Source organism: Lepisma saccharinum, chromosome 12 (genome assembly GCF_977018435.1).
Source record: "Lepisma saccharinum chromosome 12, izLepSacc3.1, whole genome shotgun sequence".
Lineage (NCBI taxonomy): Eukaryota > Metazoa > Arthropoda > Insecta > Zygentoma > Lepismatidae > Lepisma > Lepisma saccharinum.
Window position 1 is genome coordinate 4628239 of NC_139240.1, and position 72089 is coordinate 4700327.

Sequence of the window (72089 nt, forward strand, 5' to 3'; positions counted from 1 at the left end):
TACCAGCAAGAAGTACGTGACAGAAAGATCCATATGCAGTTAAGAATCGCAACCACGTCTCCGCAAATCAAGTGTAAGTGTAATCCCCTTAGAAATTCGCCGCTTCGATTTTACGGACAGATGCGGTCGGTGTGAAACAATAAACCCCGATGGGAAGGGGGCAGAGAGAAGCCTAATTTTAAATCTCTTCTTTTCCATCTGCAACTACATTCCATGGATGCAGGGGCTCCGAACCAGGGGGCAGGTGGAGCTTGAGCCTTCTAGGTAAAAAGATGAAAGTGGGAAAAAAAATTGAGACGAATGTGAGACGACGCGGTGGTCCAGTGGGCAGGGCGTCTGACTGCCACGCGGACACTCGGGTTCGATTTCCGTGGTGGGTGATCTAAGGTCGGAATTTTTCCAGCCTTATCTCCGCAAAAAACTGCTTCCGGGCTCACCCAGCCTAAAATTAATGGGTACCTGGGGGGCAACCATGGGGGGTAAATGCGGTCGGAGCATGGTGTTGATTACATCACTTCCAAAATGTCAGATATCGAAAATGTGTGGGCCCTATCCTCACATCCCTTAAATATGCCTACATGGAACGGAGCTATTAGCACGGGTTGAAATACAAAATGACATGTGAACATATTACAATGAATTGTGTTACTTCTCTCTGAGTTCTAAAACTAAGCCACCAGCCCTGAACATGACGTTTAAAAGAAACAATAAACTTTTAATAAATCTAAATGGCCAAGAAATGAAATTTCCTGCCTTGGTTGTTCTGCCTCTACCCACAAGTGCTTTCAGTATTGCCTGATGTTAAGAAGTCACAGAAGAGGGACAAGATTGTCTTTTTGCTCCCCCTCTCCCCAGTCACGCCCTAAAAAATTAGACTACACATATATATTTCAGATTTTCTTGGTTGTGAAGAATATTTGGAAAAATATTTTTGTATTAGATTTGTGAACCTGCACTCAAGTTTCCTGTACAACAAGAGGCACGTGACATTTGATTTCATTTGGTGTTTTTAAGTCCACATTATGCACAGTAAGGCTAATTGTGACTGGACCTACAGTTTGAAGTGGGATCCGAACCACTATGTGCCTCCACCGGGAATCGAACCCCAGACCCCTCGATTGCAAGGCAAGGACGCTACCACTGCGCCATCTGGGAGACCACAAGAAGCACGTGACATCGCAGTCAGAGGTCTGCAAATCAACCCGTAGGAATTCGCTGCTTCTGTTTCCAGTTTTGCTTTGAAGGTTACCAGGTTTTGTACCTATAAGTGCGCTCGCATATAACAATGCACCTGGGAGGGGCACAGAGGTGCACTTTCCGAACACAAGCTTCTTTGGAGACACCTTGCTGTCCAAAAGGTCATCGGCCATGAGAAAAGGTGCACCTTGTAAGTTCTTGGAAATTCAAGCCTAGGCTAATCTACCCTTCCCTTTCCAAATTTAGACTTGGTCAGACAACCCGGTCAAGGCGGTCATTGTTCAGAGTAGAATAACCGCGGAAGGCGTGTTTCGGCACTTACTCTGCAAATTGTAGTGATAAGTTTGGATTTCCTTCCACACCAAGCGATATAACTGTGCATATATAATTTATATACGTTTAAATCATTTGCAGAAAGTAGAGCGACTGCAAGATCGCGCATCAGTGCACTGCAATTAGTCCCCTGATATAGAATCAAGAGATTTATAAGTTTTACTTCTCTCCTTACGTTTTCTTTATTAATTTATATTTTCTGTGTGAATGGACATTAAAAGACGAGACAGACAAGTATCGTTCTGATACACCATCAGTTCTCTGCCCTTTCGGGCTTTAACGCTGCAAACTTTGGAGTGTATGAACCACCTCCTTTCGTGAGAAGGGAGGAACTTTTATTTCTTGGCCATTTAGATTTAGTAAAAGTTTACTGTTCTATTTTAAACGTCATGTTTAGGGCTGATGGGTTAGTTTTAGACCTCAGAGAGACAGGGACGGCGCCACAATTTTTCGACTGGGTGGGCAGAAGCTGTATATTGATAAATTAGGGTGGGCAGTACAAACGTAACGCATTAGGTGAGTTTCACTAACACGTATACCCCCCCCGGGGGGGGGGGGCTCTCTTACTCGAGATTTCCCTCTTACCTTGTGTAGAAAGCGATTTAGACACAAGGAATTCATCAAACCTAATCATCGTATCTTTTTTTACAGATCATTTGGGCTGTAAGTGTGACTTTTTCGAACACACTAAAATGTTAACCTCCCTCCTGAATAGTACACCCTGGAAACATTATTCTTGTAGGCAAATGAGTCTTTGGTGCCTGTAACCGCAGTCAAGGCAATCCTCTTGGTGTTTTGAGTCTCCATTCAACCTCACCGTTACCATTGGTCAAAACTAGCAGAAAATCAACTTGAAAAATAACAATGAGTCAAATCAGTCTTGATTACTTTCCACAAATAGAGTATCAATAGTTCATAGCACTTCGAAAGTTGAGGTAGTGATTTCAACCTTACAATGCTTAATTTTTTATCAAAAGAGATTATCCCGCGAGCAACGAAGTGTTTTATCTGAGTCTAAAATATTTTGTCCGTACGAGAAAGAAATAGTTTAAATCTCAGGCCAATGCATGGGTGTTCGGTAGGAGGGGGTGAAAGGGAGGCACGCCCCCTGGAAAATGGGTCTTACCATAAACTTATACATTACACACATATATATTTCATTTCATTCACAGTAATTTATGTTAATTTGGAAGAGTGCTGCAGGAACATGATAGCTTCCATTTTAAAAAGTGTTTTTTTTTAGGGGACACTATTATCGGGGGGAATATGTCTTGTTTGCCTCCCCTGGAACAAGTTACCATGCTTATCCCTCCCTGTAAAAAAATGTTTCTGACGTCCATTGGGCCAATCATAATAATAGTGTAATCCACCTCTCAGATGGACGCATCTTATGTTATGATAAAATTATACGGTTGACGGAGTTCTGTCTGTATACCGTCTCTCCGATCACATAACGCTCTCGTCTTATAATTAAGGGGTCCTGGGTTCAATCCCTAGTGGAAGCCCAATGTACACTCATTAGGACTACAGCTTAAAATGGGGCTCCCCGATGGCGCAGTGGTAGCGTCATTGCCTTGTAATCAAGGGGTCCCGGGTTCGATAGCCAGTGGAGGCACATAGTGGTTCAGATCCCACATTAAACTGTAGGTCCAGTCCCGATTAGCCTTACTGTGCATAAAGTGGACTTAAAACACCAAATCAATCCAATCCAATACCGCTTAAAATGAAAATCAAGTGACAATTAGCCTATTTGAGCATGTGGACCTTTAAAAAAATCACTACTGGATTATTATCCTGATTATTTATTTTCTTATTTAATTTGGCTGCCTCATTATAGGTTTCTGACACCCTGGAGTCAAAGTTTCTTTCTACCCCTTCCTTCATCTTCTTTGACATTCACGCAAGTTAATCATGAGAACTGCATAACTGATAGTGAAAATTTATATGTTGGAAGAAAACTTGTAAATACAAGGGTTGCTATTTATGTATCCGGAACTGGCAACAATAATGTTGATAGGTAATCTAATATATCCATCATAAAGTTGGACATTTCTATGGTATATGTACCCAGAACGTTGTGCTTAGGGATGCTATTTTTGTTTGTTACAGGGACTTGAAAATTTCATCGGAGGCCAACAATGGAATTTGGCGATGAAGCACTATCTAAAAGCACTGTATATCACTGGTTTAGTGAATTCAGTCGTGGCCGTTGTTCGCTCAAGAACGAATCTAAAAAATGCCGTCCAAAATCAGTTGTTGTGCCAGAAAACATTGATGCTGTGCGAGAATTGATAATGCAAGATCGTCATGTAACATATCGTGAGATTGAGGCATTCCTGGGCATTAGTATGACTAGCATACATAAGATATTGCATGAACATTTATCCGTGAAGAAGATTTGTTCGAGTTGGATCCCGCATAATTTGACAATTGCTCAAATAAAGGCTCGTGTCGATTGGTGCAAACAAATACTCACAAAATACAATCGTGGTGCTTCAAAAGCAGTGTATAACATCTACACAGGTGACGAATCTTGGATCTATGCATATGAGCAAAAAAGCAAACATCAGTCGATGGTGTGGGTGTTCCAAGATGAGCCAAACCCAACAAAAGTTGTTCGTGCAAGAAGCACTTCGAAGCAAATGGCCGCCTGTTTCTTTGGGAAAAATGGACATGTGGCTACAGTGCCATGAGAGAATCGTAGAACCGTCAATTCTGAATGATACACAACCATTTGTTTGGCAGAAGTCTTTGGGGAAATCAGAAAAACCAATCAGCGACGCAGGATCATTCTTCACCATGACAATTCGAGTTGTCACACATCGGTCCAAACAACTCAGTATTTGACCGGTGAAAACATTGAATTGATGGGTCATCCGCCGTATAGCCCTGACTTAGCACACAATGATTTATTTTTGTTCCAGTACGTGAAGAATAAACTACGTGGTCAAAGATTTTCGATGCCAGAAGAAGCGATTGATGCTTTCAAAATGCATGTTTTCGAGATATCTTAATCGGAATGGACAAAGTGCTATGAGAATTGGTTCAAACGTATGCAAAAGTGCATCGATCATCATGGAGAATATTTTGAAAAACAATAAAACCATTTTCAATGATACATATTTATTTTTTTGTTTGTTATTCCGGATACATAAATAGCAACCCTCGTAGTGCTAATAATATCAGTTCAGTAATTCTATATACCCTGTCCCAGCTAACTGTAGAGCAGGACCACGCATATCGGCAGAGGAGGAAAAGGAAAATCGAGTGGTGAAAGCGAAACGTTGCCAACCGTACGGTCCTGACCGTAAATGTACAGACGTACGGTCCAGACCTTAGTCCGTACGCTAAATGCACGGCTAGTCAAAATTTGCTATTGCAGTTTTATCCATATTATATTTAACAGCCAATCTCTCTATACAAGAAATAATTCTCAAAATACCATACCCACGAAGCCTTAGTAAAATTCCAGCCAAAATTATAGATCCACTAACTGGAGCCTCCACGGATATTTCCCTAAGAAATTCTTAAAACAATTGTACCGACCTGGAGACAAAAATACGGTCCGTTTGCCATGTGCGTTCGGTATTATCCTTTTCAAAAGTTTGCAACACTGCATTGGAAATCGAGTAACTCCCGTCGCCCATTACACAATCCCGTTGCTCTCATGTGTTCATTGGTGGAGCCGTCTCGCGTCACTACTTGCGCAGAGACTTGTTCTCGTTCGCCTGGTCTAAAGTTAGCTGGTACGGAGTTTAGATTTTTTCCAAATCTACAAAACTGTTATTATTATTATTGTTATTTATCATCATTAAAATTTGGTCACCTCTGTATGGTAGTGATTGTGATTACTCGTTATTAATTAGAACAAGTTAAAAATTGTAATTTTTGAAACATTGCATTATTTGAAGATGACGGTTATGTAAAAGAAAACTGTGATAGAATAAAGAAAGTGAAACATCAAATTAGCCGCGGAGTGGTTATCGCAGTGCGTTATGATGCCAGGTGTCCCGGGTTCGAATCCCGGTCTGAGCATATGTATTTTTGTGAGTGTCCCTTTATCATCATCATTCATACTCATAATTGCGATTAAGGCAAAGAATATGTTGTTCTTTGTTTATTGTTTATTACTTTGATCAGGCCGAGATTTATGTGGAGGGCCGGTGCTGACAACATCAAGAACTCACTCCCATCTATGCACAGTTTCAGTTAAGTCTATAACCTTTAGCCCAAGTCATGTCAGATGGTTAGTTATAATTTTTTATACTTCCACATTCCTAATATCTTTTTTCTTTAATATATGGCTGATTTCAAAGCAATTTTTCTCCATTGAAAGCTGGGAGCTGCAACCCTCCAAATCCTCCTAAATCCTGATGAACTCTTGATCATATACAAATACCTCATAATTGTGAATATCCAATAAAACTTACTAAGCCTGTTGATTGCTTCTAATCACAGCAGTGTTCATTACATTACATTTTAAAAAAGAGTTGTGAGAGTTCCTTTAGCTTTCAAATGACACAATTAAGGAAGTAGAAAGAAAAGCTTAAATTAATTTCATTCAACAAGATATTTGCTGTAATCTTCGTAAACTTACTTATTAGAGAAAAGTTTCGCCAAATGACAGCAAAGCTTGTTATGGGATGAATTGAAACTTGTGAACTTTCTAGTATCTACAATATTCACAAGTAAAATATACATAGAGTGAGAACCAACATATACTTACTGAACCATTTACATTTCCCTAATTATATATATGTGTTAATTTTGATTGGGTGGGCAATCGGGTGGGCACAGGAATTTTTGGGTGGGCGCTTGCCCACCCGTACCCACCCCTGTCGCCGTCCCTGCAGAGAGACGTAACACCGTTCATTCTTATGTTCAAGGGTGATATATTTTTACGTTGGGAGGTTCGTTTTAGGAGGCAAGGTCGAGGCATGATCGATATTTTAGACTTCTCGAGGTTGGGTGTGGGGGAGGGGGGGTGGATCGCCTTCAGTCTTAGGTTCTTCTCTCAAATCTGAAACATTTAAGAGGGGCCATTGGTCTGAAAAGACTGATTTCATTCAAACGGAATACCAACCGCGCATTCCAGAATCCACCGGTGGACGCACTGGTGCACTTCTGATGCACGCTTGGGCTATCCGTATTCCACCGGTGCGCACCAGAACTTTCACCAGGTTAAACCATGATGTCATCAATTTACACCAGCCTCAAGATACAGTGCCTTGAATAACGTAGTGTGGAAAATGGCACAGTTCTGCGCACTCCGGCTGGTTCTACTCGAAAATGATCTGCTAGAGGCGCTGGTGTTGAACCCGGTGCTTGGTATTCGTCTGCTTATAATGGAAGTAAATGGAGTTTTCGCTGCAACGTCTGATTATTTTACATGAAGCATTGCTATGAATGTGATAATTGCTATGATATTTGGTACAGTGGTCGCGAAGATATTAACGAACATTATAGACAGTCGACCACGTCCTGTTATCGTCATACTTTCGTTAATAATACGGGAGAAAAAATACGCGTGGAATGCTCTTGGCAACTAAATTTTTGTGTATGAATTAGGTTCATTATTATTATCATCATCATTTCTTTTAAAGATATACACACTGAAGCATTTGTATTTTTGATATTTACTGTCTCTTTTCTTCCGCTTTAAACTAATCGCGGCGATGATGATAATGATGATTCCATAAAACGACAAGGGGAACCCCAAAAATCTTTCTTAGTGCCATCGACATGAGTGTAAGGAAACTTTCAAACCAATGTGACAAGCGACACGGGATGTTCACACTGTCACACTAGTGACACACACTTCTAGACTGTAAAATAGCATTAATTGCACATGAGGGTCCAAACAGCAAACGATACGTTCATATGGTGTATTCGCGTGCTACTTGTTACTTCGGTCAGAAAGCTCCTTAAAGGAAGAGTGCTCAGACCGAAGCGACGCGCTACAGGGGGAGTTCCCAACTAAGTGACAAAGGACATGATGCCTTCAGTCTATTGGCAAGCGTTCGCTGCTAATTGTGCGAACAACAGATAGGCGACACGAAAAACCGCACATTACAACAACAGATCTAGGCGACACGATAAGTCACACGTGTCGCCTCGTCGCTTGTGTGTCGCTTAAACTGGGCCATTTCCTCAATAACTTGCAACACGTTGCCGTGGTTTGTTGTTCGCGCATGCGCGATGCAATGAGTGTCTTGCTTTAAGTAGATGGAAAATGGCGGAGCTGACTCATCCGGAAGATTCGTAGCCTTTTACGATGTATATTTTAAGGTACCTTCACGGGAAATCACCTATAGGGTAGTAGCGAATCGTAGCCTTTTACGCTGTATATTTTAAGGTACCTTCACCGGAAAGCACCTATAGGGTAGTACCTTCACGGTTAACCCAGTACCTTCACCGGAAAACACCTATAGAGCAGTACCTTCACGGTTAACCAAGTACCTTCACCGGAAAACTCCTATAGAGCAGTACCTTCACGGTTAACCCAGTACCTTCACCGGAAAACACCTATAGAGCAGTACCTTCACGGTTATTTTCCAAACAGTCCAAAATAACAACTACCTTTCACGGTTAACCCAGTACCTTCACCGGAAAGCACCTATAGAGCAGTACCTTCACGGTTAACCCAGTACCTTCACCGGAAAGCACCTATAGAGCAGTACCTTCACGGTTAACCCAGTACCTTCACCGGAAAACACCTATAGAGCAGTACCTTCACGGTTATTTTCCAAACAGTCTAAAATAACAACTACCTTTCACGTTTTTTTCCAAACCTAACGCAGGTAACTGTCAGCGTTGCCAACTCTGCGTAGCCGTTTACGCTGTATATTCACGCTGTCAGCGTTGCCAACTCTGCCATAAAAATTCACCACAATATTTTACGAGTTAAACTAACCTAGTGAGTTGGCAACATGTCGTTTACGCTGTATATTACAAGAGTTCACGGTGCCTCACTGTCAGCGTTGGCAGCTCTGCGTAGCCGTTTATTACAAGAGTTCACGGTGCCTCACTGTCAGCGTTGCCAACTCTGCCATCAACATTTCACTACAATATTTTACGTGTTAAACTAACCTAGTGAGTTGGCAACATTTATTCTATCATGCATTGTTTGAGCCGCAAGCTAAATTTAGCTAACAAATCAAAATGAGTGCTCTTCAGGGGATGAAGTATCCTTTCGAAAACAAAGAAACAATACAAATTTCAGCATTTCCTCTACCGATGAGCCTTTTTTCGCCGTTCGGGCGGCTCTGTTCTTGGTTAATTACGCAAGGGAAAAAAGGGCTTCGAAAGAAAATCTTTACCAGTAAAAATGTTTGTATAGGAGTCGTCGCTAATGCTACTTACGCGATTCTTTTCCTCTAATTGTGTGAGCAAGACGGAACGATGTATGTAGGTCAACTCCTAGACGGATCGATATCGTTTCCTACCACACCATACATCGCCTCGACTTTTCGCAGTGCTTAGCGAGAAGGTGATCGAGTGACTATATTAACAGCATTCCTGCCGTGAATTGTTAGTGACATTTTTGCTGTATTAACTCTAGTGACTGAGATCCATATGTGCTTGTGGTGCACGTTGTGTTCAATTGCATGAAAACTTTCGCAAGAAGGAGAAAGAACAGCTTTACTTCAACAGAGGTAAGTACAGCAATTATGTTTTTATAGTGGAACCACAAGGAAAGAAACTTACGCAGACCCCATCGCGCTGGCGGGTGGGGGAAAAAGACAGGAGGAAGGAGCCTTCAGAGCGGCCAACGTCAGTGTTGCCAGACCTATTGATTTCTCGGTAGGATTCCACAATAAACTATTGCTATGGTACCTCCGACGGCCTGCTCAAATACAAGTTTCCTGGTCACCTTACTTGAACATGGAGGGGAGAGTGGAACTCCACTCAGCCATGAAAAGTGCTGTTTGAACTGTGAAATTATGCCAAACGATGTGCTAGGACATTATTATTATTTTATTACTATTACTACATTACCATGGGCATTCACATATACTTTCAATTCAGCTGCAATAATGTGTGTTAATTATTGCATGAATATGATACATTGAAATTTAAGCAATGTTTTTTGAGGGAACAACACTATTATTGGAGAAAATGTGCCTTCTTTTGCCCCCCCTGGAAAAAATACCTTCCTTGCCCCCTGCCGGGAAAAAATCCTGCGGACATCCATGTACATTACTATTTTTAGATGGTTGTATTTTATTCCACCCGAAAATTGAGTTGATTTCAGTTACAGTAATTTAAATCCATTATTATAATAGGGATGTAGAAACGTGATAATTTCAAACTCAAGTGGTGTTTTCTGAGAGGGCAACATTATACGGGGTAATATGCCTCGTTTACTCGCCTGATAAAAATACATTGTTTCCCCCTCTCTGGAAAAAATCTGCAGACATCCTCTTGCGCCCCAGTGCACACGCCTATGTCGCCCCCCGAGAAGGTCGTTCATCCGCTACTATTAGATCATCGGATTTTGTAGCAGATCTTCTGGTTTCCCAAGAAACAATCTCCCGATTTTTTTCAAGTCTGACCTGGCAATACTGCCCCGAGCACCGATAACGGCAGGGAAGATGTGCGAACGCTTTTGAGGGAAGGTTTTTTTTCCTTGTGGTCGAGCTATACTTGCTTTATTAACCCGAGTTAACTTGAAATGTACTTTTACATTGCATATTATTAACTCAAATTATCTCGTGATCGCACAATATCAGTGTATTTTTTGTGCTAATCAGGAAAGTCTCGTTTAATCTTTAATAAGTTTACATAACAAAATTTTACTTGCTTCTACTGAACGTCGTGTGAGAAAAGGAACACGATGACGATGGGATTTTGTGCTGGTGAGAAGTAGTATAATTGATGATACAACCAGGACCACTTACAAGTGTAGAAAAGGAGAGGCTATTTGATTGAACAGCCCGATTTGCCTATACTTAAAACAAAGCCAAGAGGGGCTTATACCCTAATTCTTCTAGTGTGATATGCTTTGAATTTTTAAGAATTTTGAATTCTAGTGTAGAAAAGGAGAGCCTCAATAATCTGATTTGCCTATACTTAAAACTATGCCAAGTTCCCATATCATTTTATTGTTTATAGTATGTTTTTCTGTCAAAATCCCAGGAATTTTGAATTCAAGTGTAGCCCCCCTCAGATTGATTCTGCCATGTATATATTAATGAGACCCAGTGGAGTATGGTGCATAGTCCCATGGTTTTTATTGTTTTGTAATCAGGAGGCCTCTGGGTTTGAGTCCTCATAAAATGTGAAGCCTCCCCTGATGGCAAAATGTTAATATTGTTGCCTTGTAAACAAAAGGCTCGGGTTTGAGTCCTGATAAAATGTGTAAGATTGAAATACATGTGGCAAAATAATATCTCCACACGTGAGATTTTGAGAATAATTATTGTTAGTTGATATACAACTGATAGCCCCCAGATCTGAAACCTGGTAAAAAGTGTTGTACAACAGCATAAAAAGAGCAAAATTATTTTATATTGGGGATCACCCGAGCCTAGTTATTGCTGTTATAATTGTTTTGGCATAGTTCTGTTTTTTTGGACCAAGAAATTTTATATAAATAAACAACAAAAATGCCAAAACAAAAATATTGCAATCAGTGTAATAAAAATATATCTAGTTCTCATTGGGCCAGGCACCGGCATATTTGCGACCGTAAGAAATGCAGAAAGGCCACAAAAATGTGTCCAAGATGCCACAAAATATTAAGCAAGGCATATTACAAATGGCATAAGTGTAATTCTTATGTACAGTCATCAACATTGCCCCCACAACCATCTACATCTGGTCTGAAAAGGAAGCATGAAACACCTGTTAATGCTTCACCGGCAAAGCAGCCATGCTATGAACCCATCCATAGCAGTTTTAATAGACAATTAAGGGATTACCTGTTTGAATCAGAGCAAAAATGTGGTATTAAGAATTTTTTGAACAGTATAAATTCTGATGTGCAGGCAATTCTAAATACACAAAATGGCTCTTATAAGATGTCCCTCAAATTGTTTACACAATATAAGAAGCCAAATGGCACAAAATTTACACAGCCCCACATAACAGAAACTGTACCTGTATATTCAAATGCAAATTCAGACAAAATAATAAGCAGTTTAATAGATCAATTGAATATTAAACACTCTGAATTTGCAGCAAAAGAGTCTGGATGGAGCCTATGCGGATCTCCACACAAGTTATATGTTAATATTTCTGAATTCAGCCCATTACAAGGATCTACATATCTGCCATTACCTGCCAATATTAAAAACAAAACAGCCGTGGTTAATATAAAAAATAATGATGAGAAATGCTTTTTGTGGTGTATTTTAGCTGCTTTGTATCCAGTTTCAAGGCATCCTGAGAGAATAACTTATTATGAACAATATGAACACAATTTCGATGAGGCAATGGAGGGTTTAGAATATCCAATGTCTGTTCAGAATATTGATAAATTTGAAAAAAAGGCCAGGAATATTAATGGTAAACAATTATCTATTAATGTATTTATTTGTTCCACTGGCCGTGACAATTGCTTGATAGATCCTCTCAGAATCAGTACACTTGATGATGAATCTGCAATTCCGATTGATCTGCTCTTAATTAAAGGGGATGGCACAAATCATTACACTCTGATACATAATCTTGAAGCTTTAGTTAGAACACAAATAGACAAAACTCATAGAATATTCAAGTTGTGCAGAAGATGTTTGTCTGTATTTGATGGTCAAAAAATGGTGAAAGGGGTTCGGGAAGAGAATGTAGAAATTGCTAAAAACAAGTTAATTGAGCATCTGAAATACTGTGGCAACCATAAACCTGTTCATATGGAGATGCCAATGCCAAGTGAAAATGCAAAATTCAAAAAGTTTGAAGCCTTGTTGGAACACCCAGCATATATAGTCTGTGATTTTGAATCAAATCTCAAACCTCTTGCATTCTGCAGCCCAGATCCTGAGGAATCTTCAATTACACCATACCAGTTACATGAACCTTCCAGCTTTTATTATGTGGTTGTACAGGATGGGGTTGTTAGTAAAGAAGATTTATACATGGGGGCAGATGCCATCAAAGAATTTGCACATAGAATAGAAAATGAGTGCCATGACATAGCATCTAATATTTTATTAAAATCAAAACCCATGTTGCCTTTAACAGAGAAACAGATTGAAGATTTCAACAATGCAGAAAAATGTCCGGTATGTGATTCTGAATTTTCAGATACAAATATCAAGATTCATCACCATTCTCATACAGATGGTAAATTCTTAATGGCCCTGTGTAATAGCTGCAATTTTCAGATCCAGAGACCAAAATTTGTCCCCATATTTTGCCATGGAGCATCCAATTATGATTTTCATCATTTGATCAGGTACGAGGGGTTTGACAAGCAGAATTTAAATATTTTAGCTGAAAATGATGAAAAATATATATCTATTAGCAAAATAATTAAAGTTAATGGTGTTTCTATTCACTTAAGATTTCTTGATTCATATAGAATTCTGTCTGCTAGCCTGGCTACACTGGCCACTCAATTATCTGATGATCAATTCAAAATCACATGTGCTTTGTTTCCAAATCAGGACCTGAAATTAATTAGGCGAAAGGGTGTATATCCATATGATTATGTTACAGATTTTTCTAAATTTGATGAGTGTTCTCTGCCACCACAACAAGAGTTTTACAGCAAAATCAGAGCATCTGGAATCACTGATGAAGATTATCACCATGCCCAATTGATGTGGAACAATTTAAAATGCAAGACATTTGGTGATTATCACAAGGCTTATTTAAAACTTGATGTGACCCTCTTAGCTGATATACTGCAGGCATTCAGAAAATCTTCCATGCAAAATTATGAACTGGATCCAATATATTTTTACAGTGCCCCGGGCCTAGCATGGTCTGCAATGTTTTTAAACACTAAAATGCAATTGGATCTGATCCAGGATCAAGATATGTATCTGTTTATGGAACAATGTATAAGAGGAGGCATGGTGCAATGTTCTCAGAGATATGCCAGAGCAAATAACAAATATAATTCTGATTATGATCCAGCACTGCCATCAAATTATATACTGTATGTAGATGCAAACAGCCTCTATGGTTATGCTATGATGGATAAATTGCCATATGCAGGGCTTGAATGGGTTGAAGATTTTAATATTGAGAATCTTCAGGATTTTGATGACAGTAACTATGGCCTCTTCTTAGAGGTTGATCTGACAATTCCAGATAATTTACACAACAAATTTTCTGATTTGCCCCCAATTCCTGAGGTTAAGTGCTCACCTGGCTCTAAACAGAAGAAATTGATGATGACACTGGAGCCAAAACAGGGCTATGTCATATATTACAAAAACCTCCAGTTCCTGATGAAACATGGTGTTCAAGTGAGCAAAGTTGGCAAAGTTTTGAGGTTCAGGCACTTAAAATGGTTGAAGCCATATATTAATACAAACACAGAGCTTCGAACATCTGCAAAGAGCCAATTTGATAAATCTTTGTTTAAATTGATGGTCAATTCTGTGTATGGCAAAACAATTGAAAATGTCAGAAAACATACCGATGTTAAAATAATTACTGACCCCAGCCGGAGCAAAAAATTAATTGCAAAGCCCAACTTCAATTACAGAAGAATTTATGATGAAAATATGGCTCTTTTCAACATGAAAAAAACAAAGATTAAGTTTGATAAACCTATTTATGTAGGGGCTGTGATATTGGAATTGGCCAAATTACATATGTTAAAATTGTATTATGATGTGCTGAAACCTTTTTATGGTGATAGTGTAAAATTGATGTACATGGACACGGATAGTTTTGTTCTTGATATTCACACAGAAGATGTTTATAAAAATATGTCACAGCCTGCATTGCTTGAATATTTTGATACCAGTGAACATACAAGGATTCAACCCCACAACAAAAAGGTGCCTGGCAAGTTAAAAGATGAGACACTTGGTGATGTTATTGTGGCATTTGCTGGGTTAAGAGCCAAGATGTACAGTTTTGAAACATGTAGTGGTGTTGTTGCCAAAAAAGCCAAGGGCATTGGCAAAGTAACTGTTGAAAAAGAGCTTGAATTTGAGGATTACAAAAATTGCCTCAAATCATGTAGCACAATCAGAACATCAGAATCCAGAATTCAGAGTATGGATCACTTGTTGACTTCAAATATTGTAAGAAAAGTGGCTCTGGACCCACATGATGATAAGAGATGCATTTTATCATGTGGCATACATACTTTACCTTGGGGGCATTGTGATTTGAAAAATAGCAATCAATGCCCAATTCCAGAGCATGATTTGAAATAAATAAACATGCCTATGAACTTATTTGGGTTCAAAAAACAGGCTATTATGGACCTGCCAACACCACAACCCTCTTCTGATATGATATCTAAACTAAGTGGCTTGTTAATTATTCATCTAAACAGCATACTTACAGATATTGATGATGAAACAGGCAAAACATTGTACATATTTAACAATAATTTAAATCATTACCAATTACCTGTAGCTGGGCAATTGCAATTTATTACAACCCCTGAGGGTGATGTTAAAATTTCAGTAGGGGGAAATATTTATAGAATTAAGCACTCAAACATGATTTCTGGCACTTTATATACTGTTTCTGCTGGTGACTGCTTATATATTGAGGTCCCTGGATCCTATGACAAACTTATACCCTTTTTTATAGAATTAAGAATTAGATATTCAATAATAAATAACCGCTAAAACAAAAATGCCTAATGATATATTTGGCCATACAAGGCATGAAGATCACAGTGATGAGATTCTGATGATTGATGTCAGAGTCAAGAAATTAAGAAGTGATTTACAAGCTTTACAAACCACACTCAATGCCAGTCTTCAATTAGAAATTACAAATTTACAATCACAATGCATGGACCCTCTTCTTAAAATTGACTCAGAACTTAAATTATTGCTTCAGAAATATACTGACCTGGCCACATTAGATAATTTTCAAAATTTAGAAGAAGCTGTAGCAGCTCTTCAAGCCAAATTTAAGAGCCAGGCCACCAACTCTGAGCAATTGAAACAACAATTAGAAGAGCAAATAAATAATGTCCAGACACAACTCCAAACAATTGTCAAAAGCATAAAATCACAAGAAGATTTTGATCTAGTGATTTCCACTCTAAAGGAACAGATTCAGTCACTCCAAATACCTAATCTGGACCCTCTGAACAATGCCATAGCCGAGGTTAAAGAAAAAATTGAGACACTTGAAAATTTTATAAACAATTTGCCATCTTCTGATGCTTTGAATGCAATAACTCGGAGTGTTGCAAACATCAAGCTGCAACTTGAAACATATGAAGATTTTGGAAAAATTCAAAGTACCATAACCCATCTTGAAGGTACAATAGCAGCAGTGCAAAGTGATTTGACAAATGTACAAGAATCTCTAGAATCCCGCCTGCCTGGTATTGTAGACACACTTGTCAGTGTCCAGCAACAGATCACAAAGCTTGAAAACCTCAACACTGAATCTGAGCTATCTCATTTTCATCACTTGATAGATGATATCCAAACAAAGCTTGAAATTTTACAACAATCAATACCCTCTCAGGCAGATATAGCCCTGCTCCAAAATGCTATGCAAAATGTGGCTGATGCTTCTGAGTTAAACAATGTAAAATTGGCACTTGAATTTTTGCAAAATACTGTGTCAAATCTGCCCACATCACAGGAACTTAAAAATATAAAGAGGGCAGTGAATCGCATATTGAAATCAGAATTACTCAGACAGTGGCCACTCTACCAACTAATCAACATATTAATGAACTGCATGCCCTGTTTGAGGATATCAGAAGACAGGTCCATGATCTTACTGCTCAAAATTCAAAATTGGCAGTTATTGAAAATTTGCAACAAATTGTAGCTAATATCAAGCAACAGCTAGGGACCATGGAATCCAATCAAGCAAATGCTCTGTCTGTTTTTGCCACCCAGCTACAAGAAATTGTGCAACAATACAAAAAACTTGTTGTGGACATAAAAATCAAGCCAGGCCATGATGATGTTGTTAGAACCATCAATGAGCATCTTGAATCTGTAACAAGCAGATTGCTCACAGCAGAAAAGGAAATAACAGGCATAATTGAGAATCCAAAACATAAAGTAATTCTTGAATTGTACAGCATCCCCAACAAAGAATATGATTCTCCATTTACACCAGGTGGCAAAATATATATGCTGTCCCCTGCACAATTTTATTACCAGTTTTTTGTTGGGGGCACACTTAGACCAATCAAGATCAAATATTGGCTTCAACCACAGGCACACCACTACCCCACCTTATCAATAACAAATGCTGATAACAAAGTAAAAATCACCAGTGTGAGTTAGAGGATTTTACAGACCCCAATACATTAGAAACAGCCTATGCTGAAGATGATGGCTCTTTGGAATTTAAAATACAAATAGGGGACAAATTATATTTAGAAAATCCTGTAGTATCAGCTGCTGAACACCCCATAGTTGCAATATTCTTGTTGACATATTATGTCTAGACAAATTATTGTTGATGAATTACACAGACAAGCCAGACATAATTTTAAGAGACTCCCAGTAGTCACAAAGGGCATAGATGATTTATGGCAGTGCGACTTGATTGAAATGGCAAGTGGACAGTTGAAAAACTTAGACAAAATCAACAAGGGCTACAAGTATCTACTCACTGTCATAGACACATTTTCAAAATTTGCCTGGGCTGTGCCACTCAAATCCAAGACTGGAAAATGTGTTACAGAAGCCATCAGGACAATCATCAATCAGAGTGGAAGATCACCGCGCTATTTGCAAACAGATAATGGCAAAGAATTTTATAATTCTGTGTTCCAACAATTTATTAAAAGCCAGTCAATACAACATTATTCGAGTTACAGTGATCTCAAGGCCTCAATTGTAGAGAGATTCAACAGAACCTTAAAAAATCTTATGTATAAACAATTTACACTTCAAGGTAATTATAAATGGCTTAATATTCTTCCAGAACTTCTACATAAATATAACAACTCGGTCCATTCCACAATCAACATGAAACCCTCTGAAGTAACTTCATCTGATGAGCAAAAATTGATCAGGACTGTTTATTATCCTAGATACCAGCCAACAACAAGAAAGGCCAAATACAGGGTGGGTGATCAAGTAAGAATCAGCAAATATAAGCACTTATTCAAAAGAGGCTTTACAAGAAACTGGAACACTGAATTATTTACAGTGGTTCAAGTTAAACCTGGGACCCTTAACACATATATAATAAAAGACCACCGAGGAGAAATTCTCAAAGGCAGGTTCTATGAACAAGAGCTCAGCAAAACTAAACAGCCTGACACATATCTCATAGAAAAATCATCCGCAGAAAAGGCAACAAGTTATTTGTCAAATGGCTGGGACTCCCAGAACACAACTGGATCGATGCAAACAAAATAATAATATGAACACCTGGGATGTTATAAAAAGGCTGCCAGAACCTGAACAGCAGAATAAGAGAAATGGCAACTTGCTGTGTGATAATATTAGGTGTCTTATTGTTGGGCCATCAGCTTGTGGTAAAACTACACTAATGGTTGATAATTTTTTATTGGCACCCAACTGGTTAGACTGGAAAAACAGGCACTTGTATATCTTCTCTAAGAGCTTGGAACAATTAAAATATCAGCAGCTGATGAAGCTATATGATGGATTGGAAATAGCCACTTTTGAACCAGATGTTAAGCCACTTCATGAATGTCTCGATAATTCTGCTGTTGTGTTTGATGACATTATACTGGATAATCAAAACAAGGTTAGAAATTTCTTTACACAGGGCCGGCACAAAAACATTGATTGCTTCTACCTGGCACAGACTTTTTCAAAAATACCGAAGCAGCTGATCCGAGACAACAGCAATTTTATATGTGTGTTTCATCAAGACCATACCAACCTCAAACACATACATGATGAATATGTAGGTGGGGACTTGAGCTACAATAATTTTTCTAAGTTTTGCAGCAGGTGCTGGAACCAGGACAGTTATGGGTTTGTCACAATTGATATAACAAGAACACCCAATAGTGGCAAATACAGAAATAAAATCAACAATTTTCTAGACATTGAAACATAAATAAATAACCATGAAAAGGCCAATTATTGATGATCTTAAATTAAGAGATTATCTTGTAAAAAGATTTAAGGGATGGAAATCAGAGAACCGAGGAATTTATGAAAAATACAAACAAACAGAACAGCCTGTAATAGATGCTATTAGTGAATTAGGTAAACATATTAAAACTGTTACAGAGCAAAATCAAAATTTGATCACAGAGCTTGTACCTGTAGCTGCAAGAAACATATTAGATTATCCATTCACCCCACTTTCCAGTATTCATACACCTAGTCCTATTGCTCCTAGAAGAATTGAAGCTACTCAGGATCCTATTGAATTGGGTCTTCTTGCTCAAAAATATTTAACCACACCTAAAGACAACAAAGATGAGGTGTTTGGCTTATATGCTGACACAGAGCTTGATGGTAGCATCATACATAGAATTGGCAATTTCAGAGTAACATTTATGGGGGATGATCTGATTGTTTATTCAGAATCTCGTCTCGGAGAAAAAGGTGCTTTTGTTAAGTACCCCGGCACACCTGGATTGTGGGAACTGATGACTAGGAAAAGGCCTGGCAGCTATACAGATCAAGATTATGAATATTACAAAGAAATATTAATAAAATCAGATGCTCTGTACCAGAACAATGATCCCACACAAAAAAGAGTCAAGTCTAGCAGTGGGGCAAAATACAATAATTTAATCAAGCCCATATGGTCACAAATTAAGACTGGCAGTGGAATCAAACAATACAACACCCTGCCTAAAGAATTTGTGTGGGTTGATGATTTCAGGAAACTCGTAGATAGGTTATTGGTGATAGCTGGGGAGGAAAATGCAGGAACCACAATTTTTACAATGAAAAGGTTGGAATTATGGACATGATAAGCACCAAATTGTCTAATTTTATAGTGAATGACACTAAGGGGATTGGATATCTTATAAAAATTATTAATACTCTACCACCTAAATTTTGGAATATTTCTGAGGGTCGGGGCCTTGTTAATGACATTATAAACAAGCTGCCATTTGAACTACACATTCCAGGCTATCAGTATTGTGGTCCAGGCACAAAATTGGACCATAGATTAAACAGAGGTGATCCTGGTGTTAATCCTTTAGATGCTGCTTGTAGAGACCATGACATAGCATACAACACACATTCTGATCTTGACAAGAGACATGTTGCAGACAAGAAATTAGAAGAGGCTGCATTTGGTAGATTTGTAAGCAAAGATGCTTCTTTGAGTGAAAAATAGCAGCATTGGGAACCACCATAGCTATGAACACCAAACAAAAATTGGGGTGGGGGTTGTGAATATGTATATAATAAACCTACAATGAAGGCCAAGGGTGTTATGTATCAAATACCTTATGCAGGTCTTAAATCTCTTGGGCCTATTGACAGTCTTTTAACCAAAAAGCAGTGCAAGAAAAAAAATTCTTGTATTGCCAAGGGTCATGGTATGAAATTGTTGCTTAGTACCCCCCAATTAAAAAAATTACAACAATCCAGGAAAAAATCACATGTGGGGGGTTTCATATTTACTATCCCGGCCATCTTAGCAGCACTTGGGGCTGTTGGGAGCTTGGCTGGGGGATCAGCTGCCATAGCAAAAACAGTAATAGATGCCAAGAAGAATAGGGCAGAATTAGATGAATTGAAGCGCCATAACCTGGCCATGGAGAAACAAGGCAAAGGTGTTAAGAGAGCCATGAATAAGTTTAAAAAAAACAAGAGCCGCTTACAAACCAAGATATTGAAACTTTAATCAAGCCACTGGGCATCAAAAATTTTAGAGGTGTGTACATGTCTGATTCTTTACCAGAGCAACCACTCAACAAAGAGTGTGGCATTGTTAATTTGGATAAGTACAAAAATCAGGGCACTCACTGGATTTGTTATCTTAAATATTTAAAAGATGAGGCATTTGTGTTTGATTCATTTGGAGGTGTTCCACCTGAAAATTTAATAAAATATCTAAAATCACCTAATCTTTATTACAATAATGCCCGTGTTCAAAACTTCAAAGATGTTAATTGTGGACATTTGTGTTTATCTGTTCTCAGATATATGTCTCAAATAAATAAACCATCAATTGAAGATTTTCAAAAAGCCTTGTGGTATTTAAAACATCATGGGGATATTCCATCTCACCAGCCAAAATTCAATATTGAAACTCAAATTACATGATGACATAGTGTATCCCAAAACAATAGCTCTCAGAGCATTTTACGGCATGTACTTGATCCCTAATATTACACACCACAACATCAAAATTGCAGTAGGGGATCAAAAAATTGTCATCACTCCAGGGCAGTATAATCTGTCCACTCTAAATGCTCAATTACCCAGAGGTATAGTTTTAACTCAAAATTCTGTCACTCACAGAGTAGAGATTGTATCTGCTACAGAAACAGTGGATCTGGGTACTATAGGAGAGCTGTTAGGCTTTGAGAACAACACAAAACTTGAAGCGGCCATCAAACACACTGCTATTAATATACCTAAATTCTTAGCCATAGAGACTCTGAATATTCACTGTAATGTGAGGGTATGATCACCAAATCAAATGGCATAGGCACTCACAAACAAACTGGGATCATTGCAACATTCAAACCTAATTCTGAATTTATGGAGCCAATCATCTACAATCCATCACCAATATTATATTTTCCTGTGTGCCATAATAGAATAGATTATATTGAATTGATGGTCACTAATGAAAAAGAAGAATTAGTTGCTGGAGCCACAACAACTGCAATCATAGAGATTAATATTTAAATAAAAATACATACAAGAAAAAATGGAAAATATTGAGAGTTATGAGCTACAATCATTCCCCCCAAACAGGAGGACATTTGCAAATTTAAATCAACCCAACACAGAAATTGAGGTTGATCTTGATGTAGGGGATGGCTTTATACACCCCCACAGAGCAGATCTATACATCAAATTTGATGTTGTAAAGCTCGATGGAACAGATTATCCGGCAAATTCAAATATAAGATTGGTGGACAATTTTGTGCCGCATCTGTTCTCTGAAATTGAGATCAGAAAGCATGGCGTTGTTATAAACAGAGTGGATTATCCCGGCATTACCTCCACAGGTTTGGCCACATTAAAATTATCCAAAACCGAGGCTTCTTACTACAAAATAGGTGGATTTGAGGCTGGTGATAAAATTATATCTTAGAACCACACAGTGCTGTTCCCTATGCGCCTGTTGCCAGGATTCTTCTCAGATTACAAAGATATTATGTGGAAGGGTGGTTTAAGAATCACATTTAGAGGAGCTGCCAATGATAATAATGCTTTGATTAGGTACAGTACATTAAACTCTACAGGGTAAGCTTTGCCCAATACCCTACCTGATGAGGGCAAATGCATTATTCAGACTATGGAGCTAAGAATCCCAGTTGTTGAATACGAGGCCAGTTATGCTCTTAAATACAAAGCTGATATAATAAAAAATCCACAGATTCCCCTACAATTTTATACATATCAATGTGTACAGAAGCCCGCATCTGGTACCTATTATGAGTTTGATGCTACAAATTCATTCTCCAGTATACAATATGACATGCCTGATTTTGTGGTGGTATTGTTTCAGACTGGAAGACACAATAATCAGGAAAAAAATTCAAGTAAATTTGATAGCTGCAACATCAAGAACATTTATCTTAAAAATGGCAGAAATGAGGTATTTCCTAGAGAAAATTATAATTTAGACATGTCCAAGAATGATTTCCTCAAATTATATGAGGCATTTTCGGCATTGAAAAGGGTCACTACTGGCAATACTGACATGTATTACACACCAGATGAATTCAAAGCACAGAGGCCCATGTTTGTCATCAACACTTCAAAAAGGAAACAAGTTGTGGTTAATGACAGGACAAATATTAAAATTATTTGTGAATTCCATGAGGCATTACCTGATGACACTATATGTAGTGTTATTCTCATAGGTGAAAAATCATATGTTTATGATGTAAGAAATGAGAGAGTCACAGAGCAATTCTAGAGGGCCGACTCAAAAACAGAATCCCCTTGATTACAAAACAATAATACCAACATTTTGCTGTCAGGGAGGCTCAGACACTCTGCCAGGTTTCGAACCTGTGGCCTTTTGATTATAGAACATATAGGCCAAGAAATTATGTCTACACCACATCTGCATATTGCAGAGAAGCTCAAATAACACAGTACTTCTGCCTATTCTGCAGAAAAACTAAAATACAATTCAAAATGGGATTTTGAAATGTGCAGTAAATATTCAGAGCCCCTCTCAGGTAAATATTAACACAACTCAATTCTTTCAGGCAAACATGGAAGCGGGCAACTAAGAATTCACCTTGGAGTTAATGACACTGATGGATGGGCATGCAAGAGATATAATCTACACTGTGTCCTTTCGGGGAAAATTATATGTCAGCAGATATAATCTCCCAGGCGTGCAATTAATTGCCCTGGCCGGGGCATGTGACTGATCAAAAGATTAGAAGAACATGCAGGCACCTGCACATGTCTTATTGTATTGATCAGGGATGTTTTGCAATGAGAATATATAGTATTTGGCTGAGCTAGTGTTTTTATACCCAACAGCAATAACTAGGCTCGGGTGATCCCCAATATAAAATAATTTTGCTCTTTTTATGCTGTTGTACAACACTTTTTACCAGGTTTCAGATCTGGGGGCTATCAGTTGTATATCAACTAACAATAATTATTCTCAAAATCTCACGTGTGGAGATATTATTTTGCCACATGTATTTCAATCTTACACATTTTATCAGGACTCAAACCCGAGCCTTTTGTTTACAAGGCAACAATATTAACATTTTGCCATCAGGGGAGGCTTCACATTTTATGAGGACTCAAACCCAGAGGCCTCCTGATTACAAAACAATAAAAACCATGGGACTATGCACCATACTCCACTGGGTCTCATTAATATATACATGGCAGAATCAATCTGAGGGGGGGCTACACTTGAATTCAAAATTCCTGGGATTTTGACAGAAAAACATACTATAAACAATAAAATGATATGGGAACTTGGCATAGTTTTAAGTATAGGCAAATCAGATTATTGAGGCTCTCCTTTTCTACACTAGAATTCAAAATTCTTAAAAATTCAGAGCATATCACACTAGAAGAATTGGGGTATAAGCCCCTCTTGGCTTTGTTTTAAGTATAGGCAAATCGGGCTGTTCAATCAAATAGCCTCTCCTTTTCTACACTTGTAAGTGGTCCTGGTTGTATCATCAATTATACTACTGTGAGAGTGTGGGGTTCTCTACATACAGTTTATCACCGACTTGAATGTCTATGATTTGCGAAGCATCCTATGCATATGCAGTCTCTCCACTTTCGGGATGTGTGAAATCAACCAGCTCTACATTGCGGACTTTAGGTTCGTCCCCTATATTCGTCACAGTCATAGTCGGATAGTGAAGGGCTTGCAGTAGCGACCAGTAAGTTATCTTGACAAACTGAAGTTTTCCCTTGAGGTAAAATTGATGGTATGCTTTGACAGGAGTGGGCATGTTGAGTTTGCTTCTTGGATTGAAAGGGGACGGAAATTCTGGATTTGGGATGCTGAATATCTCTAGGACGACTGTCGATTTTAAGTTGTCGAGGCTAACGTTCAGGCTGCCGACGTTGGCTCGCAGTTCCTCCTGCACGTCGTCCAGTTTGTTCTGTACGGGCTCCAGGTGTTCGCTGAAGAGGTTGACGATGCTGTCGTAAGAAGGTTTGATCTTGATATCCACGCGAAGTTGCTTGAAGTGTTCGTTCAGTTCGCGAAGCTTGTCGGCAAAATCAGCCAAAGCAGACTCTTGACCGGTCTCCACGTCGTCCATTCGAAGTTTCACGTTTGCGATGATCTGCTGCAAGCTTTCGAAGAGCCTCAGTTTGGAGTTTTGTGTCGCGAGGTCGTGAACCTGATTTCTGATTTCTGCGAACAGAGTGTGCAGCTCGTTGACGTTCTGGTTGGTGGGCATCGTGGCGATGGTGTCTCGAATTTGCATGATTTCAATCTGAATGTTTTTCACGTCCTCGGATTTGAGCAAACGATTCACTGCCCTCTTCACGGCTTTCAGTTCCTGCGATGTTGGTAAGTTGGCGACTGTATTCTGAAGCACTGTCAAAGCTTTTCTCACGGCGTCCAGCTCACTGGCGTCGGCTACCGTACCCAGCGCATCCCGGAGTCGCGTCATGTCGTCCTGTGTAGGGGTTGATTGCTGCAGTGTTTCCAACTTGCTCTGTATGTCGTCGATCAGGTGATGGAAGTGTGAAAGTTCGGTTTCGGTGTTAAGGTTTTCCAGCTTGGCAATTTGCTGTTGAACTGTGGTCAGGGTTTCCGTTATGCCTGGCAATTTCGATTCCAAAGCTTCTTGCACGGTCGATAGATCAGTTCTCATGGTCGACAAAGTGTCCTCGATGTGGCTTACGGTGCCTTGGATTTTACCGAAATCCTCGTACGTCTCGAGTTGCAGTTTGATGTTGGCCACAGACTTTCCTATAATTTTCAGTTCCTCGGACGAAGGAAAGTTGGCAATGGCTTCTTCGACGGTTTGAAGTTTCTCCCTGATGTTTTTCACCGAGTTTTCAAGTTCTGTGAAGGATATCAGAGACGGGATCTCATCCCGAAAACTACCGAGTTCGTTTCGTAGATCGGCCACTGCTCGATTGATCTGAAGTATGTCTTCGGGTACAGGGTTGGTTTCAAGTTGGATCTTAATGTTAGAAATAACATTTTGAAGTTCGTTCAAGCTAGCTTGGATGTTTGTTTCCTGTTCCTCAAACTTAGTTTTTAGTTGAATAATGTCTCTGGATTTTTGTAGGTTAGATAATTCCTCTCGCATGTTGTTTTTACTGTTTCCTGAATGCTGCTCAAATTTTCCAAAGATGCTAAATCAGCATACTTGGCGAACAGTGATTTGAATTCCGCTTCGATCTTCAGGATCGGATCCACTAATGTTTTCTGCAGACTTGTGATCTCATCTTGTAGGCTCGAGGACAGAGTGTTCTGGAGAGTCAGCAGGTCGCTGCGAAGTTTCTTCACTCGTTGGTCGAGTTTTAGAATTTCAGTGTTGTCGGGTGGCTCGGTATCCGTGTCGCCTCTGGAGTGACCGAAGATATTGTTCGGCATCTTGTTGCGTCTTACTGTTTACTTACAGATTTGAATCAAATCAATGGCCCCAATGTGTATATAATAGTCTATTGCATATCCCTGAAAAGTTGGCTTTCTCTGTTGCAGAAAAATGTCGCAGCCACAAGACACATCCACTGCAGTTCCGAAGACGAAACAACCTCAAGTTGCCTGCCCCTTCTGTAATATCCCGCAAACCAAGTCCAACCTAAGTCGTCATAAACAAAGATGTATTCAACGGCCTGGTTCGTCGAAAGAACCCGCCAGCATCACCAAACCTTCCCCAACATCCAGGAAAGTGATAACAACTGAAAATTTGACCATCAATCAGAAGAGTGGGGTAAAGCGAAAGCAGTCTTCAAACCAGTTGAGCCATGGAAAGAGAACGAAGATCATAGAATCGGCTGAAGCACGCGACTCAGAATGCATTAAGCCGAAGAGAACGGCCTTCAGGAATATGTTGGCAAATTACAGCCTCAGCAGCGAGAATAGGGGTTTGCCCTGCAGTGCCGAAATTTTCCTGGAGGAGAAGAAAGCAGAAGTGGTTAAGATTTTGGTTTCCACTCTCAACAAGGGCCCCTTCAAATTCAACATGGTTTTGGATTCGTTGTTCCAGAAGCATTCGTCGGAACAAACTCACGTGTTCTCTAGTAGAACAAAGCAACAACTTCTGCTGGAAAGTGATAGGGAGGTGATAAGCGAACTTTACGACAAGTTAATGAATGAGATCGTCCGGAAGCAGGAAGAGTTTCAAGGTAAAGGATCGGGTTGGAGTGTTTGCAACACTACACACATCATCAACATCAACATAAGCAAATACAAGCCTCTTTCAGGATCGACTTACGTGAAGCTCCCGCAGGTGATCGAAAACAAGAAAGCCGTTCTTAACATTGAAAACAACGACAACCAGTGTTTCAAATGGTGCCTCCTGGCCCATTTGCATCATAAAACAAAAAACTCTACGCGCGTTGGAAGTTACAGCCAGTACGAGAATGAATTGGATGAATATTTCGAAGACGTTCCATTTCCTGTGCAGCTGACAAAAATCGAAAAATTCGAAAAAGCATATCAACAAAAGAACGAGATTCCAATCGGTGTAAATGTGTATGGATATACAATCAGCAACAAAAAAGTAAATATTTTTCCGCTTCGGATCAGTAAAATTGTAGGTGATGAGGTGAATGTAGTGCACATGCTGTTGATAAAAAATGTGAAACAGCACCATTATTGCCTCATCCGTGATCTTTCGAAGCTGGTCAGAAGCGAGATAACGAAACATGAACATCAAATCGAAATCTGTTATCGATGTATGGCATTTTTCAGCAACCTAGGTTCAAGAACCGCCAAGGAGAGGCTGCAGGAACACCTCAGAGAATGCCTGCAGCATCAACCATCCAGGTGCGTGTTCCCTGGTGGTTCTCATTTCTTCAGAAAGTACAAGTCCCAGCTGGAGGTCCCCGTTGTCATCGTTGCGGACTTCGAGGCATTCTTGAAGCCCATGGCGATCTGCGACCCCGATCCGGCGAAATCATCAACTACTGCCTACCACGAGCACATGCCTTGCAGTTTCGCATACTACGTGCACTGGATGGCAGGAGCGGACGAAGATAGCAAGGAACCGATCCTTTACCGAGGACCCGAGGCTGGAAAACGCTTCCTGGAATTCCTACTCAAGGAAGTGGAGGAATGGGGTGATGTTTTGTTCAGGACTAAACCCATGAATGATCTTACCGAAGACGAAGAATTGAGGTTTGTTTGTGCAACACATTGTCCAAATTGGGCTCCAAATTTGATGATTGTGTGATAAAAGTGACACACCACAATCACGTAACGGGTCAGTACATCAGTCCGTTATACTATAGATGCAATTTGAAGCTTCAAACTGTCAAGTTTGTACCGGTATTTTTCCACGGCCTCAGCAATTATGATCTTCACCATTTCGTCAAAGAGCTGGGCTATGACAAAAAATCCATCCGTGTGATTGCCGAGACCGACGAGAAATACATTACTATCAGCAAGTGGGTGAATATTCCACCGGGATATCATGGTAAGATGAGCAAAATGATCCCCTGCGACGATGAGTGCACGTTGTGCGCTGCTGGCAAGAAGCCAAAATACAGAAGAATTGAACTTAGATTCATCGATTCTTACCGCTTTCTCCAGGCTAGCCTCGAAAAATGCGTCGCCATGTTGGACGTGCCTGAAGTTACCAGAGATCATTTCCCAGATGTGTCCTTGGACGCTATTCGAAGGAAAGGAGTGTACCCATATGAATACGTCGACGGGCCCGAAAAGTTCGACGAGACGGTTCTTCCGTCGAAAGACGCTTTCAATTCAACCTTGAAGGACTCCGTGTGTTCCGACGAAGACTACGCGCACGCCAAACGTATGTGGAACGAGTTTCGATGCTGCTCGCTGGGTGATTTCCACGATCAATACTTGAAGCTGGACGTGCTTCTCCTATTCGACGTGCTCCAAGCGTTTCGTCAAACCGCTATTCGTGATTACAAAGTCGACCCTGCGCACTTCGTGAGTCTTCCGGGATTCACCTGGAATGCTATGTTGTATTACAGTAGCATCCGATTGCAACTTTTCGCGGAAGATCAATGCGACATGCAGCTTTTCATCGAGAAATGTATCAGGGGCGGCATCGTGCAATGTTGTTTAAGACATGCGAAAGCAAACAACGAGTACATGGGAGACGAGTACGATCCCAATCAGGAGTCCAGCTACATAATATACTTGGACGCCAACAACCTGTATGGTTATGCGATGACGCAGAAGCTGCCACAGTCTAATTTCGAGTGGTCGGACATCACCGAAGAAGGACTGAAACATCTGCTTCAAGAGGATAATTTTGAAGGATCGACAGGATACTTCGCGGAGGTAGACTTGGAGTATCCTTCAGAATTGCACCAGCTCCATTCGGATTTTCCTCTGGCGCCTGAGCTAAAATGTCCTCCTACCTCCAATCAACCAAAACTGCTTCTGACGTTGGAGAGGAAGGATCATTACGTAGTGCACTGCAAACAGCTGAAATTCTATCTCCAACAGGGCCTTGTTTTAACTAAAGTGCACAGAGTTTTGAAATTCACGCAGGGCAAATGGCTGGAACCCTACATAAACATGAACACCCAGAAGCGGCAGGTGGCGACATCTGACCTGGATAAGGATATGTATAAACTGATAAACAACGCCATCTACGGAAAAACAATGGAGAATGTAAGAAAATACAAGGACGTCAAGATAGTTTCGGACGAAAAAAAATGCAGGAAGTGGGTTGCCAACCCACGCTTCAAGAGCAGGAAAATTTTCAACGAGAACCTGACGTTGCTTCATCTTGACAAATCCTGCATTACGTTCAACAAACCGACGTACGTGGGAGCTGCAATTCTCGAACTGTCGAAACTGCAAATGTACGAGTTCCACTATAACATCATGAAGCCACGATACAAAAATCAAATCCAGATCGCTTTCATGGATACTGACAGTTTCGTTTATGTGATGAAGAAAGATCCGTACAGGAGCATGGTAACCGAATTCAAGGAACATTTCTACACTTCGGGCTATCCACAACCGAACCCCTACAACATTTTGCCAAGAAACAAGAAAGTTCCCGGATTGATGAAGGACGAAATGAACGGTGAGATCATCAGAGAGTTCGTGGGACTCAAGGCTAAATCGTATTGTATCAGAACGACCGTCGCCACCATCAAGAAGTCCAAGGGAGTTGGGAAAAGCACTGTTCAGGGGAAGTTAAACGTTGAGGATTACATCGAATGCCTGAAGAAGAAACTCCCCATCCTGCGGGAAGAGAGGAGGTTCCAGAGCATAGACCATGATGTGAAGACCGTGAAACTGAACAAAGTGGCGTTGGATGCAGAGGACGACAAGAGAAAAGTTTTGAACTGCGGCATTCATACCGTTCCATGGGGCTATTCACCAATCGGAGAGAAGTGCAAATCATGCAATAACTGTAATTAGACTAATTCTAATCCTGTAACAAATCTACTTCACACGCTTCTGTAAATACTTTTTTCATTCACTTCATTTCCGGCATCTGTCTATTTTTTTTTTCTGAAATAAACAGCAGTCACATATCACCAAAACTTTTTCTTTCCATTTATTGTTCTATCCCAATGTTGGGGTTGGCACAGAGAGAAAAGAAGGCAGCAGCTGAAGCAGAATGCAGTTCACGAATAGCAGTAAGTAAATAAATAGACATAATAAAATAGGAGTTCTTCACAATGCGTCCGAAAGGAGTGGCTTATCAAATCCCTTACTCGGAACTCAAAAAGGTTTCGGGCATCGATTATATACTCACGAAGAAGCAACGCGAGAAGAAAAACAAATGTTTAAAGAAGGGACACGGGATGAAGCTCCTTCTCAGCAGGCCACAACTAAGGAAGTTGCAAAAATCTAGGTCAAAAAAGCAGGGAGGTTTCATTTTCAGCATTCCCGCGATCCTCGCTGCTCTCGGAGCCGTGGGAAGTCTCGCAGGTGGCAGTGCCGCGATCGCGAAAACCGTGATCGATGCCAAGAAGAACACAAAAGAGCTCGAAGAGCAAAAAAGACACAACCTCGCCGTGGAAAGCAAGATGAACGCTACTGGTTCCGGATTGAAGAGAAGAAGAACGAAGAAGCAAACCATCGCAGCAGCGTTGAAGAAATTCAACCTTAAAAAAAAGTGCCCCTTTCAAACGAAGATATTGAGTCTCGAGCCGAATTGTTCAACGTTATAAACTTCAGAGGTGTGTTCATGTCCGATACATTGCCTGCTAACGGACCCCGAAGTGGCGGCGAAAGCGGAGTGGTCAACTTGGATAATTCTCTCAACCCGGGAACCCACTGGGTATGTTATTGGATTGCCGAGGATGGAAGCGCTTTTGTTTTTGATTCTTTCGGTGGCGTTCCGCTACTCGCGCTTGCGAACTACCTGAAATCGACGTCCGAAATATTTTACAACGACGAAAGGATGCAGGGCTTCGACGAAGTGGTCTGCGGTCATCTCTGCGTCGTAATGCTGGTTATTCTTTCGCAACTAACCGGCAGCGGCGACTCGACATCGTTGGAAATGTTTCAGAGAGCAACGGATTTGATAAAACAATAGCGATAAAAGAAAAATGCTAGTCCTGCATTTGTCCAGCGAGACTTCAATCCTCAAACTGAAACTGCATTACGATGTAATCAGGAGCACTCTGCAACAAGAGTCGTTGGGGCTCGTGGCTTTCTACAGCATGTACTTGATTCGCAACGTCACCGAATACAACAACACCCTCCACGTGGGAAGCAAGAAGATCACCGTTTCGCCTGGAAAATATAACCTGACTACGTTGCAAGCCCAATTGCCTTCGAACGTCATCCTGTCCGAGAGTTCAGTCACTCATCGCGTGGAGATCACGTCCGCCACAGAAGAAATAAACCTCGGATCCATTGGGGAGCTCTTGAGTTTTCCTAACAACAGCAGGTTGGCGCCGGGAATCAAGCACGTCGGGTCCTCTATTCCCAAATTCCTGTCCATAGAAACTTTGAACGTACATTGCAGCCTGGCTCAGGGCATGGTTGTATCGACGGACGCAAATCGGGACCAAACACACAAGGAAACCGGTATAATTGCGACGTTCAAGCCCAATTCGGAATTCCTGGAGCCGATTCTTTACGAACCAGTCAAACCGATCTTTTTTCCCATCCAGCACGACAAGTTCAGTGAAGTAGAACTGACTATAACGAACGAGAAAGGCGAATTGGTGGATTTTGCCGGAGCCACGAGCACGGCCGTACTGGCTATCTTGTAATAAAATAGGTGGTTAATCGAAAGCACACGATGGATCACGTAGAAAGTTATGAACTGCAGTCCTTCCCTCCCAACAGAAGGACGTTTGGCAACCTCAACGAACCGAACAAGGACATCGAATTTGATGTCGATGTTGGTGACGGGTTTGTACATCCTCATCGCGCTGACCTCTACATCAGACTCGAAATTGTCACCAGGGACGAAAATGTAGCTTACCCCGCAGGAGCCAACATCAGACTGATAGACAATTTCATCCCTCACCTCTTCTTCCAGGTGGAAGTGAGAAAGCATGGCACAGTCATCGACAGGATGGATAACCCCGGACTAACTTCGACCATCGTGGCGACCATGACGCTCTCAAAGCCAGAGAGTTCGTACTACAAAGCGGCGGGTTTCGAAACCGACAACAAATTACCCGGGAAACTCAGCACCGTGCTATTCCCTCTGCGACTCCTCTATGGATTCTTCTCCGACTACAAGGAAATCATGTGGAAGGGCGGTCTGAGGGTCACTTTCAAGAGAGCGTCCAACGACAACAACTTGTTTCTGCGATGGAAATCCGCGACGACTGGGGGCACTGTGGACGATGCGAGCCTCCCGTCCGAGGGTAAGTGCGTGATAAAATCCATGGAACTTCGCATGCCGATCATCGAATACGAAGCTAACCACGCCACGAAGATGAAAGCAGAAATCCTGAAGAACCCGAACATCCCGCTCGAGTTTCAGATGTACCAATTCTTGCAGAGGACAGTGTCCGGGCGATACTTCGAGTTCGACGTGACGACACAGTTCAACAGCATCCAGTACGACATGCCCGACTTCGTGGTGGTTGTGTTTCAAACCGGTCGCGACGGCAGTCAGAATGCGGATTCGAGTATGTTCGACTACTGCAAAGTTAGGAACATTTACCTTAAGAACGGGCGTAACGAGATTTTCCCCAGAGAGAACTACAACCTCGCGGAAGATGATTACCTGAAGCTGTACGAAGCTTACACAGCGTACAAGAGGGTCACCATGGAAGGATCTACCGACATGTACTACACGCCAGCGGAGTTTATCCAGAAACGTCCGATGTACGTGATCAACACATCGAAACGCAAGCAGGTGGTGATCAGCGACCGCACGAGCATCAAGGTTGTCGTGGATTTCCAAGAGGCGATCCCAGACAATACGGTATGCAGCGTGGTCCTGATTCCAGGGAAAAAGTTTGTTTACGATGTAAAGAACGAGAGAATCATTGAACAGTTTTGATATTTTTTATTGAAAATGAAATAAATACAAATTTGTTACAAACCCCAACCGAGTTTTCTTTTCGTGTACATTGCCATTGTCGTTCCCAGAGCGGCCAGTTTTTCACCTATGCCGGCGTCTCTGCTGACCACCCTCCGGAAAGCCTGGTGTTCCAACTGCATGTCGGCATCGTGCCTTGCTGCGAGATCACTGTTGTCCCGGTACGCAATATCATGGTCTTTGCAGGCAGCGTCCAAGTGATTAACCCCCGGATCACCGCGATCCAGTCGCGCGTTCAATTTGGTGCCGGGGCCGCAGTATTGATAGCCCGGAATATGCATCTCGAAAGGCAATTTGTTGATGATGTTGTTGATGAGTCCCTTCCCTTCCGCCAGCTTCCAGAATCGTGGGGGCAAGATGTTGATGATGTTGATCAGATACCCGATGCCTTTCGGTTCGTTGACGATGAAGCGGCTTAGTTTGGAAACGATCATGTCCACGATGCCAACCTTTTCGTTGTGAAAGTTTCTGTTTCCGGCCCTTTCTTCTCCAGCGATGACCAGCAGCCGGTCCACGAGTTTACGAACGTCGTCCAGCCACACGAATTACACGGGCAAATTGGAGTAGCGCTTGATACAGGTTGCCGGTAGGCAGGCGAGTGGGTTGCTGCTTGATTTCGTTCCAAAACGGTTTGATGATGTTCCTGTACTTCTCGCTGCTACTCGACTTGACCCTGTTCTGAGATGGGTCGTTGTTCTGATACAAAGCATCGGTCATCTTGAGAATTTCCTTGTAATGGTCGTAATCCTCTTCGGAATACACGTTGGCGTCGGGGCACTTTCTAGTGATCAGTTCCCATAGCCTCGGCGTGCCTGCATACTTCTTGAAGAAACCTCTGCGTCCCGCTCGGCTCTCGTTGTAGATGATGTTATCGTCCTTGTCGAACGTGACGTGCCAACGTGATGGATACAAACCGAAAACTTCGTCTCTGTCATCGCCTTTGGTGCTCAGATATTTGGCTGCGGTCGGTCCTAATCGTATTCCCTCGACGGAAGACGAACTGTTGCTGCTGCTGGGCTACGGAAACCTAGTGGGAAGCGATGGCAGTTGGAAGTGTTGGAGAGTTGTGGCGGGTGAACGAGGAGTGGGAGGATAGTCCGTAATGTTGCGAACTGCCACCGGCACCAACTCTGTGATCAAGTCCTTGTTATGTTCGGCAACATCTTTGATTTCTTTGCCCAAGTTACCGATTGCATCGATGAGCGGTTGCTCCTGTCGCTTCTTCAGCTCATAATATCCACGATTCTCTTCCTTCCACCCTTTGAATCGTTTAGCAAGGTACTCGGTCAACTTGATGTTTTCTTCGGCTTTTCTTTTGGACATTGCAAAATGGACCTATCTGTTTTCTTACAATTTTGTTATTTTATTTCGACGGAAGAAACAAGACAGAGCTGTCAATGAAATGATATTGTTGATAATCTTATCTTTTTTGTTGTTCATCTCGTACCATTCATCTGAAAATTTTCTAACACTCTGCTTATGATATCCATCAAGCATGTCTTCCATTTCGTCTGTTATTGCGTGAAGATCTTCGGTATTCACGATCTTTTTCCCCGTGATTTTAAATATGTAGTCCTTCATGATCATCTGACACGGCACGGCGAACGCTTGCGAACTATCGGCGATATCAATTATTCTGTGGATGTTATCTTCTTCTTTACCCGACACAATCTTGAAGATCTGATAGAGCAGCTCCTCAGGAAGGTTAGCAGATCGTGATGTATTCATGTTTTCTTTTTGTTCGCATCGTACTATTATATTACATTTTCTACCACGATAAACTCGTTGATCTTGTTACGATACTTCCCCTGGTTCGGTTTGCGAGTCATGTCTATCGTGGCGAAGCCGTAGTCGTCAGCATTCCAGCAATGCGTGCAGAGGTTGCGAAACGACTCGTACGTCATATCCCCTCCGACGAACTCGTCGTACACGTGCTTGAGGTTGGTGGCATCCTGCCGAAACAAGCAAATGAAGTTTGCGTTGTCCCTGATCAGTTGCTTGGGGATCTTCGAGAAGGTCTGAGCCAAGTAAAAGCAGTCCATGCCCTTGTGGCGACCTCGAGTGAAGTAGTTGCGAACCTCTTCCTGATTCTCGAGGATGACGTCGTCGAAGACAACCACCGAATTCTCACGACTCTCGTCCAAAGGTACCATCTGCGAGGCAAAGGTGGCTATTTCAAGATCGTCGTAGATTGCAATCAGCTGTCGGCATTTCGATTGCTCGAGGGTCTTGGAAAAGACGTACAGGTGTCTGTTCTCCCAATCGAGCCAGTGGGGAGCCAGGATGAAATTGTCTACCATCAATGTGGTTTTGCCACAACCCGAGGGCCCCACGATGAGGCATCTGATACTTTCGGGGAGCAATTCGCCATTTTTCTTTCTTCCTTTACCTTCGCCAACGTCCGGGAGCCTCTTGGTCACCTCCCAGCTCATATGATATCGACAGCATCAACCCAAGAATTCTGCGAAGAGGGAAGACCGAGCCACTTGACGTAAAGTTTGCCCTTGCTGCGTCGGAGCACTTTCTCCACAAGGTAAGTGTCCGGGAACCTAGTGGCGGACAGTTCCTGCTCGTAGAATCGACCCTCGATGTCCTCACCGTCCGCGGTGCTCTTCAGCTTGTAGGTGGGGATGTAGGGAGGTGATGAAGGCAGGAGAACATCGGTCACAGTGAAAATTTCTGTAGACCAGTTTCGAGTGAAACCTTTGTCTAACACTCCGGGGCGCCTGAACTTGCTCACTCTCACCTCGTCTCCTATTTTATACTTTGGTTTCTTGATTTTTTCGCCAGTGTTTCGTTTGCAGTACACTTCGGAGAGCAGCCAACTTTCGTTTCGCTTGGACACTTCCAAGGGTTTCATCCCGATCGTCCTGTGAATTCGGTTGTTGTATTCCTCCACCAGTTCGGGCACCAGATCCACCCACTTGTAGTTCCCGCGGAGGGCGAACCGTTTCCACATGAGTCCCTTGAGGGTCCTGTTGAATCGCTCCACGATGCTTGCTTTCAGCTCGCTGTAGGTTGAATAGTGAAGAATACCGTTCTTCTTGAGCATCCTCCCGAAGGCAGAGTTGTAGAATTCCCTGCCTCGATCGGTCTGCAGGAAACAAGGGGATCTCTCTTTGAGAACAGAAGCGAAAGCTTTGCTGACCTCAACCCCGGTCTTGTTTATAACGGGTATCGCCCAAGCGTACTTGCTGAAAGTGTCGATCACGGTGAGGAGGTATCTGAACCCCTTGTTGATCTTGTGAAGCCCCTTGAGATTCCCCGTGCTCATCTCCACGAGGTTCGCCTGCCAGAGGTCGTCTATCCCTTTGGTGACCACGGGCAGTCGAGGATAATTCCTGCGGGCAGGTTTGTGTAGTTCGTTCACGATAGCTGCTCTCATGGCAATGGAGGTTGTTTGAGGCTTATAGACAACAGAGGCTCCGATGCAAAATTATGGATCTATTATCTTCCTTGCTTTCTTGCATTTTTTTTTCTTTGATTACTTGCTTGCTTACGATAGACGACTGACACTGGCGACGGGATAGGAGAGCACCAACTCCAAAAAAAGCGGTATCGGATGCTCCATATTCGTCTCGATAGATTCAGCGTACAGACGATCTCCGACGGAAACGTTGTCGTACGAGACTCCGACTTTCATGTTGTCGTGCTTGATCCTGAACAAACTCTCCCCGTGATGTAGACTTATCGCGACACCGCTCGGGGGATGCAAGTTCACAATCCGGAGACTTCCGCCACCTAGCGAGAGTTCGTAGAAGATGCTATTGTTGTTGAAGATGAAGAAGATCTTGCCAGTGTTCTCTTCGAACTGCTTCACAATACCGTTCAAGTGGACGATTGTAGCTGCCAACAGGTCGGTTCGAAAAGCAAGCAAGGCATCGTCAAGCATGTCTCGAGCTTTGACGACCTCTTCGCTGGATATCTTGACGTACTTGGGAAGCGAGGCGCCAGGTTTCCTTCTGTTGTAGCCGAACACGTTGGTTGGCATGTTATAGCGCATTTCTTTCTTTCCCACTACTCAGACTATTTTATTAATTTTTCCTCTTCTTGCTTCGAGAAAAGGTCTCGCAGATATTTTTACTGGTAAAGATTTTCTTTCGAAGCCCTTTTTGCCCCTTGCGTAATTAACCAAGAACAGAGCCGCCCGAACGGCGAAAAAAGGCTCATCGGTAGAGGAAATGCTGAAATTTGTATTGTTTCTTTGTTTTCGAAAGGATACTTCATCCCCTGAAGAGCACTCGTTTTGATTTGTTAGCTAAATTTAGCTTGCGGCTCAAACAATGCATGATAGAATAAATGTTGCCAACTCACTAGGTTAGTTTAACTCGTAAAATATTGTGGTGAATTTTTTATGGCAGAGTTGGCAACGCTGACAGCGTGAATATACAGCGTAAACGGCTATGCAGAGTTGGCAACGCTGACAGTTACCTGCGTTAGGTTTGAAAAAAACGTGAAAGGTAGTTGTTATTTTAGACTGTTTGGAAAATAACCGTGAAGGTACTGCTCTATAGGTGTTTTCCGGTGAAGGTACTGGGTTAACCGTGAAGGTACTGCTCTATAGGTGCTTTCCGGTGAAGGTACTGGGTTAACCGTGAAGGTACTGCTCTATAGGTGCTTTCCGGTGAAGGTACTGGGTTAACCGTGAAAGTACTGCTCTATAGGTGCTTTCCGGTGAAGGTAATGGGTTAACCGTGAAGGTACTGCTCTATAGGTGCTTTCCGGTGAAGGTACTGGGTTAACCGTAAAAGGTAGTTGTTATTTTGGACTGTTTGGAAAATAACCGAGAAGGTACTGCTCTATAGGTGTTTTCCGGTGAAGGTACTGGGTTAACCGTGAAGGTACTGCTCTATAGGTGTTTTCCGGTGAAGGTACTGGGTTAACCGTGAAGGTACTACTCTATAGGTGCTTTCCGGTGAAGGTACTGGGTTAACCGTGAAGGTACTACCCTATAGGTGATTTCCCGTGAAGGTACCTTAAAATATACAGCGTAAAAGGCTACGATTCGCTACTACCCTATTCGCGATTAAAATTAACCGATATGCCATCTGCCGGGATTTTCAGGAAGTACTCTAAGTAGGATACGTTGTGTTGAAGTCGTTTAAAGCATGGTGAATATGCGAGAAAGTAAGGTCTACTGTTCAGGTTTTTTTGTCGTTTTTTTTTGCTCTAAATAGTGTTATGGGTCAGAACAAATTAAAAGTTTTCATGTGTTTCCACCCCGTGGAATCAACAAAACGAAATTTGTTAATAAATCAGGGAAAACGTAATTGACAGAAGATTGGTATGGGGGATATAACACTGTAATTCGGCAAGAAAATTACGAAGAATGCACGAGTCTGCTTACTTTATTTATCGAGAGATAAATATATATTTCCATGAAAGTAAAGTTTTAAATTGTACTTTATAAATAAAGCTTTTTTTTTCGAAAAATCATGAAGCGTCTTAACCAATGCGTCCATGTATTACCGGTGTTACGTATGTGTGAAATTTGGAACAGGTGCAAGTCGATTAAGAGGGAAGATGAAAATAGTTTGAGAATGAATTAATGTCAAATGTAACCAGAAAAAAAAGTTGATATGCTAATGTTACTGTTTCATTCAGTACGATGTCCTTTTTCAGTGAGTATAGCCTGGTCATGAAATCGTGAATATTATTATTAAACCAGCCTTTCTCTTTCGAGAAAGAACTGCAACGATATGTTCGCAATTTTCTCCTGTCCCAGCTTTTCAAGTACAGGTCAATTTCAATTCCTTTATTTTCAAATAATTTCCGAGAACCCCAGTTACATGGCGTGCAGATGATACAGCACTGCTTTGGACAACAAGTGCGTATACATAGTTTTGTCTGCATTTTCCGTGTGTTTTATGCCTATCATAATTAAATGCTTCGTTCTCAGTACAGCTTCACATTTGTTAGAGTACCTGGAATTCACATCGCATTCGCAATATTTAAAAATAATGCGTAATTTAAACGTTTTCTACCATACCAGTCATGACAACACGCTGCTCTTTTGTACTACTGCTGAATGTAAACAAAGATCTATCCTACTTAGAGCGGCCGTATTGGAAGCGACACTAGCGCTCAGGTGGTAATTTTAATCGCGAATAGGTGATTTCCCGTGAAGGTACCTTAAAATATACATCGTAAAAAGCTACGAATCTTCCGGATGAGTCAGCTCCGCCATTTTCCATCTACTGCTTTAGGGAGATTACGCACCAAAGCGACAAGGGGCACGCGACACTTGTCGCTTGAGGATTTCACCAACCGAACGCTGGCCTGTGCTTCCCGTCATGCCGCTACGATGTGAAATGTTTCTCTTGATTGGCTCGTTTCCAAGCAACATGTGTCGCTTCGGTGTGAAAGTTGCCTTCGACCGAAGGAGCTACGACTCGGCTTCGTTTGTCGCGTGTCGCTTTGGTGTAAAATCTCCTTGAGGAAACGGTGCAGTCAGAGATTGTGTCCCTACGGTTCGAAATGCTGCATTGATTACGGACTGCTCGCTTCCAAGCGACACTTGTGGTTTGTCGCCTCGGTATGAAATATCTCTCAGGATACTGTTTATTTTCTAATAACATAGAAAAATAAAACTCTAGTACACAATCCAACACATGATGTCCGGAATCACTTTGCGACGTTTCTTCTTGTGTTACGAATGCTATTTATTTATTAATTTTATTTTACTTTTCTTTCCAAATAAATGTCATTTCGTGACTGCAAATCACTCCACAAATATAACTGTTTCCATCAATTCACGTATCGCCTTTCAAGACAAACAAATCTACATAATATATTCCAAAAAACTAACAAAGCCGCAATACTTTCATAAGAAAATTAGAACCGACATTGATGGCACTGCCATCTATGTTTCTCATACGTCTGGGGAACCAGTTTCTTGGGTCGTTTTCCACACTATGTTATTCAAGGCGCTGTACTCAAGAGCTGGTGCGGCTGGTGAATCAAAATGGCGTCGTCTGCACTGAAACGTGTTCTGTTTCATGATATGCGTTCTGTAGGCAGTAGTACGGAATGTCACGCCGATTTTGTTGCACAGAAGGCGAATAAACTGATTATAAGTATAAACTTTCGACATTTTTAATACTTCTGCCATAGCTACTGCTCCTTCACTTGCACGCAAGGGGAAATAAAGTATGCCGATGCATCAAAACATATATATTATTTATTATAATATATTATATATATAATATTTATGAAATATCTTCTGTGATTTAGTTACCATCAGTGATTTTTCCTAATAAACGTGAATATGTGTGCGCATTCCGAATCTAGCTTCCATTTGCTGCAGCATGAAGCTTTCCGTATTTCACCGAATTTGACGTCATTTTTGGTGCACCAGTCTGATGCACGCTGGTGAATTCTGGGAAGCGCGGCAAGTACCTAGCTGCTACGATAATTAGAGATAAAAATATCTAATTTTAAAGCTGTTGGCGTAGCGTGGCGACTTGCCCCATATTTGACACCTCGGCCTTTCCAACTATGCACTATATTTGAAAGCCTTCGTTGCAAACCTTTAGGCTAGATATATTCTAAAATTGCTGATAGTTTCATTTCTTAATCTTAATCTCTGAATAGCAGTCTGGGATTTGAAAATATCAGTAAAGGTGAAAGAATTGTTTCGTTGCGCCATTTTAGAATCAGAAATGTTTTATATGTTGAAATATGAACAATATAGCGCTTACCAAATAAAATATTCCATATTGCCCCAATCTCATGGACTACCTTCCCGATCAGCCAAAAATGGTAGAAAAGTGAAGTATAATAAACTAAATCATTCATTAAATTATTTCCTTTTAACTCTTTCATTCATGTAATTTTTCTCTAGTATGCGACGTTTTTATTAAAATTATACTAAGATTTATAAAATGATGAAACAAACGGTAAATGAGAACACGGCCACGGGTAACTTTCTTTCTAACACATCGATCAGAAAGCTTCAGAGACATTTTTTTTCTCAATAAATTTGCACGTTTACTTCGCACTTTTTTAAAAGTAGTGCGTTTTCAGTTATGTTACTAATCATTAAAGGAATGCCTCAATACCATCATGCTTCACTGCATGCGAAGATCGAGTACCAGGCAGGGGTGGAAATTTGCTGTAATTATCGTAATATCTATAATTTCAGTTTTCATGTATTAAGCGCCGTTTAATGGAATTATAAGTAATAAAATATTCCGTAATATAAGTCTCTGGGCCTTCTCTTATCTCTTATGAGGCTTCGTTACTGTGGATATTCATATATTCAATAATTATATATTTATTATTTATGTAATATATATATATGGGGAGATGAGATTGTAAAAACTGGTTGAAAGATTTGAAAACCTGCCCCCCCCCCCACGCCAAAATAAGTTCCGACGTCCCTGACTCAGAAACTCCTTGAAAGTCCTTTGATTTAATGCTTGTGATTTGATAAAGTTCACAGTTTCGATGACAACCTGCATAACGTGTTTTAAGTTTAGAACCTTGCCACATAGATGTTGCTGGTGAATAATGCAGTGCAGCTCGATAGGTTGTGAACCGTTGCATTCAAGGACCATTTGACGTATTTTGGCAACCAGTCCGTTGTGACATCCCATCATACTTCGCGCACCGTCTGTTGTCACACCTACCAATTCGTATCGAACCTTAAAGGTCGTGGGATCTTATGAATATCTAAACTGTTAACCAATTAATTGCTGGGTGATGTAAGTTACTCATCATTCATCCTCTGATGAGACCACTCGTCATTGGCATGACGAGTTAACGCTTGGCAATGCGAAAGGTACAAAATCACACTAAGGAACTAAACTACAGAAAAGACAATGGTCACTCGTTGGGTTTTGTGAACCGTTGAACCTGAATCATGGCTGGGTGTTAGGATAATTACCTGTCTATCTGAAGTCTTTAGCTGAATAGAATAAGCGAAGTCCTCTGTAAGCTTCTCCAATTCGTCGACCAAAGCATCGTTCCACTTCTGACCTACCGCCTTGCTGACCACCTCTTCTCTCTCAACTCAATCCCAAAAGTCAGTCCCCTCTCAGCTTGTCTCACCTCTATATTACTAGGCCATCGAGCTCTTCCTCTATGCCGAATCGTGTTATTAATTGCCAGTATGCAAACCGCTGACTCTATAACCAGAAGTATTACCTGTTTCCTGAATGCTCAGGAGGTTTGCATGGCACAACACAATGCATTGCCTCAGAGGTTGAGACAACTGAGAAAAACAAGTGAATGCCCTGGTCAACGTGAAGTGTTCAGAGAGAATTAAATAAAATAAACAAGTAGTGTAATTGGTACTATTACTGGTGCAAAAAAAGGAAGAGGTTTTGCCTGTACCAAAATTAGCTAAAATGCCTATAAAAGCTTATTGTTCAAGTGTCCTCCTCTATCAAATTTAAGATTTTTGGATATGAAGAGGTTTTTAAGAAATGAAGAGGTATTTTTGACTGAATAGAAATACTTAAAACTAAGGCAAAATGTCTATAAAATTTTATTGTTATTGTGTATAACCTATGATTTTTTGTAAAAAAAGCTTCTGAGAAAAGATAACCCCCTCAAATTGATGTGGCCAAACATGAATTTGCTAAATTGCTGTTTATAAATTTGTTAAAAATATGCTTTTTTTTATATTGTTTTGGCCACACTTAAAACTAAGCCAAGATGCTGTTAAGAGTTTATTGATTATACAGTAGTACACTGTAATATAATTTTAAATAATTATTCAAAATATTTTTATATTATTATGTTAATATGTTGACCCAAATATTTTAATTCAAGACTAGGTACAACTTGTTTATCTAATACTAAGACAATGTAATATGCAGAGGTCTTCTAGAATTGCTCTGTAACTCTCTCATTTCTTACATCATAAACATATGATTTTTCACCTATAAGAATAACACTACATATGGTGTCATCAGGAAGTGTATCATGGAATTCACAGATAATTTTAATGTTTGTCCTGTCATTAACCACAACTTGTTTTCTTTTTGAGGTGTTGATGACAAACATGGGTCTCTGTGTTTTGAATTCATCTGGTGAGTAATACATGTCAGTATTCCCAATTGTGACCCTTTTGTAAGCTGTAAATGCCTCATATAATTTAAGAAAATCATCCTTGGACATGTTTAAATTATAATTTTCTCTAGGAAATACCTCATTTCTGCCATTTTTAAGATATATGTTTTTGATGTTGCAGCTATCAAACTTACTTGAATTTTTTTCTTGATTATTGTGTCTTCCAGTCTGAAACAGTACTACCACAAAATCTGGCATGTCATATTGTATACTGGAGAATGAGTTTGTAGCATCAAATTCATAATAGCTACCAGTGGCAGGCTTCTGCACACATTGATATGTATAAAATTGTAAAGGCACCTGTGGATTTTTTAGTATATCTGCTTTGTATTTAAGAGCCTAACTGGCTTCATATTCAACTACTGGAATTCTTAGCTCCATAGTCTGAATAAGGCATTTACCTTCATCAGGTAGGGTATTAGGCAGAGCTGCCCCAGTAGAGTTTAATGAACTGTACCTCATCAAAGCATTATTATCATTCGCAGCTCTTCTAAATGTAATTCTTAAACCACCCTTCCACATAATGTCTTTGTAATCTGAGAAGAATCCTGGCAACAGGTGCATAGGAAACAGTACTGTGTGGCTCTTAGATATTATTTTATCACCAGCCTCAAATCCACCTATTTTGTAGTATGAGGCTTCGGTCTTGGATAATTTTAGTGTGGCCAAAGCTGTAGAGGTAATACCAGGGTAGTCTACTCTGTTTATAACAACACCATGTTTTCTGATCTCAATTTCAGAGAACAGATGTGGCACAAAATTGTCTACCAGTCTTATATTTGAGTTAGTCGGATAATCTGTACCATCGAGCTTGACAACATCAAATTTGATGTATAGGTCTGCTCTGTGAGGGTGTATAAAGCCATCCCCTACATCAAGGTCAACCTCAATCTCTGTGTTGGCTTGATTTAAATTTGCAAAGGTCCTCCGGTTTGGGGGGAATGATTGTAGCTCATAACTCTCAATATTTTCCATTTTTTTGTATGTATTTTTATTTAAATATTAATTTCTATGATAGCAGTTGTTGTGGCTCCAGCAAAATCAACTAATTCTTCTTTTTCATTAGTGACCATCAACTCAATATAATCTATTCTATTATGATATACAGGAAAATATAATGTTGGTGATGGAGTGTAGATGATTGGCTCCATAAATTCAGAGTTAGGTTTGAATGTTGCGATGATCCCAGTTTGTTTGTGAGTGCCTATGCCATTTGATTTGGTGATCATACCCTCGGCCACATTACAGTGAATATTTAGAGTTTCTATAGCTAAGAATTTAGGTATATTAATAGCAGTGTGTTTAATGGCTGGTTCAAGTTTTGTGTTGTTCTGGAATCCTAACAGCTCTCCTATAGTACCCAGATCTACTATCTCTGTAGCAGACACAATCTCTACTCTGTGAGTGACAGAATTTTGAGTTAACACTATACCTCTAGGTAACTGAGCATTTAGAGTAGACAGATTATACTGCCCTGGAGTGATGACAATTTTTTGGTCACCAACTGTGATTGTGTTGTTGTGGTGTGTAATATTAGGGATCAAGTACATGCCATAAAATGCTCTGAGAGCTATTGTTTTGGGATAAACTATATCATCGTGTAGTCTGAGCTTTAATATTGAATTTTGGCTGGTAAGATGGAATACTCCCATGATGTTTTAGATACCACAAAGCTTTTTGAAAATTTTCAATTGATGGTTTATTTATTTGAGACAGATATCTAAGAATAGACAAACACAGATGTCACCAATTAACATCTTTAAAATTTTGAATACGGGCATTATTGTAATAAAGATTAGTTGATTTTAGATATTTTACTAAATTCTCAGGTGGAACACCTCCAAATGAATCAAACACAAATGCCTCATCTTTTAAATATTTAAAATAACAGATCCAGCGAGTGCCCTGATTTTTGTACTTATCCAAATTAACTATGCCACACTCTTTTTTGAATGGTTGTTCTGGTAAAGAATCAGACATGTACACACCTCTAAAATGTTTGATGCCTAATGGTTTGATTAAAGCTTCAATATCTTAGTTGGTAAGCGGGTCTTGTTTTTTTTAAACTTATTTATAACTCTCTTAAGACCTTTGCCTTTTTTTTTTCCATGGCCAGATTATGGCGTTTTTGTTCATCTAATTCTGCCTTATTCTTCTTGGTATCTATTACTGTTTTTGCTATGGCAGCTGATCTTCCAGCTAAGCTCCCTACAGCCCCCAAAGCTGCTAAAATAGCTGGGATACTAAATATGAAGCCACCTATATGTGATTTTTTTCTAGATTGCTGTAATTTGTTTAATTGGGAGGTACTAAGTAATAATTTCATACCATGTCCCTTGGCAAGACAAGAACTTTTCTTCTTGCGCTGCTTTTTGGTTAGAAGACTATCAATAGTTTTAAGAGATTTAAGACCTGCATAAGGTATTTGATACATAACACCCTTGGCCTTCATTTTTGGTTTATTATATACATATTCTGGGATTAACTAGTTCAATTAAATTGTAGCTAATTTATTTAATCTATTACAACCCCCACTCCAGTTTTTGTTTGGTGTTCATAGCTATGGTGGTCCCCAATGCTGCTATTCTCTCACCCAAAGAAGCATCTTTGCTTACAAATCTACCAAATGCAACTTCTTATAATTTTTTGTCTGCCACATGTCGCTTGTCAAGATTATCATGTGTGTTGTATGCTATGTCATGGTCTCTACAAGCAGCATCTAGGGGATTAACACCAGGGTCACCTCTGTTTAGTCTATGATCTAGTTTGGTGCCTGGACCACAACTGATATCCTGGTATGTGTAGCTCAAATGGCAGCTTGTTTATGATGTCATTAACCAGCCCCCGACCCTCAGAGATATTCCAAAATTTAGGTGGTAGAGTATTAATAATTTTTATAAGATATCCAATCCCCTTAGTGTCATTCACTATAAAATTAGACAATTTGGTGCTTATCATGTCCATAATTCCAACCTTTTCATTGTAAAAATTGTGGTTACCAGCATTTTCTTCCCCAGCTATGACTAGCAACCTATCTACAAGTTTCCTGACATCATCAACCCACACAAATTCTTTAGGCAATGTGTTGTACTGTTTGATCCCACTACCTGTTTTGATCTGTGACCATATGGGTTTGATTAAGTTGTTGTATTTTGCTCCACTGCTAGACTTGACTCTTTTTTGTGTGGGATCATTGTTCTGGTATAGAGCATCTGATTTTATTAATATTTCTTTGTAGTGCTCATAGTCTTGATCTGTATAGTTGCCAGGTCTCTTACGAGTCATCAGTTCCCACAATCCAGGGGTTCCAGGATACTTAACAAAAGCACCTCTTTCTCCAAGATGAGATTCTGAATATACTATTAGATCATCTCCCATAAATGTTACTCTAAAATTGCCAATTCTATGTATGATGCTACCATCAACCTCTGTGTCAGCATATAAACCAAAAACCTCATCTTTGTTGTCTTTAGGTGTGCTTAAATATTTATGAGCAAGAAGACCCAATTCAATAGGATCCTGAGTAGCTTTAATTCTTCGAGGAGGAACAAGACTAGGTGTATGAATACTAGAAAGTGGGCTGATTGGATAATCTAATATGTTCCTAGCAGCTACAGGTACAAGCTCTGTGATCAAATTTTGATTCTGCTCTGTAACAGTTTTGATATTTTTACCTAGTTCACTAATAGCATCAATAATAGGTTGTTCTGTGCGCTTGTGTTGTTCATAGATAACTCGGTTCTCTACTTTCCATCCCTTAAATCTTTTTACAAGATAGTCCCTTAATTTAAGATCATCAATAATTTGTCTTTTCATGGTTATTTATATATGTTTCAATGTCTAGAAAATTGTTAATTTTATTTCTATATTTACCACAATTAGGTTTCCTTGTCATATCAATTGTGACAAACCCATAGCTGTCCTGGTTCCAGCACCTACTGTAAAACTTAGAAAAATCATTGTAGCTCAAGTCCCCACCTACATATTAATCATGTATGTGTTTGAGGTTGGTATGGTCTTGATGAAACACACATATAAAATTGCTGTTGTCTCTTATCAGCTGTTTTGGTATTTTAGAAAAAGTTTGTGCCAGGTAGAAGCAATCTATGTTTTTGTGTCGGCCCTGTATAAAAAAATTTCTAACCTTGTTTTGGTTTTCCAGTATAATATCATCAAACACAACAACAGAGTTATCGAGACATTCATGAAGTGGTTTAACATCTGATTCAAAAGTGGCTATATCTAGTCCATCATATAGCTTCATTAGCTGCTGATATTTTAATTGTTCTAAACTTTTAGAGAAGACATACAAGTGCCTGTTAACCAGTCTAACCAGTTGGGTGCCAATAAAAAATTATCAACCATTAGTGTAGTTTTACCACAAGCCGATGGCCCAACAATAAGACATCTAATATTATCAGGCAACAGCTTTCCATTTCTCTTATTCTGCTGTTCAGGATCTGGTAGTCTTTTTAAAACATCCCAGGTGTTCATAGTATCACTTTGTCTGCCTCGATCCAGCTGTGTTCTGGGAGTCCTAGCCATTTGACCAGTATCTTCTTGCCTTTTCTGCGGATGACTTTTTCTATAAGATATGTATCCGGCTGTTTAGTTTTGTTAAGTTCTTCTTCATAAAACCTGCCTTTGAGTATTTCTCCTCAGTGATCTTTTATTATATATGTGTTACGGGTCCCAGGTTTAACTTGAACCACTGTAAATAATTCAGTACTCCAGTTTCTGGTAAAACCTCTTTTGAATAAATGCTTATATTTACTAATTCTTACTTGATCACCAACCTTGTATTTAGCTTTTTTGGTTGTTGGCTGGTATCTAGGATAGTAAACAGTACTGATCAATTGTTGCTCATCAGATGAAGTTACCTCAGAGGGCCTCATATTGATTGTGGTGTGAACTGAATTATTATATTTATCTAGAAGTTCTGGTAGGATAGTAAGCCATTTATAATTACCTTGAAGGGTAAATTGTTTATACATATGATTTTTTAGAGTTCTGTTGAATCTTTCTACAATAGAGGCCTTGAGATCACTGTAACTCGAGTAATGTTGTATTGACTGGCTTTTAATAAATTGTTGGAACACCAAATTATAGAATTCTTTGCCATTATCTGTTTGTAGATAGCGTGGTGATCTTCCACTCTGATTAATAATTGTCCTGAAAGCTTCTGTAACACATTTTCCAGTCTTAGATTTGAGCGGCATAGCCCAGGCAAATTTTGAAAATGTATCTATAACAGTAAGTATATACTTGTATCCTTTGTTGATCTTGTCTAAGTTTTTCAGCTGTCCCCCATGAGGGGCCATTTCAACCAAGTCAGACTGCCATAAATCATCTATGCCTTTTGTAACCACTGGTAGTCGCTTATAGTTATGTCTGGCTGGTTTGTGTAGCTCATCAACAATAATTTGTCTAGACATAGTATGTAAACAAGAATATTGCAACTATGGGGTGTTCAGCAGCTGATACTACAGGATTTTCTAAATATAATTTGTCTCCTATTTGTATTTTAAATTCAACAGAACCATCATCTTCAGCATAAGATGTTTCTAATGTATTGGGGTCTGTAAAATCCTCTAACTCTACACTGGTGACCTTTGGTTTGTTGTCAGCATTAGTTATTGATAAAGTAGGGTAGTGGTGTGCCTGTGGTTGTAACCAATATTTGATTTTGATTGGTCTGAGTGTGCCTCCAACAAAAAACTGGTAATAAGATTGTGCAGGAGACAGCATATATATTTTGCCACCTGGTGTAAATGGTGAATCATATTCTTTGTTGGGGATACTGTACAATTCAAGAATTACTGTATGATTAGGATTCTCGATTAGGCCAGTTATTTCTTTTTCTGCTGTAAGCAATCTATTCATTACAGATTCAAGGTGCTCATTAATAGTCCTAACAACATCATCGTGGCCTGGCTTGATTTTTATGTCCACAGCAAGTTTTTTGTATTGTTGTACAATCTCTTGAAGCTGCGTGGCAAAAATAGACAGAGCATTTGCTTGGTTGGATTCCATGGTCCCTAGCTGTTGCTTGATGTTGGCTACAATTTGCTGTAGATTTTCAACAACAGCTAATTTAGAACTTTGAGCAGTAAGATCATGGACTTGTCTTCTGATATCCTCAAACAGAGCATAAAGTTCATTAATATGTTGATTGGTTGGTAGAGTGGCCACTGTCTGAGTAAGCTGTTTGATCTCTGTCTGGATATTCTTGATATCTTCTGATTTCAGTATGCGATTCACTGCTCTCTTAATATTTTTAAGTTCCTGAGATGTAGGCAGATTGGATACAGTATTCTGCAAAGACACCAGGGCCAATTTCATAGCATTTAATTCAGAAGCATCAGCCACACTACGCATAGCATCTTGGAGCAGGGTTATGTCTGCATGAGTAGGTGTTGATTGTTGTAAAATTTCAAGTTTTGTTTGGATATCATCTATCAAGTGATGAAAATGACATAGCTCAGATTCAGTGTTGAGGTTTTCAAGCTTTGTGATCTGTTCCTGGACACTGACAAGTGTGTCTACAATACCAGGCAGGCGGGATTCTAGAGATTCTTGTATATTTGTCAAATCACTTTGCACTGCTGCTATTGTACCCTCAAGATGGGTTATGGTACTTTGAATTTTTCCAAAATCTTCATATGTTTCAAGTTGCAGCTTAATATTAGCAACACTCCGAGTTATTGCACTCAAAGCATCAGAAGATGGCAAGTTGTTCATAAAATTTTCAACTGTCTCAATTTTTTCTTTAACCTCGGCTATGGCATTGTTCAGAGGGTCCAGATTAGGTATCTGGAGTGACTGAATCTGTTCCTTTAGAGTGGAAATCACTAGATCAAAATCTTCTTGTGATTTTATGCTTTTAACAATTGTTTGGAGCTGTGTCTGGACATTATTTATCTGCTCTTCCAATTGCTGTTTCAATTGCTCAGAGTTGGTGGCCTGGCTATTAAATTTGGCTTGAAGAGCTGCTACGGCTTCTTCTAAACTTTGAAAATTATCCAATGTGGCCAGATCAGTATATTTCTGAAGCAGCAATTTGAGTTCTGAGTCAATTTTAAGAAGAGGGTCCATGCATTGTGATTGTAAATTTGTAATTTCTAATTGAAGACTGGCATTGAGTGTGGTTTGTAAAGCTTGTAAATCACTTCTTAATTTCTTGACTCTGACATCAAGCATCAGAATCTCATCACTGTGATCTTCGCGCCTTGTATGGCCAAATATATCATTAGGCATTTTTATTTTTTGTTTTAGCGGTCATTTATTATAAAATATCTAATTCTTAATTCTATAAAAAAAAGGTATAAGTTTATCACAATATCCCGGGACCTCAATATATAAACAGTTACCGGCAAGATGGTATATACAGTGCCAGAAACCATGTTTGAGTGCTTAATTCTATAAATATTTCTCCCTACTGAAATCTTGACATCACCCTCGGGAGTTGTAATAAATTGTTATTGACCACCTATAGGTAATTGGTAGTGGTTTAAATTATTGTTAAATATGTATAACGTTTTACCTGTTTTATCATCAACATCTGTAAGTATGCTGTTTAGATGAATAATTAACAAAGCACTTAGTTTAGATATTATATCAGGAGAAGGTGCTGGTGTAGGCAAATCCATAATAGCTTTTTTTTTAAATCCAAATAAATTCATTGGCATGTTTATTCATTTCAAATCATGCTCTGTAATTGGGCATTGATTGCCACTTCTCAAGTCACAATGACCCCATGGTAGAGTATGTATGCCACATGATAAAATACATCTCTTATCATCATGTGGGTCTAGAGCTATTTTTCTTACAATATTGCTAGTTAACAAGTGATCCACACTCTGAATTCTACATTCCGATGTTCTGATTAACCTCTGTGATTTGATACAATTTTTGTAATCTTCAAATTCAAGCTCTTTGTCTACAATTTCTCTACCAATGCCCTTAGCTTTTTTGGCAACAGTACCACTAGATGTTTCAAAACTATACATTTTAGCTCTTAACCCAGCAAATCCTACAATAACATCGCCAAGAGTCTCATCTTTTAACTTGCCAGGCACCTTTTTGTTGTGGGGTTGAATTTTTGAATGTTCACTGGTATCAAAATATTTAATTAATTCATGATGTGATATATCTTTATAAACATCTTCTGTTTGAATATCAAGAATAAAACTATATGTGTCCATGTACATTAATTTTATACTATTACCATAAAAAGGTTTCAACACATCATAATAGAGTTTTAACATATGTAATTTGGCCAATTCTAATATCACAGCTCCTACATAAATAGGTTTATCAAACTTAATTTTTGTTTTTTTTTTCATGTTGAAGAGTGCCATATTGTCATCATAAAGTTTTCTATAATTGAAATTAGGTTTTGCCACAAATTTTTTGCTCCGGCTAGGGTCGGTAACTAATTTAACATCACTATGTTTTCTAACATTTTCTATAGTTTTGCCATACACTGAATTGACCATTAATTTAAACAAAGTTTTATCAAATTGGCTCACTGCAGATGTTCGAAGCTCGGTGTTCGTATTAATATATGATTTCAACAATCTTGAGTGACTGAATCTCAAGACTTTGCCAACATTGGTTACTTTAACACCGTGATCCATCAAAAATTGCAGGTTTTTGTAATATATTACATAACCCTGTTTTGGTTTTAGAGTCATCATTAGCGTTTTTTGTTTAGAGTTAGGTGAACACTCAACCTCGGAAATTGGGGGCAGATCAGAAAACGTGTTGTGCAAATTATCAGGAATTGTCAGATCAACTTCTAAGAATAGACCATAGTTACTGTCATCAAAATCCTGAAGATTTTCAATACTAAAATTTTCAACCCACTCAAGCCCTGCATATGGCAATTTATCCATCATAGCATGACCATACAAACTGTTAGCATCCACATAAAGTATATAATTTGATGGCAATTCTGGATCATAATTAGAAATATATTTGTTATTAGCTCTGGCATATCTTTGAGAACATTGCACCATGCCTCCTCTTATATATTGTTCCATAAACAGATACATATCTTGATCTTGGATTAAATTCAATTGCATTTTAGTGTTTAAAAACATTGCAGACCATGCTAGGCCTGGAGCACTATAGAAATAAATTGGATCCAGCTTATAATTTTCTATTGAAGATTTTCTAAATGCCTGAAGTATATCGGCTAAGAGAGTTACATCAAGTTTTAAATATTCCTTATGATAATCACCAAGTGTCTGACAATTTAAATTGGTCCACATCAACTGAGCATGGTGATAATCTTTATCAGTAATTTCGGACGCCCTGAGTTTACTGTAGAATGCTTGTTTTGGTGGCAGAGTACACTCATCAAATTTAGAAAAATCTGTAACAAGTAATTTTAAATTGATCATCAGATAATTGACTGGCTAGAGTAGCTAAGCTAGCCGACAAAATTCTGTATGAATCAAGAAATCTTAAGTGAATAGGAACACCATTAACTTTAATTATCTTGCTAATAGCTATATATTTCTCATCATTTTCTGCTAAAATATTTAAATTCTGCTTGTCAAACCCCTCGTACCTGATCAGATGATGAAAATCATAATTGGATGCACCATGGCAAAATATCGGGACAAATTTTGGTCTCTGGATCTTAATATTACAACTAATACACAGAGCTATTAAGAATTTACCATTTGTATGGGAATGGTGGTTCACCTTGATATTGTATCTGAAAATTTAAAATCATATACGAGGCATTTTTCTGTATTGTTAAAATTTTGAATCTGTTCTTTTCTTAAAGGCATCATAGGTTTTGATTTTAATAAGATATTAGATGCTGTGTCATAGCACTCATTTTCTATTCTATGTGCAAATTCCTTGATAGCATTTGGTCCCATATATAAGTGTGGTTCACTAGCAACACCATCCCGTATAACTATATAACAAAAACTAGAAGGTTCATGTAACTGGTATGATGTAATTGAAGATTCATCAGGATCTGGGCTGCAGAATGCAAGGGGTTTGAGGTTTGATTCAAAATCACAAACTATATATGCTGGGTGTTTCAACAAAGCTTCAAATTTTTTGAATTCGGCATTTTCATTTGGATTAGGCATCACCATATGAACAGGTTTATGGTTCCCACAATATTTTAAATGTTCAACTAACTTATTTTTAGCAATTTCTGCATTTTTTCACGAACCCCATTTATTATTTTTCTACCATCAAATACAGTTAAACATCTTCGGCACAACTTGAATATTCTATTAGATTTGTCTAGTTGTTTTCTGACTAAAGCTTCAAGATTGCGTATCAAAGTATAATGGTATGTGCCATCCCCCTCAATTAAAAGCAAATCAATCGGAATAGCCAAATCATCATCAAGTGTACTAATTCTAAGAGGTTCTATCAAGCAATTTCCAGCACCAGTGGAACAAATAAATACATTAATAGATAATAGTTTACCATTGATATCTCTGGCCTTTTTTTCAAATTTATCAATATTTTGAACAGACATTGGATATTCTAAGCCCTCCATTGCATCATTAAAATCATTTTCATGTTGTTTATAATAACTTATTCTTTCTGGATTATTTAAAACTGGAAACAAAGCAGCTAAAATACACCACAAAAAGCATTTATCATCATTATTTTTTATGTTAACCACAGCTTTTTTGTTTTTAATATTGGCAGGTAATGGCAGATATGTAGAACCTTGTAATGGGTTAAATTCAGAAATATTAATATATAACTTGTGTGGACTTCCACATAAACTCCATCGATTCTTTAGCAGCAAATTCAGAGTGTTTAATATTCAATTGCTCTATCAACCTGCTTATTATTTTGTCTAAATTTGTATTTGAATATATAGCTACAGTTTCTGTTATGTGGGGCTGTGTAAATTTTGTTCCATTTAATTTTTTATATTGTGTAAATAATTTGAAAGATAATTTATAAGAGCCATTTTGTACATTTAGAATAGCTTGCATATCAGGATTTATATTATTTAAAAAATCTTAATATCACATTTTGACTCTGATATAAAACGGTAATCTCTTAATTGGCCATTAAAACTGCTATAAATGGGTGTATAGCGTGGCTGCTTTGCTGATCTAGTATTATTAGATGTTTCAAGTTTCCTTTTTAGACCAGATGAAGATGTAGATGGTTGTATATAATAAGTATTTTTATGTTTATTACAATTCCTTTGGTGCCTAGCCCAATTAGAGCTAGATATATTTTTATTGCATTGATTACAATATTTTTGATTTGGCATTTTTATTATTAATTTATTATATAAAATTTCTTGGGGGTTCAAATTAAAACTTTATACTTGATATAAAATATTAATTGTATTTAATAATATGCTTTGTATACTTAATATGTTAATATTTTTTTATTATTAATTTATTATATAAAATTTCTTGGGGTTTAAATTAAAATTCTATATTTAATATAAAATATCAATTAGGTTCAGCAGTGTACTTTATATATTTATTGTATATATTTAATATGTTAATAAGATTAGTTTTTATCCTAGGTTCAATATAACAGATTTCTTGGGTTTCAAATCAAAATTTTATACTTAATAAAACTATGACAAATTGTAATGCCAACAGCTTACATGCACGAAGATAGAATAAGTATTGTTCCACAGAAGCAGTGACCTACAGAAACACTAACCTACCTCAATTGCATGTGCAGACAGGTATAGAAAGGCAATGACCTAATGTGTATTGATCTTGTATAACACACGGAGACAGATTGCAACAGCTGCAGGCCAGACTCTAAATATAAACTAATTACAACTAGATGTATCAAATATCAGACTCTTTTATATAAAATATAAGATTCTTGTTCAGTATACTAGAAATATGTTTAATATAAATAATAAAAAATTCAGTATATCAAACCAAACAGAGCTATAATATGAGGAGCACTGGAACAACACCTCTATACACTTCAACTATTCTCACAATATTAACTGATCTGTAATGCAAGAACTCTTTAAATAGCCTAAGCACAAACCGCATCTGAAACAGTGAGCAAATCAGAAAACACCCATTACATCATAACGAACCAATCAGAAAACAACACACATCTAATAATTTGTTGCATAATATTGGATAATAATTTGTTTGCACAACATGACGCAATAGAAGTAGACCAGAAGTAGACGTGTATGTGTGTGTGTGGGTAAATATATATAGGTGTAGGTATGTGTGGGTAGGTATGTGTGGGTGTGTGTAGGTGTAGCTCTTAAGAGCATCTTGGCTTAGTTTTAAGTGTGGCCAAAACAAATATTATATAAGTCATATTTTTAACAAATTTATAAACAACAATTTAGCAAATTCAGGTTTGGCCACATCAATTTGAGGGGGTTATCTTTTCTCAGAAGCTTTTTTTTTACAAAAAATCATAGGTTATACACAGTAACAATAAAATTTTATAGACATTTTGCCTTAGTTTTAAGTATTTCTATTCAGTCAAAAATACCTCTTCATTTCTCAAAAACCTCTTCATATCCAAAAATCTTAAATTTGATAGAGGAGGACACTTGAACAATAAGCTTTTATAGGCATTTTAGCTAATTTTGGTACAGGCAAAACCTCTTCCTTTCTTTGCACCAGTAATAGTACCAATTACACTACTTAAACATATAATCTTAGGGATTGATACGTTCTGCCGCGTCGGAAAAAAAATTCCCTGTTGAAAATTTAAAAGTCAAAGCGCAAAGCTTGACATGACCCAGGTTCGCCAATTCCATGTATTTTCTTAGAAAAACAAACAGACAAAATATAAAAAACAACAAAACATAGCCTTCTTTCGATTCCCTAAAAAAAATTCCATTCCCTAAAACATTACAATTGATAATAACAAATACGCACGTCGATATAATATAAAAACATATACCAAGGAAGTTCAAGTTTGTTAATTACCGCAGACACGTCTCGAGACAAATCTTCAGCAGTGGTGGTGCCATGCATGCTTTGCATTGCACCAAGTTATTCAGTAATTTGAAGTGCACTGTTTGTACCCCGAATAAACACTAATAGTTGATTTGATTTGATTTGAAGTTAAAATTTTGGGAGCGTCAGCACTTAGGCTATTTTGCTCCCGTCACATTATACGGGGGCCAGCCCCTTATCATTACAAATAACAACTCGAACGTTGCATAACTAAAAATCTTAAAATGTTCTGACTTCTGTTAAAAGCTGAGGCTGTAAAGGGGCATTCAGCACACACAAGGACAAAAAACAGGACAACACACAAAATTATATTGGCCATACTGCCAGTCGCCAGAGCCTCGTTAGTCTGCAGTCCAGGGTGTACTGACGTGGAAGTGAGGTTGACATTTGGGTGTACTACGTGGAAGGTCACCCCTTACACCCCTAAACACTAATAGTTAGGCAGTGTCACTGGTATCTGTAGACTTGTCAGCGGCAATCGAAAACACCTCAAAAATCTTAGCTGGGCTCTGCATTTGTGACAGAAGGTTGCTTTCCAAATCTTCAACTCGTCTCGTAACAGTCATGCGAGAAAGACTGACAGTTTCGATCACACTTTTCTTTTCCGGGCACATTTCTTCCACAATAGCTAGCACATACTTTTTTACCGTCTCGCCGTCAGAAAATGGCTTGGAATATGTGAGTCACACGAAAACTTGCCCTCACTGCTGCTTCATTCTCTTGCTTTATTTTGTTGAAGAGTTTCTTCAGTCCTCCAATTTCGTTGCGTAACTTTGAAATTTTTTCTTCGTGGGATGATCCGACATAATCATCGTACTTGTGTTTATGCTTCGTTTCGTAGTGTCTCTTGATGTTGTGTTCTTTAAACACCGCCACAGTTTCTTTACAGATAAGACACAACGCTTTTTCATGCTACTGCACAAAAAAGTACGAACTTGTCCATTTCTCCTGAACGTTTCTGCACTAGGAAGTCACTCTCCGGTTTTTCCGCTCAGAAGCCATCTTCCTCACAATTATCCGTCCCGAAAACACACTAGTAACTGCCTGAAAGAAACGGTCAACCATGAGGTTGTTGACCGTTTCTTCATTGTTTCATTTTCTATTTTTCTTTGTTTTCCTTGCATGGCTCAACAATGCAATATGTTTCGTGCGAGCTTCAATATCAGGGTTGTGTTCAGAAACTAATACTGGGTTTATGAGCGAGAATATTGAAAACAGATTTCACATAATTACCCAGATTCTGAAAAATGTAAAATGTAGGTTAGAAAACGTAAAAGAGATGGCGAAATTACGTCATTTCCGTTTTCTTTCTGAACGACGATAATGTGCAAAATGTAACAACTGTAATTCAGGTATCTGAACGCAATCCAGAGTGGCATATATTAGCCTGGCAATGATTTTATAGCGGTAAACAGCAACGTATGGAAGCAGGGACGTAGGAAACAATATTTTTAAAGCTTTCTCCTTATAGGGGCGACAAATTCCCTTTTTACCAAGGGCGCTGTGGCGCCCCGCTACGGTCCTGTAAGGAAGAATTAATTATTTCCTTACAAGTGACTTGATGACTGTCAATGTGATTTATGTTATGAGTATGAGCATTCTGTTGTTTCTCTGTTGAGAAAAGTTAATTTCATATATATATATTAAGAAGGAGAAATAAAATAAAACTTTTTTTCGACATGTTTATGGTAAAGAAATGCAACATATGTGGCGGGTCGGATCTGCCCCGCGGGCCGTAGGTTGGGCATCATTGATCTAAAAATAACAAAATACTTTTGATTATTTGTAGTAAGATATCAAAGAAACAAAAACATTACCCTATGCTAGGGGTGTGCGGGATCCCGAAAAGTCGGGACTGGGATCGGAAAAAAACAACAGAATGGTCATGTTAAAAACTTGTTAATTCTCGACGTTTTCTACATTGTAAGTGTCTGGAACTTATCGGAAAGTGTTTGTTATTATTCCGGAAGTGCTAGGAGTGTGCGGGATCCCGAAAAGTAGGGACTGGGATCGGAAAAAAAAATTCCCGTCCCGATTCCGACTTCGGGAAATGACTTTCAGACTTTTCGGGATCCCGAGCAGTCGGGAAAAACTGAATGGTCATGTTAAAAACTTGTTGATTCTCGACGTTTTCTACATTGTAAGTGTCTGGAACTTATCGGAAAGTGTTTGTTTTTATTCCAGAAGTGCAAAATTAATCATTAAGTTGAGAATGACGTGTAGAATTCGAGATTTTCAGAGCTTCGGGAAATTTCGAACATTTCCCGTCCCGAAAATTTTCCGACATTGTCGTGAAATGGCGATTTTTTTACGTCCCGAATGTTGGAATTTAAAAAAAAATTCCCGTCCGGACCAAACAAAATTCTGTTCCGCACACTCCTATCCTATGGTTAAAAACTGCTTGTTGTAAAGTCGCCAGCATGTTCGACTGTTAAGAAGGAAGGGAAGATATGCTAGATATCCCAGCGTCGTGTGGTGTTGATCACACAACCTTTTGAATGGATAAAACTGAGAGTGGTCTCCTTTGTGTAATGAATACCGATGTATGTTATTTGGAGATTTCCTATTATATCGGATATGTTGGTGAATTAATTTCCCTCGTATGAATCATGATTTAAAATTGTATGGGAAGGAGTAACGGTTATGATTATCGGTAACCACATTTCCAGTTACAATCTAACTGTACACTGAAAAAACGGAATTTCCGCAAACTTCTAGTATGCTTCTAGTTACGTGCTTGGTTGCCAAGGGTCACGGGTTCGAATCCTGGTAGGGCTTGGTTGATTGTGAATGTCCATTCATCAATTTCATCATTTCATCTATCATCCCCATCTTCGCAAATTAGCCAAGAGGCACAAAACGCGAAGTAAAATTAACTAAATCAAATCAAATCAAAAGTTACGTGCTTGGAAAAAGCTATTAGTGGGGTAATTGTGTATCAATTCGTGTAGAATGGCTCGTTAATGAAACGTGGTAACGCATGTACGTTTCCTCCAGTATCTGTCAACACTGGAGGCTTGAAACATGGCTCCTATTCCTATTGGGTTCTCATTATTTTGTACACCTAATCTGTGGTCTGAGGGTGGTCAGGTGAGATAAATAGGAACATTTTGAAAGCGATATCTTATGCATTTTGAGAGTAAGGTAAGAGTCTAGTTTACGTCCTTTTCCTAAGCAATACGTGTCATATATCGTTGGATAGGTTCTTGTATAAGGAATTCAACAAAGTAAATCCCAAGGCGAGGAAAATTTGGTACTACTTTACTATACCTGAGACACCTGGGAATGATTTCTTTCGCACTTTTTTACATTGCTAACCTACTATTCTGCATTCCGGAACACTTATTTAGGTGAAATAATGGAATTCGTAACGAAAATAATGTATATTTCCTACATTTACGAGTACTTGTTTATTTCCACACACAACATGGCGACAGCTTACCGTTGATCGTTCGTTGTGCCAGTGCCTTACCTAACCTAACGTCAATGGTTTGTTCCTGAGGTGTTTTTTTTAAAAAAATTGTAATTTTTTTTTTTTGAGCATACTTTGAAATCCGGCCCGAAAGTAGGCATTTTTCGGTAAAGGAGCTTGCAACACTGCATGCACACTCCAAATCGACAAAACACTGGCACAACGAACGATCAACGGTAAGCTATCGCCATGTTGTGTGCGATGAACTGGAACTGTTCAGCATCGTTCAAAACCGTGCTAGCAGACAGCCGGTGCTCCGGCATCTCTTAGGGTAGCAGACAGCCGGTGGTCCGGCATCTCTTAGGGTAGCAGACAGCCGGTGGTCCGGCATCTCTTAGGGTAGCAGACAGCCGGTGCTCCTGCATCTCCTAGGGTAACTAAGTTTTTCTTTTTACACTTTCTGTTTACGATAGCCCCACTAACCATTCACAGGAACGAGGTATGCCTACGAGGTTAGGTTAGGTTCCATTAGCACTCATTTCAGCCCTAAATATGTGCTTCATCATCGAAAAATGTCCTCAGTACGTTCAATCACGCATATCCGGACAACATCGGTTTTTCTCGATTTTCTCCTCCAGGAAATTTTTCCTGCCTTGGGATTTACTTTGTTGAATTCCTTATAAAATAACCTTTCCAACGATATATGACACGTATTCCTTAGGAAAAGGACGTAAACTGGACTCTTACCATTCTTTTCTTCGCTTCCGAAAGAGACAATACGGCGGGCACATCTTGACTCACGTTGTGGGTATGCACTGTTTCAACCTTCTGCACTGAAAAATACCTACTATCGTGTTCATCACCGGTGGAAATTATACATTATGCACGGGTAGCTGGTCGATGATAGCCCCACAAACCATTTCAGATAAGGTTAGGTTTGGTTACGTTAGGCAATCATAGTAAAAAGAAAAAAAGAAACAGTAGTACTTTACTATACCAGAGACACCTATCAATGATTTATTTTGCAATTTTTTACATTGCTAACATACTATTCTGCATTGCGGAACATTTATTTAGGTGAAATAATGAATTTCTAACGAAAATAATGTCTATTTCTTACATTAACGGGTACTTACTGTTGTTCCTTATTTCCCACAAACCATCCATGGGTAGCCCCAAAGACCATTGAAGTTAGCCCAAAAATTCACGATAGCCCCACGAACCATCACGGGGACGAGGTATGCCTACTAGGTTAGGTTCCATTAGCACTCCTTTCGTTCAATTTAGCATATACGGACAACATCGTGGTGGCAGCAGCAATAGCGCATCGGAAATAGATTTTCGTAGAAAACCACATGCATTCGCATTAAAATGGATCAAAACTACATTCCCGAACATCAACAACGCTACAGAAAATGATTTGCGTAAGTACTTTCTCCTGTAAATTTGAAGAAATCTGTCTCTGGTATAGTAAAGTGTTACCAAAGAAACACTGACAGGGGCTTACGTCATCAAACGTATGCAGCATCCGGTTCTTGTAGGGCAAGCAAATGAAAGCATTAACAGTTTCATACATCGGAGACACATTTAAATTGGATATTTTGTCTTTCTCGTGGTTAGTACTTGCCAATTATGTATTGCGGAACATAGTGGAAGGTGCCATTATTCTTTTTGCACGAAAACAAACACTTTTTCTGCTAAAATAAACAATTTTCCTTAATGCTACGGAAAGCACGTCACGGTGCGATATCGCTTGCTTTGCGAATGGTAACGCTTCTTTTGTTTTCGAATATCAATGTTTCCAACTCTATTGTGCATGAAAGTTGTAAAAACCGGGGATCATGTCTGGAAATTGTACATTTTGATGAAACATTGTTCGTTAGGCCCAGGTAGCCCCACAAACTATTGATCTTAGCCCCAAAAACCATCTATGGGTAGCCCCAAAAACCATTCACGGGTAGCCCCACGAACTATTCACACGAGGTTAGGTTAGGCCTGTTGGGTTAGGTTCTATTAGCACCCATTTCACCCCTAAATTCATCGAAAAAACATTTTCCTTTCTCAACAAAAAACCTCGCATTTGGAAACCCTGATTCCACTAGCGAGATCTCGTGACTTCCGATGCCAGAGCCATCTGCAGGTACATCTTGGAAACAACAGCATGATGTTGTTGATTTTCACAAAATGCGCAATATTATTACATGAAAAGTGATTATTTATTGTTCTGCTGCATTGTACGATGAAGTTTTAGGATGAATATATATCGAGGAAGGTTGTAAACCTTGGAGAAACTCATTTCCTTAAGTAGTTTCTTGTGTAAAATTGAAGAAATGTGTCTCCGATGTATGAAATTGTTACCATGATGGTAACTCAACTTGTAATGCACACCAGTCGTTGCTTCATATTCCACAATTTTCTTTTCTGCATGCTGTGTACAAGTGGCATTAGCATTGTCAAGCAAAATAAATATTACCCTATTATTTACGGAAAACTATTCCGATTGTGTAATTTTTAAAAATAGTTTTGTGTGAGGAAGTCTTAGAATATTGGAATGTGAAAGTTCCGATTGTATAATTCCGAATGGATGATATTCATTTTGACGTCAGCTGCGCAGGGCATTATGAGAAATATCACTGAAAGAACACTTGGTCCGGCAAGCGAAAGTCTAAAAATGCTATGCACATGAAAATATACCCAATATTTCACACTTTTGGGGATTTTAAAATGAATTTTGTTTCCTTTCGGTAGTTAACCACCGCAGTGCACGTACGGGCAGCATAACACTGCTCTGACAGAACTAATTGCGATATTATTGCACGTTTTTGTTGGATGGGTGAATCCTTGCTGCCATGTCCAACTCCTCACAATGTCCAGTTAACTCGACCTGTGCTACTGTCAAAACTTTTTTTCTTTCGTTTTTTTTTTTTTTTTTTTTTCATGTGACTTCACACTGCTTGCTTGTGCACTTTTGTTTCTCTTGTGGGACATAAGAGTGCTGACAATTTACAGGAGAAAGTACTTACTGAAATGAGTTTCTTTAGCATTCTGGGCGTTCTTGGAGGTATTTTCTTTCACGGGAAACTAAAAACTTCGTATTTGAATGCTGCCAAACAAGAATTAATCACTTTTTATGTAAGAAACTTGCATTGCCTGCCATATTATGCCGTTGTTTCCATTGTGTGCGTGCAGATGGCGAGAGTGTCGAAAGTCACACGGTCTTGTCAGTGTTTCCAAAAGTGCATTTTTTTACGAGAATTTTTTTTTTTTTTTCAACTATGCTTATCTAACCTAACCTAACCTTTCCAGAAATGGTTTTTGGGGCTATCATGAATGGTTTTTGGGGCTATCTGTCAGTGGTTTGTGATGACATAATTAACACGAAAGTAGGTATTTTTCGGTTAAGAAGTGCATGCCATATTGTCTGTTACCCAAGCGGAACAAGGAAGACAAATAATCACTCGTAATATGAAAAGTTGACACTATTTTATGGAAAAAGGCATAACTTCACCTTAAAGAATGTTCCGCAATGCAGAAAAGGTAAGTACCATTGGTAAAATTCAGGAAATAAATGAGTTAAAGGTGTCCAGGCGTTATCACATATTTACCGAAAGTACTTACCGAACTGACTTTCTGTACACTTTCGAAAGGTCATGGAAGTGTTTTTTCCCATCGCTTAATTTATTTTGCTGATAAATCATGTATTTTGAAGATTAATATGTCTCCAATGCACGGAAGCTGTTGCCTCTATGTCCTTCTACTACGTGAATCAAATGTTGCATGCGTTCGATGATGTAAACCCCGGTCATTGTTTCCAACCACGCTGTTTGTTTTGCAAGAACATGACAATTTTAACTATGTTTGCCTAACCTAACTGAACCTAAACTAACCTTGCTATGCATGGTTCGTGGTGCTATTAGTGCATGGTTCATGGGACTATTTATGAATGGTTTATGGGGCTACATGCATGGTTCGTGCAGTTTTCGAACCCGGAAAAAAATTCAAAATCAGTAACACGAAAGTAGGTATTTTTCGGTGAAGAAGGTTGGAAACACTGCACACCCACTGATCATAGACAACGCTAGTCAAGATTTGGCCGCCATATTGTGTGTAACGCAACCAAAAAACCAACGAACAATAATTACTCGATATGTGGAAAATTGAAATTATTGTCGTGAAAAAAATGAAATCCCACCTTCAACAATCCTTAGCAATGCAGAATACTTAAGTACCAATGTGAAAAACAAGAAAATACAGGAATTTCATACGTTTGGCGGATACTAAAATTTTAATGAATTTTTTCTACCAATACAATCTAATACCACAGATTTTCAGTGGCGAAAATAGCAACAGTTAGTCTCAACATTTGTCCTTTTTAAATGTTTGTTCAGCCTTCCTTGTGGCAGACTGGGAGACCAGCACAAGATGTTCCATAGATTTTCCTAGAAGCAGTGGATCATAAACCCCCACCTTCCTGGGAAGGAGATGGTAAGAGCTGAACCCAAACGTGACCATCAAGGCATGTAACTGCTTAGTTAATGCTGTGGAAAACAATAAACCATTAATTCAATGCCAATTCTCACTTTAAAGCTCATGGGGGTAAGATAGGTGAATGTTTTTAAAGTCCATGCCATGCTAATGCCAGGTCAGATATTTGCAGAGTTTTTCGAAAATAATGGGAACGTCCAAGCGGGAAGTGTATTCAGCAATTTCTTGTACTTTTTCCTTCTATGTAATATTTTCATAGTTACTGCTGGTATCAGCAAATCGAGGGTTATTTATTTTAGTTGAGATTAGATTTGTACCATATGGTTTTGAATGACTGTACTAAAGAAGTTTGGGTTTTTAAGTCCACTTTATGCACAGATAGGCTAATCAGGACTGGACCTGCAGTTTAAAGTGAAATCCGAACCACTGTATGCCTCCACCAGGTATCGAACCCACATCATGACTCCCTGATTACAAGGTGACGATGTTACCACTACATATGTCTGTACACCTTATTACCTGTTCGATCTCCGGTCAACTCCTCTCACTCATTTTTTTCTTCATTTTTAACATTCGTACTTACCTATTCTGGCATTTTTCACGAAAATAATTTCAATTTTTGACAGTAAATATTGTTCTTGCTTTTTTTGCTTCCGTAACACACAATATGGCAGGCACAGCTGTGGATCATGAGTGTGTATGCAGTGTTTCCAACCTTCTTAACCGAAAATTGCCCCATGAACCATTCCTGCATAGCCCCCAAATGCCATTCACGCATGGCCCCACAAAGCATTCACGGTAAGGTTAGGTTAGTTTAAGTTATTCAAACGTTTAAAATTTGGGGCCATGAACCATTCCCGCATAGCCCCACAAACCATTCAATGTAAGGTTAGGTTAGGCAAACTTAGTTAAAATTTGGGGTCGTCGTAATATCTGGAATGTATATTTAGTTTTTTCATATTCTTGCAAAACAACGCCATGGTTGGAAACACTGACAGGGGGTTACGTCATCGAACGTACGCAACACGTAGAGGAAGCAAGTAAAAGCAACGGCAATTGTGCGTCGGAGATATATTTCTCTTCAAAAATACATGAATTCCTGGTCCAATAGAGTCAACAATGAAAGAAAATTACTTCCACAAACTTTGACAATGCTACAGAAACTCATTTTCGTAAGTAGAGTACTCACAAGAAAAGCTTGCCACAAAAATCTGCGCGGACTTTCGCCAACATTCGGGTCAACTCGGTAGCTCCGCCCTTCGTACAAACGAAGGTTCACGCGTAGACGGATGTTTGCAAGGCGACAGCCGATCTAGGGGTCTCGACCGACTGAATGTTAACACACAAATTGAAAACTGTAAGAGGCGCAGCGAATTTAGTACTTTATTACAATTATGAATAATAGTAATAATTTTAATAATAATACTTACATAATGTGTTCCTAGTCTGCATATTCTTGAAGGGGATGAATCCAACTCGTTTCATCTTCACTGCCATCATAATCCCTGGTGCTATCATTATCGCTATCAGTGTCGCTGTCAGCTCCCAGGTTGATGACAATCCGTTCGGATGCTTCATCCAATATGTGGTCACTCTCAATGTACTTGTTTTCAATGCTGTTTACGGGGTGCTCTCAATGTACTTGTTTTCAATGCTGCTTACGGGATGGTCCTTCCACGTTGTGCACCCAATAGTCAACCTCACTTCCACTTAGTACACCCTGGATTGCAGACTAACGAGGCTCTGGCGACTGTCCCCATAGCCAGTATAATTTTGTTTGTGTTGTCCTGTGTTTTGTCCTTATTTGTACTGAGTGCTCCATTACAGCCTCAGCTTTTAACGAAAGTCAGAAGATTTTAATATTTTAAGCTTTTAGTTATGCAACGTTAGAGTTGTTATGTGTAACGACGTTAAGGGGCTGGACCCCGTATAATGTAACGGGTGCAAAATAGCCTTAGTGCTGACGCACCCACACTTTTAAATTCAAATCAAATCAAGGCTGTTTACATGGCTACAGCGAGCTGCCCAATCCTCTGCTCCAATTTACTCTATCTTTTCCATGAGCAACGTTCTTACATCATCGAGGTTGAAAGTGACATTCTTTTGAGCTACTTTTACTTGAATTTCTTTTACATTGCGAGGAGCACCTGTTTCATTTCTCATGAATTTGTAGACGTTATAAATAACTTCCCTTGTTTGACTATGTAATGTTTTGGCACTTCTTAATTTAGACTTACGTGGGGCGACTGTTACGCTCTACAACACATACACAGTCACGTAGAGCTGTTATTTAAATATTTAACCAAAGAACGCCACGAGCCGCCACAATTCCACAATAACACTATCTCGCTCTTGCTGTGCGTGCACCGCGGTACGATACATACCGCTCGAGCTGATGTTGAAGACTGGGCCCTGCAACGAGCATATTATCAAGCAGAGCAGCCCCGCGATGAGCATGGGGTCACACAGGCGAAATTGCGTTCTCTGCGCATCGGTGATTGTGGCAAGCTTTTCTTGAGACTACTCTAGTTTCTTCTGTAAAAATTAAGAAATCCGTTGACCGGAGATTGAACAGTTACCTACGCCGCCTTCACTTACGATGATGTACATTAAATATTAATGAGGAATTTTACTTTTCATGAACTGCATGTAACATGATTTTCTTTGTTATTCAATAAATTTTCAATTTTTTACTTTTATGACATTAATTTCTATGCCAGGAAAGTTGTTTTTTCACAAATTTTAGCAGTCTTAACTAAACGTAAACTACGAGTAGATAACAAATACGTGCTTTTATTTATTCATTGTAGGCATCTTTTTACCTATTTGTGTACTAGGACCTATAACAATAATAATATTTGTAGCAAAGCAACAAGTGCCCCCCCCCCCCATTGGAGGGGTGGTTGAAGCCAGGGGTCCCAGGTTCGAATGCTGGCCTGGGCATAGATGTTTGTGAGTGTCCATTTATCAATTTCATCATATCACTCATCCCCATCTTCGCAATTTAGCCAAAAGTGGCACAAAAGCGAAGTAAAATAAAGCAAATCAATAACAAAGAACCATATATGTATTAACGCTGTCTTTCCTCTGTTTGTTAGTCTGTGGATACACACAACATTACTCTGTATGCATTGCAGTAATTAAGTAATTAATTTGCATATTAGTACAAATAGATCATCATATTATATTAACGTCTTAAATAGACACACTTTTATTATTATATTTCAGCTCGGACTGACTTTCCAAATTATATTTCTAGATACGTGCCTTGTGATGTTATGAGTTAGTATGACTCTGTAACTAGTCTTTGTTATTTTACACTGGAATTATACAGGCATCGGTCAGGGTATCGGTATCGGCAAATGGTGTTCAAATCGGTTCAGCTCTAGTCTTTGCATACCATTGTTTTATGGCAAATAACATCTCTTTAGATATTCTGGTCATTGTTATGAGTCTAAGCAAAATGCAAAAGTCTATATATAGAATAATCGTTAAATTTTGTACCTTCACTCACTGTCACAAACAGTATAAGCACAATGTTATCGTCTGTGTTTACAACATGCTCTGAAACTCTCGCTGGAATCATGGCAGCAGGCGTGATTTTATGCAATGAAGTGTGGGGCGGGGGAGGATGATGTTCGTTGAATATCATTCATTATTCATGGTACACAGGCATTTTGTGCATGGTTAGATTTTTATTTGAAGTGACTCAGAAAAGTATTCAACTAAACACAGTCCTCGCATGGAAGCATATACAACCAGCAGAAACGGCATCCACCATGTTGTGTTGTACAATAACCAGCACATGGTGTTGAGCACTGAAGATGTAGTCACCAGTGAACCCTATAATGTTAAGGGAGTTGGTTAGGTGCACACCTTCAAAATGCTGACGTAACATATGTGGTCCATTGTACCACGAGTGAAACACAAATCCGCAACACCATTACCACTCGTACAGCCCCACACCATTACTGATCCTTCACTGCTTTTTATTGTTGGTAGGTAAATTCCCCCGTGCATGTAGCAACGTGCCATGAAGGCACATTTGAGAGGTGTGGGGGATAGGGCCCCACACATTCTCTATCTCGGCCATTTTTTAGCAGATGTGATCAGGACCCCGGTGTGGCCACCTTTACCCCCCAGGGTTTACCCCAGATACGCATTGATTTCATGCTGGCTGAACCCTGAAGCTGCTTTATGTGGGAACAAGGCTGGAAAAATTCCCACCTTAGATCACCTATCCTTGGAATTGAAACTGGGTCTCCCATGTGGCAGTCGGACACACTTGTTGATAGACCTCAGCGGATTTCTTTTATTGTAACTCAATGTTTTCTCATCTAGTTCAAAGTTATTTGGCACCACACCTACCTGTCATCAATGGGCCCAAATTTATTAGTTAACAAGAAAGAATTACAAATGGACTTGAATGCTCTCCCAAAGGCAGAAACACCAAAGGTCGTATACCAGCAGAGGTTTGTAAAGCTTCGCATGCAGTACCCCAATTTTAATGTGTTGTATACGGATGGATCCAAGTCAGGCAAATCAATTGGTTGCGCCTTTGTCCTAGACTCGTAAAGTTCCAGTTACTGTTGCATCATGCCTGTTCCATTTATATGGCAGAGTTGTATGCCATTCTCAAGGCACTGCACTTTGCAGTCAGTGGTCTGAAGATGGTCCTTGTCTGCACTGATTTGACCAACATGCACCAGACATTAGAATCGCCAAATTCCCGGCATCCGGTAGTGCAGCTGTTCTTTTGATAGCTCGTGTCCGTATCTGCGAATGGTAATGCCATTTTCTGCTATGTTCCTAGTCACGTGGGCATATAGGGTAAGGAAGCAGCCGATGCTCCCGGCAAGTCTGCTGATGTAGGTGGCAACCTTCTCATCCACCTTCTGCCAGCTGTGGACTTGCTTGGTGCCTTCTTGGCTCTTGGCAGGCTGAGTGAGATGCGGAAACGGGGAACAAGCTTCATGCTATTAAACCCACCAAAGGTGCATGACATTCCTCGTCCCTTCCCTGTAAATGGGAATAAGTTCTTTTCACACAACTGCGTATTGGACACAGAGGTCTAACCCAGGGTCACTTGCAGCAAGGACTAGACCCTCTGTTGTGCCATTCTTGTAAGGTTGACTTAGGTGCTCGATACCTTCTTCTTGATTGTGCCGATTTTGCTATCCTCAGGTAGACTTTTTAATCTTCCTATTTGTCATCCCTGTTGGAAGATGACAACAGTGTTGTATAAAATGTTTTTAGCTTTTTGCTAAGAGCTGATCTCTTCTGTCTGTGATGAAGCTGTTAGTTGACTTTTTAATGTGTTGTGTTTGTCTTATGCAGATCCCTTTACAACCCCCCTCCATGTAGGACTGCCTTGACGGGGCGAGGGGGCTTAGTAGGGAGGCCATTTTCATCTCATCATTTCACTCATTTTTACATCCATATCTCATGTTTTCACCATTCCATCATGTCATTCATCTCCATATCTTTGACCTCCCTATAACTAAGGGGTCCTGCTAGAGGAGACAACCTCCATAAAAAAACCCTATCCCAAGGTGTGAGTTCCACGTGCCGATGGGACACTGCTGGCTGCAGGGGTAGGTGCAGTCGCGAACGTGGCCTCGGGGATTTTGGTTTGGTCCTCGAGTAGCCACCATTTTTGGGGGTAGGCCTTCCTTGGCATAGAGGGCATGTCGAGGCGACAATTTATAGACTCTCCACAATAAAACAATTTTCTATATGGGTACACAAAACAACACAAACGGGGGGAAACCCCCAAAACGAGCGCGGCCTTCGAGCCCGCTTCAATTAGTGGAAAAGACAAGTAACGTTCCACGTTATCTTGTAATTAGTATTATTCAAGAAACAGCTAGACTACGCTGCTGTACCAGAAATAAATAAGCTGCAAAATGGGAGTCTACTTATCCAGATCACCACAGATCGCCAGACCAACAACCTTTTAAAGTTAAGATCTTTGGGCGACTTACCTGTTAATGTTGAACCCCATCGTCAACTTAACAGTAGTAAAGGTGTGATTCGCCACTGGGATCTGCTAAATGCTGAGGAGGAAGAGATTCTTCAAGCACTCTCAGACCAACATGACACTGCAGTCCAGCGAATAAAGATGCGTAAGTCCGGAGAACTAGTTCCAACTGCTTCACCACTCTCCCAGATAGGGTACGGGCTGGATATATATGAGTCTCAAAGTCCGGCCGTACATCCCTAACCCGATGCGGTGTTTCAAATGCCAGCACTGCACACTCAGCCTTCCTGCAAGGCCACTACCGCCCTTTGTGGTAAGTGTAGTCTGCCTGAGCATGGGACCGAACCTTGTTCTTCTGGACCCAAATGCATTAACTGCCAAGGCGAGCACCCAGTCTGGCATCGTGACTGCCCCTCTTTCCAACAAGAGAAGAAAATCAGAGAGTTGGTCGTCACAGAGAAAATCTCTGCTGGTGAAGCAAAACAACGTCTCCGCGAATGTATACGCACCACTTTACCTGTGCCATTCGCTACAGTTGCTGCAGCTGCTCTTACCCGTCGCAGTGTAGGTGTACAAACCAGCGACGTGTCAACCTAAACACGCTTCCTGTAGTAGCTCGCCCTGCTTCGAGGAAACCAGCAACCACTCCTCGTTCCACAGAGAAGAAGGTCAAGCAGGTACACACGAAATAATATTTTCTGAAGCCCAGTAGCTCTCCAGTCAGGTCGGCATCGACCACCCTGAGACTTAAAGCGCAGCTGAAAGCTGCCCGGCGGGCGCTAAAAGCACCCGCCCCCACTGCCCCTTCTTCATCCCCTTCCCCCTCTGTGTCCTTACCCGAGGACATGATACAGGACAAAGCCGCGGATGAAGAATTTATCAAGGTGACAGGGCCTAGAAATAGAGTACGCCTTAAAAGGTAACTACGTATAATACCTCCAGCTATGGCTTATTGCCTCCAATGGAACCTTAACGGTTTCCGAACACATCTCGAGGAACCGCAAATCTTAATATCTGTATTTGACCCTGACATCATATGTCTCCAAGAGGCATATTTTTGACCAAATGTATCAGTGATTCTGAACGGATACACGCTTTACCGCACCGACAAGCTTCCTGAGGGTCGCCGTGTGCACGGTGGTGTTGCAATCGGTGTTCAAGATATCATCCACTCAACACCAATCTTTCTCACCACCCCCCTCCAAGCTCTTGCCGTGTGGGTCCATCTACCACAGCCAATATCTGTGTGCTGTGTCTACATCACAAGGGAGGAGCGATTCTCTCTTGAGGACCTCCTTTCTATATTCAAACGACTTCCGTCTCCTGTAGTTCTTTTGGGTGATTTTAATTCCTACCATCGTTTGTGGGGCTCCGTTCGTACCGAGCCCCGGGGTCAAATTGTAGATCAATTCCGTGAGGCATCAGGTTTAATGTTGCTGAATGATGGGACTCCCACATATTTCAGTCCTTCCTCAGGAACACACTCCTCGTTGGACTTGTCCTTCTGCAGTCCCAGCCTTGCTCCTACCACATCTTGGAGTCTTCACCCTGATCTCTGTGGGAGTGATCACTTCCCAGTCATTCTTACCTTTGAACATCTTCAGCAATCACGTGAACAACCCCCTCACTGACATCTCAGTCGGGCCGACTGGGATGCCTTCGAGCGTGCCGTGGACCTTAAAGTCGATCTTGCGTCGACTTTACCACCAATCGACGCCTTAGATATATTTGTGTCACACCTCCATTCCACATCCCAGTGGACCTGCGAGGCGACGCCCAGTCCCCTGGTGGACTGCGGAGATCAGTGCAGCCATCAAGGACTGCAATCATGCCCTAGATCGATTTAATAGGAACCACACTGCGCAAACCTCGAGCAGTTTCTCATTAAGAGTGCCCGTGCCTGTCGGCTCATCAGAGACAGTAAGAAGGTGTGCTGGGTCCATTACGTGTCTTCTCTGACGAAGCAGGCTTCGTCGATAGCCGTTTGGACCAAAGTACGTCGCATCCAGGGGGATTCATCTACTCCTCTGAGCGCTCTGGAGCACGATGGGACGTTGTACACCGATTCCGGAGACATAGCTAATATCTTGGCCACGCAGTTTTCTGATGCGTCTAGCTCTCAAAATTATGAACCACGTTTCCGCCGTGAGAGGGACTGTCAGGAACGACGCCCTCTAGTTTTTGGAAGTCATAACACCGAGCCATACAACTCTCCATTCACTGAACGGGAGTTCGATCATGCAC

At 39.9% G+C, this 72089-nt stretch overlaps 1 protein-coding gene across 1 annotated transcript; it reads left to right on the plus strand.

Moving 5' to 3' along the window:
- The first annotated feature begins 27891 nt into the window (after positions 1-27891).
- Positions 27892-29823, plus strand: LOC145996566 (uncharacterized). The gene has a single exon (XM_083133065.1). The coding sequence runs from the start codon at positions 27892-27894 to the stop codon at positions 29821-29823; it is 1932 nt and encodes a 643-aa protein (XP_082989191.1).
- The last annotated feature ends 42266 nt before the right edge of the window (positions 29824-72089 follow it).

Excerpts from the sequence above, each read along its gene's own strand:
- LOC145996566 (XM_083133065.1), top strand. The coding sequence starts at position 27,892 with ATGAGCAAAATGATCCCCTGCGACGATGAGTGCACGTTGTGCGCTGCT.